Genomic DNA, 71,921 nt, shown 5'->3' on the forward strand with positions numbered 1-71,921 from the left:
AAGGATAACTATTAAGTGATAACATCTTTATATTTATAATAATAATATGGTTAGGTCCTAACATTATAACTACACAAAGGTTTTACTATAATACTATTTGAGAGTTTTTTCACTATTGGGAGCTTATTTTTACATACATTTTTTAGTCTCACATATCTCTTTTTATCTGTTATCATTAAATTGAATAAAATTAACAGAAACAACATAGATTAAACTCTGGTGCATAAGAGGAGAGAAAAAGATAAAAGCTTTTTATGACAACTAGACGAGCTTCTGGTTATGTTTAAAACTTGATCTTAATGAAAATTTAGATACGTTTCTCATATAAAAGCACATCTAGTTAAACACTTTTGAGTATAAATGCTTCCTACTAAAGTAGTTCAAACGGACATTAGGTATTGTGGCCAAGGAGCATATTACTTTGTGTTTTCAAGCTGGGCATAGCCTATGTACATAAATATTCTCACGGTCGCTAAATAGAGAACAACTTACATGAAACTGGTTTACTGTTACTGTGGCGTTCCGTTTGAATAAAACAATAACATGTGTAAGATTTTCAACATATGTAATAATTTTAGTGGATTAGGTTGCCATGTTGTGGTGAAAGGTTACATGTAAAGTTGCTTTCCGCTAAATATGAGCAAGGACTGCATGATCACTTACCCCTTAAATTTGGTATCAAATGCTAAAATTAATTCATTAGAATTACATATATTTATTCTCTCCGTTAAAGGTAAATAACCATAAAGTTTTTATCACGTGACGACCGAGAGAAACCGAAATGACTTAATCCTATATAAAAGAGAAAGGAATTATATTACCTTTCGAAGTTTTGTTTCTAATCCAATTGAAGGACAGAAGATTGAGGGAAGTGGACAAAGAATTAGGATGCGTGATCCTTTTATTGACCTAATATTCGGGATGTCGCACATTGTAGCCCTCTTATAGAGGTGAGACTAACGTAAGGTTGAGTGAGACCAAAATACAAAGAGTCCAGTCACGTAAGGTTGAGTGAGACCAAAATACAAAGAGTCCAGTCACTCCCACACAAGATATTCCCCACACCACTTGAAAGAAATGTCCAAAAGCTGTAGGATTTATTGGCCTAAAATTGACTTATATAGCTTTGGACAATGGATATTGTTATATTGGTAAGTGTAAATTATGCTTTACATTGGCTTGTGAGACTTTGTTACTTATGTATGTTACAAGGACGTCGATATTGTAGTCTGTACATATGATGCGTGATCTGTACATATCATGTGTTGAGTTATGCCGTTCTTTCACGATGCCAAAGCAGTCCAGTAACTTGCTGTGCATAAGCTTGTCGGAGTGGCGATGATTCGGGACCATATCCAATGCCCGCCTTCTATCCGGCGCATTTCTGCCAACTGCGATGAAATAACAAATTCAGAAATACCTTTACTAATTTTTGTATATTATCTGGAAGAAATGCAGATGTGAGTGCAGGCTGAAAAGTAAGTTGAATAACGGGGGTAAAGACCGTCCTATTAATTCTATAGGAAGAAATTACAAACATCTTCGAGACATCGGATGCTCAATGACATGCAACGCTCGACGGGCAAGAAGCAGTAGACAAAGATAGTAGTTTGGATGGATGAGTCCGTAGTTTACATCGGTAGAATCTAGGACATATAGATATGGCCTTTTCCTTGGAGCTAAAATGATGAAATGAATTTCTGGGAAGACCTTTTTATGTAACTTACTATAGAATATATTCATATGGTTGAGCTGAAAATTGATGCCATCTGTATGATTCTCCTATATTGTACTGTCATTTTGATCTTCTATTAGGAAAATGATTAACATAGGTAAATTATGATAGCGATTTCTTACTCTGCCATCTCGTAGCTCAAAGATTACTGAATCTTGAGCAAAGGGAATTGGTCGTATTGGCGCCACCTGCATTGTATAAAACCGATGGTCCTTAATAGCTTCGCTGAGTAACATCTTAAAGAATAGTGCATTTTGTTACTAACCTCAGGGTTACAGTCACTGCTTAGGTCATTATCTCTTTCATAATCCGTCTTTGAACTAGCTGCAAAATCTACGTCAGTACAGAAATATTCTTTCTTGTCATTTCCTTCCTCTTGTCTACGATCTTCAACAATCAACTTTCCCAAAAACGGAAAACCACAGTTTTTCCACCTCCATGTCATTTCTTCCATGTACCTCAGGTAAACATTTCCATTGGAGCCAATAAGAAACAGTTGATTACCTTCGAAGGACGGACCAGGAGAACCAACCAATGTCACAACTCTATGTGGACTTCCGTGTTCCACCCAATTCCATCCTTCGAATGTATTCCAATGATATTCAACTAGTCCTCCGTCTGCTGAAAGCATGAAAAGTGATCCTGTTAGTGAAAGCGATGATGGTCTCATAGCAGTTCCAGGCAGTCTTGATAAAGTCAAATGCTGAGATTGGTAATGCTCATGCCACAAATCAGTCACTTTATTATACTGATATAGCCGACCATTCCTTCCAACAACAAACACTATGTTTTCCCTGAAATGTTCCTGATCTACTATAGAAGCAATCTTCGTATTTGGAGGGTTTCGGCAATCTTTCCATTTGAATTTCCTCAGGGCAACCTACAGAAGAATATAAGTTGTCAATCCATCACCAACCGTAGATATATCATTGTTTGCGGAAATTATAGATAAATGAAAAGGTTTATTTCCCTTTGTATCTCATCCTTTTTTCTTTTCAAAGTTTACAGATTGTTAAAATATATTCCAGCATACTCTTACCTCTGCTGTATTATCTTTAGCATAACTGAGAAAGAACACGTAAAACTTTTGTTTACACTTATAAAACATGGTTTTGTTCAGATCTATGAAGATGATAATGGCGACATAAATGTAATGTATGACGATCCTGCATTAATTATGGCGAGGATCGTGCTTTAGTTTCATGGTGCGGTAATCTAACATCACCTTAAAAGAATCCTCTAGATATTTTTTGTCAATAGGTGTGTGTTCATCTTTTTCGAATTTAAGGTTATTTAATCTTCAGAGAATTTGACATTTATTTTTTTGTTCCCTTTTAAACTTTACCGTGAACTGGAGTAATCTGCCTGTTCTGCTCACAAAGAAGAGGGCGTCTTCTGCTGTAACTTTCATAGTTCTACCAGGAATTCCATCCCATGGAGGGCCTCCGATTACTTGCCTTCCTTTCCTCAGTGCAGTACAGTTTATCCATGCTAGATCATTGCTGCTTCTTTCCCTAATAAGCAAACTCCCATATGTGTCAACTACATACAAGCTTCCGTTGTAGTTCCCTAGTGCGCCTTTGATAGCTGTTGAGTGCTCATGCCTGAGCCATATCCATACACTTTCAGTATAAAGATATTCGAAAGTAAAACCACCATCTGTTATGAGGAAAAATGATCTGCCTCCATGCATCGCTCTCAGATGGAAATTTGTGTTAATCCAGTTGTATGGGAAACTATTATCTTCCGAAAATTTTATTGTTCCGCTACCTGATGCCCCTGGAGTTAAGTAATGTTGCTGTGCTTGGCTTCCTTTTCTCCTTCTTGTCATTGTTCTTCCAATTCCTAAATCATTAGGCTCATCTTTTATGCCCGTGACGCAATTTGTGGGTCCACGCTGTTCTGAGCAGTACTCTGCATTCCAGCCTTCCGTCTCCGGCGCATCTACTATTGACCACACATATTTGACTGTTGCTTTTCTACGGAGCATTACTTGATGAGATGGACCAGAGTTTTCGCCACCTAAGCCTGATAGATGCAGTTCTGCAAGTCTTCCATCATCCAATGGGAACAGAATCCTACCAACATGAATTTGCAGTCCAGCAATACCTCTGGCCACTTTTGCATGAAGAGGATGCATATGGCTTACCCATGCTTCCAAAACTTGGTTCTCTTGAGCTTGAGCAATACCTGTAGTAACGAGGAAAACTCTTAGATCTAAGATATACATTCAGAATGTTTTTTTTTGATAAGTTTCTGTGAAACTTATTTGAACTTTTAGTCTCCTTGCAACCTCTGATGGAAGTTCTACAGTACAGATGAGTGCACCCAGTTCGCTAAGACCTATTTCCAGGATTAGGTTGACCGGCTTCGTCTTGAAACTGGTTTATCAGCTCATTCCAGGAAGGATTTTTAATTTTCATGTTCCTCCTAACTGTGATCCTAAGTGAAGTACAACTAATTGAAGCAATCTTTTGTTAAGTAGAAACTATATAATATGAATGTGCTATTATCACATTGGTATCCTCTTGAATACCTCAGGTGGGAAGAAGATTGAAATTTTGAGAAACTCTTCAAGTTGTATGGTTTAGAAGATGAGAATAACTGATTTTTTCAATAATTCCTCCTCAACTCACCTGATTGCTTTGATATTTGATATTCGAAAACTGATCCCGTAGATGTGGTGAAAAACAACGAGAATAATCTTTCGTTTGTGTCATCTTGCAGCACTGGTGTGATTGATGTCAGCCGCTGATCCTTTGGACTTCCATAAACTACCCATTTCCATTTCCTCTGGTGTAGTCGTCTCTCGACCAGTTTACCATCCTGCTTATATGCGAAATGTTGTAAGAGTTTTGTTTCAAAATTGGAAAGAAATTTGAGACACAAATTCCAGGTTTATCCAGGTTTTGGGTTGAGGACTTGCAAAAGCTTTGCAAAACAATTATCTGTCTTCTCTAAATGGAGGATAACTTCTAGCCCACGTTTGAGCATTTTGAGCATTCAGTTAACAGGAAAAAGAAAGAATACAATGAACAGAGGTTCCCTGGGTTTTCAAGATTCAAAAGTCTGCAAATTCATCCCGAGGTTTGATACACAATTTAATAGCTATGATAAGACTTGTACTTAAAAGTATCATGACTTGTTCCTTGATTACTATTAGGGTATTCCATCATAGCAAAGATGCTACTTTGTTTTTTCTTCCCTTCTACGCCTGTCAAAAAATTTCACTTCAATGTCAAATAAATATGGCAACACTGCGTACCTTTGTTAGAAGAAAGAGGGATATAGAATGATCTCCAGTCACACCATGTAAAGTATTCCCCGTCAACGGTATTAGAGAAGCATTATAATTAGCTTTCCCTTCTCTCCATATATGCTTCTTCCATGATGGTTTTGAGATCCTATCATATTCATAAAGATCACCTGCAGAACTGCATTTTACAGTTACATGTTATGAAGTATTTGATAATCTCTAAATTGAGGATAAAGCATCCTTTCTTTTGAGTAACCGTGAAAGAATCCTAAATGCCAGAGGATTTGTCGAGTTTAACTGACTTGTACGATGCTCTGAGTAGGCAAAGATACTTGTGCACGTGCAAATGAAAGCGGGACCAAGAGGAATCACCTTATGGTATAAATTACATCTGTTCTAATACTAGCAGCATCGGCAACTGCTGCAACATTCGCGCCAGGGGGTTGTCCATGATTTATCCATCTGTTTTACGTTTACAACACAAACGTCCAAGTGAAGTTAGAGTCTCCCCATCGTTATCTACAGCATAAATAGAGACTGAAATTCAAACTTACAACGTAGCATATGCTGTGATGCTATCACTTGTGAGTTTGTGGTTTTTACCTTGGAGGCTCAATTTCACTAAGTTCTAACAGTGTCCCTTTTTTTGTGCAGAAATAGACTCTCCTGGCAGCAATGCAGCAAAATCAACGAGTTGTTAGGAGATATTCAACTTTCTAAATTATTTCGGTGAAGGATTCACATAAGCTTTCTTAGTATGTAAATTTCACTCCATCAAAAGTGAAATTTATACTCACTCTGCATCATATGAAACCAGACCAGATTTAATTAGGATCACAGAACTTTGATCTCCTTCGTTTTGACTGAGTGTAGGTGTAAATTCTACCCAAAGAGGGTGTGAGCTCTCGCTGATTTGCATCTGAAAGTGGGAAATAAAACATTTGATGATATATGATAGATCAGCAAAAATACAAAAGTAACAAGAATACATGTGCAGTAAATTTAAGTCCATTTTAATTGAAAGTTTATATCAAAAGTAACAAGAATACATTTGCAGTAAAAATACAACTTGATGTGTAGATAAAGGGGAAGGTGACTTAGAACTGTCATGATGAATTTGATATGTGTATATACGTGCAGCGAAGGAGGTTGTGAAGCGGGGATGCCAAGGTGGTGGTGTCCCAAACCCCTTATGCGTAACCATATTCTTTAACTTTCTCATGTTACACAACTGATTTGGGACACCACCACCTTACTGTTCCCATATCATATAACTTTTTCTCACATGATTCGTTTTTAAACGATGTAATTTTGGACATAAGCACAATATCAGTAGAAGAACATGGTATAAAGCTTAAAAATTGATTTCAAGAAGTTTTCATAAGACATAGCAAATGGTACCTGAAACAGATTGCCTGATTCAGAAAGAGCAAGAATGGTGTGATTGACAATAAAAAGAGAGATAGCATGAGCAGGTGATAAAGGCAAATCATGGGGTGCAATCACCCACTGGACCCCATTCCAAAACCTCTCATAGATTGACCCACTTGCCCCAGTCACCCAGATTGACATTTCTGACATTCTTGTCAATGAAATCCTCTTTCTCTGAGGCAAGACCTCAAGCAACTTATGATCACAATTCTCCTTGTCCTTCTTTTCTGATCTCTCCTCTTCCTTTTTTCCTGGAACATCATCAGAATCTGGACTCTGTTCCTGTTTGCTGTTGTTTGATGATGTTCCTGTTCCCTCGATTGAACCCACAACAGTACAGTTGTCATCGAGACAGGAGACCAAATCATAGGGCAATTCAACTTCAACCCATGTTTTGGTTTGCTCCTTAAACTCCCAGAATCTGTCTGTTTTCTGCTCAAATTGTCTGCTGCTCTGTGCAAGAAAGTGTTGGTGGTGCTGCTGGCACCATGAAGAAGCAGAACCATCAGCCACCAAAAATCTCAGAATCGCTAGGACCCAGATGAAAAATAGGGACATGTTTGGTGGCCCTGACACAGAACCTTTTAAAAGGGTAGAGAGAGAGAGAGGTTTTGATGGCTTGAATCTTTTGTGGTGGCTTTTCATATCAGATGGACCATATCTGATAGTTTAAAAGCTGCCCAGAGGACTAACTGCCAGTTCTGGAAACATGACTGTTCTTTCCATGGCTTCCATACTCACCGGGCATTAGAGAGAGAGAGGAGGGGGGAAGGTTGTGCTTGTGAAGGTCCACATGTAGGGAAGGAAGGTGGGTAGTTAATAGGAAATGGAGAATCTTGCATCAAATTTCAAGCACACCATTATTAATTACAATTTAATAAGGTGAGATATTACCTAGATAAAAGTAGTTTAATAATCAATACCACAAGCAAACTAAACTCTTGAACGAAATTTCGTTTGCTAAATGACGTGACAGCGTTAATGAATATCGTACCTCCTGATGTAATTTTTCTCTTTGAGGATAGTAACTCTTAATGTAATGTATTTGGTGCGGATCACTCTTTTTTCTTTAGATCTGGTTGAAATTCCCAACAAGATTTTTATCGAGGGCATTTGTATGCACCCTATCCTCACCGCTTTGATTTAAGTTTGAGTTTACCTAAATGCTACGTATTATAGACACATAATGTTTTTTAATTTGAAAAGATAGACACGTAATGTATTGACATGAATGCTTATTAATTGTTCCGTGAACAAATTAATGACAAACATGATTGTTCTAGCGTTTTTATAAAGGTATTGATGTTCACATTCAGAGATGTGCAGCAACAAAATGAGAGTGTAAAAATACGTACACCTACGCTTCCAGGGTTGCAAATAGGTAATGGCTTTTAAGTTTTTTCTTACCTTATTAAGAAGACATTTTGATGGTGTTTTGTTCCCTTATATAAAAGGAGAAATTGTCTAAGTGTTTAGTTTTTAAACGAGTACTCCATATGTTATAATTTTAATATAAGTGAAAAAACATGAAATTTAGATTATTTTTTTTACTTATATTATATTATAATATGTGAAATACCGTTAAATACTCGGTACTTAAATAAATCATTGGTATAAAATAGGGTTGCGGACAAGGCTGGTTTTACTTTACTTTTCCAAAGTTAAAGCTTTAAGGAAAGTACGATCAAAACTCGCACCAATTCCATCACAACCCAATATCTCTACGTAACTTCCTGCTGATGAATACCCAATAAAAAAAATATACACTCCATCTTTTCTGGATAAAAATAAAACAAAATAAAATAAAATCATTCCATCTTTCCAGCCGTCTGATCATTCTTTCATTCCATTTACACAAGTTTTTAGATAATTTTTTAAAAAGGTTTTTAGATATTTTTAAAGACTCATTTGAAAATTATTTTATAGAATGATTTTATTTTTATATTTAAAAGAATTTACATGATACATCAGAACAATCATTTTTAAGATTTAACGATTCCTAAAAGTGAATAAATAGCTTAATTAAGACAGATATAGATTAAAGGAAAAATTACACATATAGTACACTTTTAATACTTAATTTTATATTGAGACAACACATTTTAAACATTTCAAACAACAACAACAACAACAAAGCCTTTTCCCACTAAGTGGGGTCGGCTATATGAATCCTAGAACGCCATTGCGCTCGGTTTTGTGTCATGTCCTCCGTTAGATCCAAGTACTCTAAGTCTTTTCTTAGAGTCTCTTCCAAAGTTTTCCTAGGTCTTCCTCTACCCCTTCGGTCTTGAACCTCTGTCCCGTAGTCACATCTTCGAACCGGAGCGTCAGTCGGCCTTCTTTGCACATGTCCAAATCACCGGAGCTGATTTTCTCTCATCTTTCCTACAATTTCGGCTACTCCTACTTTACCTCGGATATCCTTATTCCCAATCTTATCCTTTCTCGTGTGCCCACACATCCCACGAAGCATCCTCATCTCCGCTACACCCATTTTGTGTACGTGTTGATGCTTCACCGCCCAACATTCTGTGCCATACAACATCGCTGGCCTTATTGCCGTCCTATAAAATTTTCCCTTGAGCTTCAGTGGCCTACGACGGTCACACAACACGCCGGATGCACTCTTACACTTCATCCATCCAGCTCGTATTCTATGGTTGAGATCTCCATCTAATTCTCCGTTCTCTTGCAAGATAGATCCTAGGTAGCGAAAACGGTCGCTTTTTGTGATCTTCGCTAGATTGCTCCGGTCATTAGTGTGGATAAGTATATAAATGGATAGAGATAGGAAAGCAAACACAAGATGTACGTGGTTCACCCAGATTGGCTACGTCCACGGAATAGAAGAGTTCTCATTAATTGTGAAGGGTTTACACAAGTACATAGGTTCAAGCTCTCCTTTAGTGAGTACAAGTGAATGATTTAGTACAAATGACATTAGGAAATATTGTGGGAGAATGATCTCGTAATCACGAAACTTCTAAATATCGGAGTGTGGTGTCGTCTTGACTTGCCTTATCTGTCTTATAGGTAGATGTGGCATCTTCTCTGGAAGTACTCTTCCTCCATCCAGGGGTGGTATCTTTAACTGGTGGAGATGCACAAGGTAATGTATCAATTTCACTTGAAGCTTACTTGTAGTTTCAGGCTTGGTCAAGCGCGATACAAACCATGTAGTAGGAGTCCCCCAAGTCGCCGAGCTAGGGGGTCTGCTGAAAGAGGTGACAGACAAGGTAAGCAATCAGAGCTCCGACTGATTGTTCACCTTCTCCCCATCTTGCAGCAGCATGAAGGATAAAGAGAAGAAAAATGAGAAGAGATGATATGAGATACTTTTGCTTTTGAAGAAGTAACTTTCCACAGGCTTATTCTTGAACTGAGCTGGAGGGTTTTCTGGTTTCCTCCAGAGTATAAGGCCGACTGAAGAATTTGAAGGTCAAAACAAGTCCATCAAATCTAGAGTACGTTCCACCCTGCTGATATGGGATACTTTTGCTTTTGACAGAGTAATGGATGTATCGGCACGTGTGCTGTTACGCTTGTCTCCACATGCTTCCTTGTATCCTTCGCACTTGCCCTATCTGTTCCTCAAGCAGATGCGGAATCTTCCCTGGAAACATAAGATGTTGAAGATGAGTACTCGAGAGCAATGCCAGGTAAGTAATCAGGTAAGGGGTTCCAGGCAGTCAGTTCCTGGCTGGAAGCTTGATTCCAAGTGCTGACTGATTGCTTTCTTTCTCCTTGTCTTGCAGGTAAAAACAAGGCCAAAGGAAAAGACAGGGAAAAAGCATGATATGGGATACTCTTGCTTTTAACCCTGATGATATGAGATATTCTTGCTCTAGTATAGCTTGTTTGCAGAGGTATTATCGGGGGGAAAGAAAGCTGAATATTTCGAAAGGCTTCGTTGGGAGTGCCCTCTCAGATATGATGAAGGGTTGAGCATTTTTGCAGGTCTGCCTGTCCGTTGGGGATGGAGGTCGACATATATAGGAGTCTCCCTAACAACAAGTAGTAATGTTATTCCTTTACCCTGCTTGGTCATAGTACGGTAGTGGGAGCTGCCAGTTTCACATGTTTTAACTCTGTCAGAGCACTTTGAAAAAGTGGTCTGTGGTATCTGGCTCTCGAGATTCGGAGAACGATGCCTCATCGATTTTTGAGAAAACAATCATGCTGGGGGTCTGGCTCTCGAGATTCGGAGAGCAGTGTCTCTTCGATTTTTGAGGAAGTAATCATGTTAGGAGTCTGGCTCTCGAGATTCGGAGGGCGGTGCCTCTTCGATTTTGGAGCAAGCAATCCTGTTGGGAGTGTTGTCTCGAATGTGAGTAAAGGTTGGGCATGTTTGCTAGTCTACCTTGCCACGAAGCACAAAGGTTGACACACAGGGACTTTCCAATTATCCAGCAATGGTACTGTTCCTTTACCCTCTCTTCGCTTTTGAGAAAGTAGTCATGTTGGGAGTTTGGCTCTCGAGATTCGGAGGACGGTGCCTCTTCGATTTTGGAGCAAGCAATCTTGTTGGGAGTGTTTTCTCGAATGTGAGTAAAGGTTGGGCATGTTTGCTAGTCTACCTTGCCACGAAGCACAGAGGTTGACACACAGGGACTTTCCAATTATCCAGCAGTGGTACTGTTCCTTTACCCTTGTGGGTAATAATATGGTAGCTAGACCTTCAAAATTTATGTGTCTAAACTTTGCTAGTGCTGTTTCTTTGCTATTCTTTTACCTTTCTTGGTCAGAGCGATGTAGTGGGAGCTGTAAGCTTCACGTGCTCAACTTTGGCCGAGAACTTTGGCAAAGTTATCTGTAGTACCCATGAGCTATTGTTGCGTGTGGGAAATGGGTGATTGAACAGTAAGATTCATGTGCTTTCTACTTCACCAGAAGTCTTCGACAGAATGCCCATAATTTCTGCAAAGCTGAGTGCGCGTGTGACAGGTGCTGACAGGCTAGAAAAGTAAGTGCCTCTTCGATTTCTGAGATCGGCCCTCGTGGTCTCTGAGCAGCCCAGCTTTTGAGAAAGCGAGCGCCTCTTCGATTGATTCGGAGAACGATGCCTCATCGATTTTTGAGAAAGCAATCATGCTGGGGGTCTGGCTCTCGAAGATTCGGGGAGCAGTGTCTCTTCGATTTTTGAGAAAGTAATCATGTTGGGAGTCTGGCTCTCGAGATTCGGAGGGCGGTGCCTCTTCGATTTTGGAGCAAGCAATCTTGTTGGGAGTGTTTTCTCGAATGTGAGTAAAGGTTGGGCATGTTTGCTAGTCTACCTTGCCACGAAGCACAGAGGTTGACACATAGGGACTTTCCAATTATCCAGCAATGGTACTGTTCCTTTACCCTTTCTTCGATTTTTAAGAAAGTAGTCATGTTGAGAGTCTGGCTCTCGAGATTCGGAGGACGGTGCCTCTTCGATTTTGGAGCAAGCAATCTTATTGGGAGTGTTTTCTCGAATGTGAGTAAAGGTTGGGCATGTTTGCTAGTCTACCTTGCCACGAAGCACAGAGGTTGACACACAGGGACTTTCCAATTATCCAGCAGTGGTACTGTTCCTTTACCCTTGTGGGTAATAATATGGTAGCTAGACCTTCAAAATTTATGGGTCTAAACTTTGTTAGTGCTGTTTCTTTGCTATTCTTTTACCCTTCTTGGTCAGAGCGATGTAGTGGGAGCTGCCGAAACCTGTACTTCCAACTCTTAAACATTTCAAAGAAAGACAAAAATTAATATATGTAAAAAATGACAATATGGGCTTTTTTTACTTTGGAATTTAACTTACAAAAATATCCTTCAATAATGTAGACGTTAACATTACAATCGTTAGCTACATTTCAACCCTAAACCCAAAAGTCAACACTCAACAAAATAAAAAAGAGAATGAGACTAAGAACTATCCAGACACTTGTTTTAGATTCCAAAAGTTGTTGTCTAAATTTTCGAACAAGATCCACAGGGAATGGGTAGTAAATATTTCTCTTTATAAAAGCAAATAAGCTTGGTCCAAGCTTCTAAAACATCTGAGAAGCCATTAAATGCATCCAAATCAAGGTTTCTTTTTAGTTCCCAGTTCTATAAATAAAGTCCATGTACGTAATGATACCAAACTGTAACTCAACCTGAAAGCTTTATTGGTATTATATGCACATGAGAATCAATCATCTGAATACTTGGAATTTCTAAGATTTGGTGATTTTTTATTGATTTGTGAGTGACGCCTTGGTGGCCACCTCTCTATTACTTACTTCTCTCTCTTTCTCTCTTTACTTGGCCCATTGTCATCTAGCAAAATGTTGTTAGTTGTTGGATGTTGATTGTAATATTTTTTATAAATCTTTTCACTCATTTGGCTTCAAAGTTCACCCCACCCCAGTTTTGGGCATAGTAGGTTAGTAGTTACTTAGAATGAAACTGTCATGCAATCTCTGAGCAGCCTACCTATGACTGCACACTTAGTTTGTGAGGATAGTTGGAGCAATCAACTACAATAATAGAGAACTAAATGCAAGTATATGTATTTAAAAATTGGTTATACTAATAAGTATACAAAAATTAATACCACAACTATTTGAGTACTTAAAAAAAAAAAAAAAAGTCAAAGGCGGTTGGGCTGATAGCATATATGTATTTTCATTGAAACGGGCTGAACTCATTCTACAAAGTGGTCAAAGACGAGTTGAACTAATTCTGCAAAGATGACTGAGGATTGATTGAACGGATTACACAAAAATATTCGAGGATTAATTGAATTGATTCTTCAAAAATGGTCGAAGACGGGTTGAACTGATTCTGCAACAATGGTCGAAGACGGGTTAAACTGATTTTGCAAAAATGTTCGAGGATGGGTTGGGCTGATTTTGCAAAAACGGTTGAGGACATGTTGAACTGATTCTGCAAAAATGGTCGATGACAAGTTGAACTGATTCTGCAAAAATGGTCTAGAACGGGTTGAGTTGATTTTGCAAAATGGTCGAGGACAAGTTCAACTAATTCTGCAAAAAATAGTCGAAGACGGGTAGAACTGATTCTACAAAAATGGTCGAGTACGGATTGAATTGATTTTGCAAAAATAGTCGATGACTGATTGAACTGATTCTGCAAAAATGATCGAAGACGGGTTGAATTGATTTTGCAAAAATGGTCGATGACGGGTTGAACTATTTCTGCAAAACTAGCTGACGACGAGTTGAACTGATTCTAGTAATAAAGGATACAAACTGATTCTGCATATAGTTTCAAAACTGATTCTGCAGAAATAGTCGATGATAGATTGAGGTTATGGCACATATAGTTTTGTTAGAGTTGTGAGGACTTGGTTCTTATTAACAGCCCTAAAGATTTACAGGTTTGGTTGGTATTTTAAAACATTGTTTCCATGTTTTTAAGATGGACTTTAGTTGTTTTTTTGTTTTTGTCTCTCTTTGATATGTTTAAAAACTAGTGGACTTCCTTAGAATATAGGAAAAGTTTTTGTCTCTATATATAAAGCTTCCTTTTGTTTTCTTATTTTTCTTATTTTTCTTATTCAAGGATATATTTATATTAAGTGATGAGGTTTTTTTAGTTGACAAATAAAATGAATTAGTCATAATAAATTAGTATTAAATTCATAAGTTATGAGAATCCAACTTAAAATCTCTAATATTGAAGTGGAATAAAATATTAATAAATAGTAGTATTTGGTACTAAGCAACATTTTAGGTTTGTTTATTAAGTTGGAGGAGTCACTAGAATCTTGGCTGTTTGGAGAGGTGCTGAAGTCGAAATCACAAAACTAAAATATATATGTATGTATGTATGTATGTGTGTATTACATAAAATATATGTGTGTGGCCGATCGCAAGATTCCATTGGTGGCTGGCCCAGGAATCTGAACCTAAAATATCAGCTGCATTCATGGATCTTATTAATTCGTTTTTTTTTTTTTTTCAGAATTAACAAACTTTGAGTTCAACTTGTTTCCTCATGATACTCAAAACCCTTCGTAATCGATTCACAAAATTTATGCTTATAGTTAGAATCGTTAATAATAAATTATTATATAAAAATTAATTTTGCAAAAAATTAACACAATATAAAATCGTTTAGCCATCAAACTCTAAAAAATCATACGGTTAAAATCAATAGTAGTATTATGAACCGTCTATTTATTTGCTACACTAAATTAATTAAATTATTTTAGTTTTAATTAATTTTTTGCAGAGATAAACTTTGTAACATGTTTTTATACGAACGGTTCCGATTATAAGCACAAAATGTCTAGAGTTAGCATTTTTTAACCAAGTATTCCCGGGATACTGTACATTTTAATCCCATATAGTTTTGAGCAAATAGAAAACAGAATAATCCTATTTTGTTTGTCTATGTTCTCTGTTCAATAACACATACAACTCTCGTCCTATCCTATGAATAATCTCATCAACCAGAATTAGATAAACAAATCTTTATTCATTTTTTTCCTTTAATTGCCACCCATCAAATGTCATGTAATCAACTTTCATGATTAATTGTATAAAAATGTCTGATTAATAAAATGTTTTAAGATAGTACATAGTATACAAAATTTGTCTAAACTCAAATGTGATTATCATGAACTTAAGTTGAATTTTGGCTTTTTGTCTAAAATGGTTCGTGAGATTGATACAACTTCTCACTTTGGTCCCTAAGATTGAAATCCAATAGAAGTGTTCATAAGTTTGTCCATCATACATTATTGTGATCCTTTCATGCAAATCTATCAATATTCTCGTTAAGTGGAGTGGTTGGTTTCACAAAAATACTATTGAAAGGTGGTTACGTAGTCGTTCATGTGACAATTTAAAATATAGGATATTAACAATTTTTTTATGGAAGAACTAAAATGATCTACAGTGGACAATCTCAGGGACCACCTCACCAGATTCTCATTGTCAGGGACCAAAGTAAATAGTTATGCCAATCTTAGGGACTATTTTAGATACAAAACCGTCGAATTTTTAATAAAGAACATGTTGCATGATTACCATAATGGGATATAAATAAACTAAAAAGATGCACTACTATCTACACTCTTAACCATAGAATACAAAATCTTCTTGTTTATGCCTGAAATGACAGTTTGAGCTGAGGAAGGTCGATCTGAGAATCGTGAACTTTGGCCCAATGGACATCCTTCAAGCCAATGGGCTTTTAGCCCACAAAAAGGTTCGTTGTGATCAATTCCTTATGAAGAAAGGGTTCTTGAGAGATTGGTTAGAAGGCTCGAGTCCTACACGAGTTGAAATTGCCAAGAGATTAAGCTTTAGATAAATATGAATTATCCCAAAGGTTAGAATGCCTGCTTAATTGGATAGAGACGAATGAGTCTTATAATGAGATCAAATTCAGAATTGTAATTGGAGTAAAAAGGCCGAGACTAGTTGGAGATGAAGTTTTAGCCACTAAAGGATAAGGAGATATTCAAGGAGATGTCGAGCAGGTACAATCCCATAAGGTAGGAATACTTCGGTAGGCTTGTTTATCAAATAAACTTCATTTATTCGTATATAAATAGAGAAGGTTATGCAACAGAAGAAGCCTCTTCAACTCAACAAACAATCAAGACGCTCTACATGAAAACCTTCACTCTACGTGAAATCCTTCTTACATTTCTTGATAAAAACATAACTATCCTAACCCTCTTGTCAACACATATTAAATTCTTACAAGTGAACAACACTGTGTTGAAAACTGGTGACACCTTCATTTTGGATAAGTGAACAACACTAGAGCTGTAGAACCAAGTGATTTAGAAGCACCTTCAATTCGGACCAGTGAACAACACTGCAACTAGTTGGTTAGTTATCTCTCAAAGTCTCAACGGACGAAGAATTCTCTATTCTTTCATCTCAAGAAGTCATCTCATTAGCTTCAGCGAAGTGAGGTTTTCCCCAATTACTTCTCATTAGGCACAACGAAAGTCGAACCAATTATTGAACTTCGCATTGATCTAGTAACCTTGTCTTTAGGTTCTAGAACCCAAGGTCGGAAAGTGTTCCTTCCTTAGCCATGATCGCTTCAGTGCAAAAGTCAACAGCATATTCGACACCACCACCACCTCCATTCTACTCACCCGACCGAACTCGGTTGTGAGTTAGCACGCCCACATTCATAAGAAAGACGTAATTATCTCATAGTTATTTGGTATGCCCGTCACGTATGTTTTGGAATTTCTAGAATCAACACTTCCAACAAGCAATGAGAGATCAAACTAAATGATATACACTAATAAAGTGGACATTAGTAATAAATTCCTTTCACAATTAATTATTCTACTCATTATATGAAATTATTATCGCTAAAGAAAAAAGAAGGTACAAAATTGTCACCCTAAAGAAAAAAGGAATGCAACTATTGTATAACAAAAGGATTAATACAGCCCATTGTACCTACACGTGCTATGAACAAATAAAGAACAACTTACACGGAACAAATTTATTTCATTGTTATCATAATGTTATGGTTCAATTAATTTGTTTCATGTATTACAATTTATAACGATAACCAATTTATAAACTAAAACGCGATGAGACATTGAGACAGCTTTTTCTTTCTTTTCAAATTAGAAAGAAAGAAATTCAAAGTCAATCGTTTTTTTTTTCTCTTCTCTCAGATCATCTGTTGTCATGTGACTGTTATTTTTATTCTTTTTGTTGTCAAGGTCATGTGAATTTTATTTTATTGACCGAAAAAAGTTTTAAACAAACAAAATATCACATCCCACTAGTTGCGTCTCCTTCTCACTCAGAGTAACGAGTCAATTCCTGTGACCTCATTCGAAAGAATTTGTGGTAGCATCTGCGCTCACCTGATAATTACCTTTCCAAAATTCAACTGATTCCTTCTACGGACAAAGCGAATATAAGTATTTAATATAATCAATATTTAATAATCCGATGATTTATTAAATATATATATAAGTATTATAGTTGGAAACATTTTTGCTCATTATCATAAATTATAGTGTATGCTCCTTATTCATTTAATTAAATGTCACGTGTTAATTAACTTTCACATTAAATGTTACATTTTCAATTTAAAAAAAAATGAACCAAAACTAAGTGAAATAACACGTGACAAATAATTATTTGAATGGTGAGCAGACATCATAGTTTATGATTGTGAGCAAAATGCTCCCATTATAGTCAAACTATAGATTTAGATTAGATGTTATATTAGAGAGTCGATGAGATTCGAATTCACACCGTGGTGTAAGAGCAACACTCATCTTCACCATTGTGAAAGAGAGTTACTTGCTTTTCGTTTTAATTTTTAATTTTCACATTTGTGTTTCGGATATGAATCGAGAAAAAAAGAGGGATGAAGAATGATGATGTGAGAGGGAAAAAAATAAATATGAATGAATCATTTTAAAAATGTCTCACAATCCGTTTTTCACTTTTCTATATTCCTCATTTCTTCCATTTCATCCATGTATCTTCCTTATCTCTTACACGAAGTAAAATTAAAAAGTCCTTAACCATGAAAAAGAGGGATGAAGATGGATTTAACTATGAAATTAAAAAAAGTATACAATGACGTGTGTATCTACGCAATAGTCACTTAGAAGTGAATTTTTCCTAGATGTATCTGTTGGATATATGTCAACAATCTGTGATAATTTTATATATGCTAATAAATAATAAATACGAATAAATATTGAACATAATATGAACAACGAAATAATTTAAAACAGAAAGATTGAATATCGAGGCTTGCGTATCGCAATGTCCTTGAAACAGAAATTCTTCCCTACTCAGTGCTTGTAGTTCTATGGACGTCTGCTTCACCAGGATTCAACGATCAAGTTAGAATTTCAGCACCGGAAAACTTAACTTCTGGCGAACTTCTGTGTGGTTCTCTCAGAAAGGATGTTTGAGATTGTAGAAGAAGAATATTGATTTTCTGTATACTAAATGTCATGCAGATGGATGTATATATAATAGAAGGATGCATGTTCGCAACAGGTATGAGAATGCGATGTGTCTGTTGGGAGACATCTTCTCCAGAGGGGTGCTTTTCTCTGTGTTCTTTCTGAACTCTTCAAACTTCATCTGAAAGGATGAGTCTGTTGGCAAAAAATAATTAATTAATTAAATTAAAAAATAATTAAAAATAATTAATTAAATCCGAAAATAATTAATTAAATAATTTAATTATTAGAGCCTGAGCCCAAGAGCCCTAAGGCCCAAGGCCCATCTTTTGATAATTAATTATATATTAATTGCCCATCTTTTGATAATTAATTATATATTAATTATATTTATAATTAATTACCAATTAATTAGTGCACCCCAAAGCCCAACCCTAAGGGTGAGCCCAATTTTATTCTCCAGACCTATTACTCCAATAACTTTCTATAAAGGACAAAGCCTTATAAAATGATAAAATCTTTTAGGAATGACCAATGTGGGACAAAGAAATTTCTACTCAAATTATTCAAATTTCCAACAATACCCCACATTTGAGTTGAAATTTCATTCAAACTCCAACAATTACCCACATTTGAATGCAAATGTAAATGCAAATGGATGACTAGGCTGCCTAAAACTGAGAGAGAATAGACATGATATGCATCGAGTGAAGTGTCTTTTGGACTTGAACTTACCCTAGTGAAAACATATCGGGTTTACTTGGTGACGCAGTGGATGTGGAAAATCTTGAACTGTCCACCGCAGTAGTAAACCGAGACAATATGCTACACACATATCATGTCTGCCACACGTAAATTCATACGGTTGTATTCATTTTGGCCCTGAACAGATCCCGAATTTCGTAGGAGCTTTAGAGAATTTAGTCATGTCAATTCTCATAAATGTGGCCCCATTTACTCCTATATAGGTGACATTAATTAAGAAGAGTCTGCCATATTCCTCTTGATAACAAGATATTAATGTGATTAAATGTATAAAACATAACACATCAAACGTCAACAGACAACACACATTTTATCATAAGAATGGGTAAGTTGTGTGTTCAACTTTTGAATCAAACTCAACCAGTTTGCCTATTGAACCTAGACCATGGGATCTCCAATCAGTTAGGTTAGGTTTCCACCCAGTTCGATTCATTGAATTGGCTTAAAACCCATTCCCCTCGATGTAAATAATATTTGCTCTCTTGGTAGGCCTTTTGTCAAAGGATCAGCTATATTTTCCTTTGACTTTACATAATCAATGGATATTATTCAATTGGAAAACAACTTCTTAAGAGTATTATGTCGACGCCTGATGTGACGTGACTTCCCATTGTATACATGACTTTTGGCCGTTGATTGCGCGGCCATACTATCACAATGTATACATATAGCCGTTACCGACTTTGGCCACATTGGAATATCCTCCAGAAAATTTTTGAGCCATTCGGCTTCTTCGCCAGCCAAGTCTAAAGCTATAAACTCGGACTCCATGGTGAAACGAGCTATACATTTCTGTTTAGAGGATTTCCAAGATATTGCTGCACCTCCCAAGGTAAAAACATATCCACTTGTCGACTTGGATTCTGTAGTGTTAGAAATCCAATTTGCATCACTGAAGCCTTCTACAACATGTGGATATTTTGTGTAGTGTAATCTGTAGTCAAGTGAATTTTTCAAATACCTTAACACTCGTACTAAAGCATCCCAATGTTCTTGTGCCGGATTACTTGTATATCTACTAAGCCTACTTACTGCATAAGCTAAGTCGGGCCTAGTTGAATTCATCAAGTACATTAGACTTCCAATTACCTGAGAATATTCAAGTTGAGATATGGCATCGCCTTTATTTTTCTCCAACTTGCATCCAGCATCAAAAGGAGTTGCAGCAGGTTTGCAGTCAAATTGACCAAACCTTCGTAGTATTTTTTCTGCATAATGGGATTGTGTAAGGACATATCCTTCACTATTTTTCTTAATTTGAATTCCTAAAATGACATCGGCTTGACCTAAGTTTTTCATGTCAAAACTTGAATTCAACATTTTCTTTGTTTTGTATATTACATCTTTATCGCTTCCCATTATGAGCATATCATCCACATACAAGCAGACAATAACACAAGTTTTATCATTACTCTTAATGTATACACATTTATCAGATTCATTTATTTTGAACTCATGTGTCAACAAAGTATGATCAAATTTCTCGTGCCATTGTTTTGGTGCTTGTTTAAGTCCATATAATGACTTAACTAATTTGCACACTTTGCTTTCTTGTCCTTTAAGCACAAACCCTTCAGGTTGTTCCATGCATATTTCTTCATCTAGTTCTCCATTTAAAAATGTTGTTTTTACATCCATTTGATGTATATCAAAGTTGTATACAGCCGCAATCGCTATTAACGTCCTAATTGACGTTATGCGAGAAACTGGAGAATAGGTGTCGAAATAATCCAACCCTTCTTTTCGGCGATAACCTTTCGCTACTAAACGTTCCTTGAACTTATCAATGGTTCCATCCGCCTTAAGTTTCTTCTTGAAAATCCATTTATGGCCAATTGGTTTACTACCAGGAGGTAAATCAACCAATTCCCATGTGTTATTTTCGATAATGGATTCCATTTCACTTTCAATTGCTTCCTTCCATAAAGAGGCCTCAGAAGAAGACATTGCTTCTTTAAAAGTTTTAGGTTCATTCTCGAATAAGAAAGCAATGAAATATGGTCCAAAGTTTTTAGAAACTTTGATTCTTTTTCCTCTTCTTGGTTCCACATCATTTCCTTAGACACCAGAAGAAGAGGCTTCATCATGACTATGATCATGAACCCTCTTTGTATTAGAACCAGATTCCTTTTCTTTTTAAGGAAATGTATCCTCAAAGAATTCCGCATCCGCTGATTCTAATATAGTGTTGACATGTATGTCAGAAATTGAAGATTTTACAACAAGGAACCTATAAGCAACACTATTATTTGCATATCCAATGAATACACAATCAATAGTTTTATGTCCTAGTTTCGTTCTTTTTGGTAACGGAACTTGCACCTTTGCTAAGCAACCCCACACTTTGAGGGTTTTATAAGTGGGTCTATGTCCTTTCCATAGTTCATAAGGTGACTCATCAATCTTCTTTAGAGGAACCTTATTCAATATGGTATTTGCAGTAAGTAAAGTTTCACCCCACAAACTGTGTGGAAGCCCTAAACTATTTAACATGGAATTAATCATATCTTTGAATGTTCTATATTTTCTTTCGGCAACACCATTTTGTTGTGGTGTGTATGGAGCCGTTGTTTGATGTATAATTCCATGTTGTGCATAAAAATCTGAGAATGCAATAGACTCATACTCTCCTCCTCTATCGGATCAAAGTGCTTTGATTTTTCTCTCTAGATGATTTTCAACTTCTGCTTTATATGTCTTAAACATATTCAAAGCTTCGTCCTTGCTATGAATCAAATAAACATAGCAATACTTACTGCAATCATCAATAAAAGTGACATAATAATTCTTTCCTCCACGAGTTGGTGTGGATTTAAAGTCACAAAGATCACTATGAATTAATCCAAGTAATTCATTTGATCTTTCTAGAATTGACTTTCTCGTTTACTTAGCAAATTTCGATTCAGTACATGTTTCACATTTATGATTAAAATCAATTTCGAATTTAGGTAATAAGTCTAATTTAACCATTCTATGCATGGAACGAAAATTAACATGTTCTAATCTAGCATGCCAAATATTAGAAGACTCAACAATATAAGTAGAATAATTTATTTTATTAGCATCATCAATGGCAATTACATTGAGTTTCACGAGACGATCAGCCACATAACCCTTTCCAACAAACATCCCAACCTTGGTAAGTACAAATTTGTTGGATTCCATTACAAGTTTAAAACCCTTAGCAATTAGAATAGGTCCAGAAACCAAGTTCCTCCTTATTTCAGGAACATGCAGCACATTCAGCAAGATGAGACTCTTTCCAGATGTGAATTTGAGTACCACTTTACCTTTGCCCTCTACCACAGATGAGGCAGAATTACCCATATACAACTTTTTTCCATGGGCAACAGGATGGTATTCGGTGAATAGATTTCTGTCAGCGCAGATGTGCTTAGTAGCACCAGTATCCAACAGCCATTCACTGACATTTGAGACCATGTTCTCGAACACAACAGCAGCCAATTCTCCATTGGTGGTTGCCATGTTAGCATGATTGTTTTTGTTTCCATTGGCATGATTTCCATCTTTGCGATGATAACAATCTTGTGCCTTGTGACCAGATTTTCCACACACATAGCATGCGCCCTTAATCTTCTTCAGATTCTTGCCTTTGGGAGCAAGGGCAGATTGTACAAACTGCTTGGTTTTCAGAGCCTTATTCTTCTTCGGCTTGGCCTTGGAGTTTCCTCCCTCAACATAATTTGCATTGGCTTCAATGGCAGCAAACCTTCCAGAACGGTCTGTCTTTCCGTGGTCTTCTTCCACTCGTAGCCTTAGGATCAAATCCTCCATATTCATCTCACGACGCTTGTGCTTGAGATAAATTTTGAAGTCATTCCACGAAGTTGGCAATTTTTCAATTATCGCCCCAACTTGGAAATGCTCATTGATCTCGCATCCCTCGGAGTGCATTTCATAGATCAATTTCTGGATTTCTTCGACCTGAGAAACAATAGATTTGGAATCCACCATTGTATATTTGAGAAACTTACCAATAACAAATTTCTTTGAACCGGCATCATCAATCTTATACTTTTTCTCCAGGGATTCCCACAACTCCTTCGCTGTCTTGCACAGAGAATAAATGTCGTAGAGATTGTCATCCAAACTATTCAGAATATAGTTCCTGCAACAAAACTCGGAATGATTCCAAGCTTCGATTGCCATGACAGTCTCTTTCGTCATTGGATTCTCATTAGACTTTGGAGCTTCTTCCTTAACAATATGAGCGAGATTCATTGTTGTCAGGAAGAACAACATCTTCTGTTGCCATCTCTTGAAGTCCAACCCTTTGAACTTCTCAGGCTTTTCAAAGTATTTTGGCACAACGCCATTCACATTTACAGATTGTTGATCCATTAATTTCTGTTTCAAGATTGTTGGATATATGTCAACAATCTGTGATAATTTTATATATGCTAATAAATAATAAATATGAATAAATATTGAACAGAGTATGAACAACAAAATAATTTAAAACAGAAAGATTGAAGATCGAGGCTTGCGTACCGCAATGTCCTTGAAACAGAAATTCGTCCCTACTCAGTGCTTGTAGTTCTACGGACGTCTACTTTACCAGGATTCAACGATCAAGTTAGAATTCCAACACTGGAAAACTTAACTTCTGGCGAACTTCTGTGTGGTTCTCTCAAAAAGGATGTTTGAGATTGTAGAAGAAGAATATTGATTTTCTGTATACTAAATGCCATGGATGTATATATAATAGAAGGATGCCTGTTCGCAACAGGTATGAGAATGTGATGTGTCTGTTGGGAGACATCTTCTCCAAATGGGTGATTTGCTCTGTGTTCTTTCTGAACTCTTCAGACTTTATCTGAAAGGATGAGTTTGTTGGTAAAAAATAATTAATTAATTAAATTCAAAATTAATTAAATCCGAAAATAATTAATTAAATAATTTAATTATTAGAGCCTTAGCCCAAGAGCCTTAAGGCCCAAGGCCCATCTTTTGATAATTAATTATATATTAATTATAATTAATTATATATTAATTATAATTAATTATATATTAATTATAATTAATTACTAATTAATTAGTGCACCCCAAAGCCCAACTCTAAGGGTGAGCCCAATTTTATTCTCCAGGTCTATTACTCCAATCACTTTCTATAAAGGACAAAGCCTTATAAAGTGATAAAATCTTTTGGGAATAGCCAATGTGGGACAAAGAAATTTCTACTCAAACTATTCAAATTTCCAACAGTATCTATTCAATTAAATTTTGTACCTATTCGGAGAATACAATATCCTCAATAACAAAATGTTTGTTATGCTTAATATATTTAGTTTAATTTAGGGAGCTTTATATATAGAGACAAAAAAATTTCCTATATGTTGAGAAACTCCACTAGTTTTTAAACATATCAAAGAGAGACAAAAACAAAAGAAACAACTAAAGTCCATCCTAAAAACATGGAAACAATATTTTAAAATGCCAGCCAAACTTGTAAAGCTTTAGGGCTGTTAATTAGAACCAAGCCCTCACAACTCTAACAAAACTATGTGTGCCATAACCTCAATCTATCATCGACTATTTTTGCAAAATCATTTTTGAAACTATATGTATAATCAGTTTGTATCATTTATTACTAGAATCAGTTCAACCCGTCCTCAGCTAGTTTTGCAGAAATAGTTCAACCCGTCATCGACCATTTTTGCAGAATCATTTCAACTCGTCTTCGATCATATATGTGCCATAACCTCAATCTATCATCGATTATTTCTGTAGAATCATTTTTGAAACTATATGTATAATCAGTTTGTATCATTTATTACTAGAATCAATTCAACCCGTCCTCAGCTATTATTGCAGAAATAGTTCAACCCGTCATCGACCATTTTTGCAGAATCATTTCAACTCGTCTTTGATCATTTTTGTAGAATTAGTTCAATCAGTCATCAACCATTTTTGCAAAAACAATTCAACTCGTACTCGACCATTTTTGTGGAATCAGTTCAACTTGTCTTCGACCATTTTTGCAGAACTAGTCCACCCGTCCTCGATCATTTTTGTAGAATTAGTTCAACTCGTCCTCGACTATTCTTGCAGTATCAGTTGAACTCATCATCGACCATTTTGCAGAATCAGCTCAACCTGTTCTAGACCATTTTTGTAGAATCAATTCAACCTGCTCTCAACCATTTTTGCAGAATCAGTTCAACCCGTCATTGACCATTTTTACAGAATCAGTTGAATCAGTCATCAACCATTTTTATAGAATCAGTTCAACCTATCCTCGACCTTTTTTGCAAAATCAGCCCAACCCGTCCTCAAATATTTTTGCAGAATCAGTTTAACCTATCTTAGACCATTGTTGCAAAATCAATTCAACCCGTATTTGACCATTTTTGTAGAATCAGTTCAATTAATCCTTGAATATTTTTGTGTAATCCGTTCAATCAATCCTCGATCATCTTTATAGAATTAGTTCAACTTGTCATTGACCATTTTTTAGAACGAGTTCAGTCCGTTTCAACGAAAATACATATATGCCATCAGCCCAACCGTCCTTGACTTCTTTTTTTTTATTTTTTTTATTAAAAGTAGTTTCAAATAGTTGCGGTATCAATTTTTGTATACTTACTAGTATAACCAATTTTTAAATACATATACTTGCATGTAGTTCTCTATTATTGTAGTTGATTGCTCTAACTATCCTCACAAACTAAGTGTGCAATCATTCTAAGTAACTACTAGTCTACTATGCCCAATTTCAAACCCACGGTCCAAAACTGGGGTGGGGTGAACTTTGAAGCCAAATGAGTGAAAAGATTTATAAAAATATTACAATCAACATCCAACAACTAACAACTAACAACATTAAGAATTGCTAGATGCCAATGGGCCAAGTAAAGAGAGAAAGAGAGAGAAGTAAGTAATAGAGAGGTGGCCACCAAGACGTCACTCACAAATCAATAAAAAATCTCCAAATCTCAGAAATTCCAAGTATTTAGATGATTGATTCTCATGTGCATATAATACAAATAGAGCTTTCAGGTTGAGTTACAGTTTGGTATCATTATGTCCATGGACTTTATTTATAGAACTGGGAACTGATAGGAGCATATTTATGCGACTTAATTGGCTTGTTCTTGTGCGTTTACGTTGTGTTTCTTTAGTTATTTTAGTGTTTAAAGCCATTTTCATTTGTTTGTAGGTCTTAATAACAACCTTGGCAAGAAAAGTGCATTTTGGTGCATGTTGGATCAATATTGGGCTCAAATGGATTGCATGCATGAGGATGAACGTTTTGGGCATATGTGTGTGCAAGTGTGTGTGTGTAATTGCAAGGATAAACAATGACAACTCATACACATGCAAAGAAGCCCACATGCAAAGTGAAAGACTCTAAGTACAAAGTATGCAAGAAGATGCATTTTTGAGGCCTTTGGAGCATGTTTCGGGCTTGGAATGGATAGCAAATGCATGGGCCAAAGTGGATGGACGAATTTAAGAACTAAAGAGGCCAAGAATGTGAAGAATTAGTGTCCAAAAGATAAAGAATTCAGCCCAAAAATGTCACTCCAAGTTGCACACTCCTTGCCATGCAAAACACATAGAATTCCCTTTGGATTCCCATGCCATGCTTGATCACTCTTGTCCCCTACATAATTTCTGATTTCATGCTTTAATTCATTTAATTATTTCACTCAATTGCTTGATACCTCTTGTTCCCTTCACCCATTAGATTTTAGACAACCTTTACATCCATTACATGCACCAATTGATGCTCCATCATTCACATTTGGAATCCAAGGGCATCTGTCACACATGTTGTTGCACCTTTGACCCATTTGTTGACACATTTCACCTCCATTTCCATCTCTATGCAATGTACACAATCATTCATGCTCCCTAGCTGCAACACCACTCCATTTTACCCTTCACACTTTGCATCATCACTTCATTTTCACCCTTGGACCATTGCACACCACACACACCAACTTGCCATGCATTTCATCCCTAGCCTAACCTGATTTTCTAAGGTTTTTGGGGCCTATAAATACATGTTTACACCCCTTGGCCAAAGAACAATCCCCCATATTCATCATTTTATCACAGAAATTCGTCCATACACACCCTAGGAAGCAAAACACCCCAAAAACACCATTCTAGTGCCTAGAAAACATAACAGCCACTCCACCTTCTTCCACCCTCTTTGCCTAGTTCTCCACCACCTTCCAACCATCAAACACTCTTCCACACTCACCCTAAACCCCTCCATATCATTCCCCATCCATTCTACACCATAAATCCACCCAAAAATCTGTCCACAAGCTTCATGCTGCAACAAGGAGGAAGGGAGATCCATTGATGCACTTGCTTTCCAAATTGGAGCATTTTAGGTGTTTTCTTTCCTTTGATTTTAATGTCTAATTTTATGTATCTTTGTATTGCAAGAATGAGGAACTAAACCCCCTTAGTTGGGGGGTGATTCGAAACCATGTACATGCTTGCAATATGATTTGATTACATTCAATTGTTATTTCATAAGTTGCGGATTCAATTCGTTCATCTACTTGATTGATAACTTATTTTTGTATGTTGATTGAGAGTGCACGCTTAGTTTTCATGCATGAATATGATGCTAGATTATGAGGGAGTTTCACCTAATAGTTACAATCTTATAATCACAAGTAGTGAAGGTCGCTTGAAAACGATCGCGTTGAATGAATTCTTGGCACTAGTTTCATGCTCATCATAGTAACGAATGCCTCGTCAACACTTATAGTTCTCATTGTGCTTCATGATTCTTGATTGTATCTTTATTGTGCTCATCACGTAAGGAACCTTTGAGGAATGCTTTGAATTGTTGTATGCGCTTTTCCATCCAATTCATTAACTTAAGGAGAACTTGAAGGTTAATTTAAGCGTATCTAATTAACTTGGGGTGTTGAGTTTCATAATTTATTGAAAGAACAACTGAAAATCATTTTGTTTGCAAGTGTGTCATGTGTGGAGAAGAACCTCCTAACTAGCCTTTTATCCATCATTTTCATCCAAAAACGTTTTACAATCTGTTTTGTTTTAAAGTTTCTGTTTTGTTTTCAATTTTCGTCCAAAACAAATCCCCCTTTATTTTGAAGTCTTAGATTAGTTAGAAAGTGTTTTGATTTGTGTTTCTAAGTGTTTTGATTCAAGTTTTCATACAACTTCGTCCAAGTTCTTGTTAGGTTCTCAAAACTGCCCAGAAAGTGGTTTTTAAGCAGTTTTGAGTCATTAGGTTGCTGTTTTGAGTTTTATGTTTGTTTAAGTATTTTAAAGTATAGTTTTGCATTCTTTGAGTCTAGTTTAGTGTTTTAAATTTTGTTTTTATGTTTTTAAGTTAGTTTTCAAGTATTTAGCAATCCCTCCTAATCCCCGGCCTAGAACGATCCCTACTTACATACTTTACTACAATTGATAAAAAGAGGGTTTAATTTGTTTGTTTAGTTATTTTACGCATCAAATTTTGGCGCCGTTGCTGGGGATTAGCAACTTTGCTAATCTCTTGGATTGTTTTCTTTCGAATTATTGTATTTTGTTTAAGTTTCTGTTTAAGTTGCTGATTTGTTTTGTTTTCTTTGTTTTTAGGTACTAGTTTATGACCCGCAGCTCACAACCTGTTTGTAAGCATATCTCCGACTTTGACGGTGATTTTTAGAGGACTTTGAGAAGGAAAAAGAAATTGCAAGAGTCTAATCCTCCTAGTCCCGAGCCTGAATTAGAAGAGCAAGAAGTTGAGGTTGAAGAGAAGGCCACGGCACAAGTGGGTGGAGAAGAGCAAGGTATAGCCATGGACAACCGTACACTCAAGGAGCTTGCCGCCTCGGGTTTGGATAATGCCGCACCATTGTGTATCCAATATCCCATGGCTGCTCAAGGTAAAACCGAAGAGTTCGAGTTAAAGTTAAGTTTGCTCCACCACATTCCAAAGTTCCATGGGCTTTCCATGGAGGATCCGAACAAACATTTGAAGGAATTTGAAGTGGTGTGCTCAAGTATGACTCCGGTTACCGTTGACGGAAGTATTTTAAAGATGAAGGCTTTTCCATTCTCTTTAATGGACAAAGCCAAGGATTGGTTATACGAGTTGGCTCCCGGTACAGTTACATCTTGGGAGAGTATGAAGAGGGCGTTTCTGGAGAAGTTTTTCCCAACTTCTCGCATCATTCTTCTTCGTAAAAAAATAAGTGGAATTCAGCAAAGCCAAGGTGAATTTTTTCCATCTTATTATGAACGATTTAAATCACTTGGTGCTTCTTGTCCACAACATCAGATGAAGGAGGAGTTACTTCTTCAATACTTTTACGAAGGTCTTTTACCACTTGAACGGCAAATGTTGGATGCTTCCGCGGGAGGAGCTCTAGTGGATAAGACACCTAGGGATGCCAAAACTCTCATTGCGAATCGAGCACTCAATGCACAACAATATGAAGGTGTTGGGCAAAGAGACACCCCACGACCACATCATGTCAATGAGGTAAGTTCTATTTCTGAGTTACAATCCCAAATGGCTAACCTTACGTCTATGTTATCGCAGTTGGTTGAAGGCCCCAAAACGCAAGGAACTACAATCTGTGGTGTATGCTCCATTCAAGGACACCAATCTGATCAATGCCCTCAATTAATTGAGAATGGAGGATGGGAATCGGCCAATGCTGTGGGTTATGGGAATCAAAACCAACCAAGGAATGATCCTTTCTCCAATACATACAACCCGGGATGGCGTGACCACCCCAATTTCAGATGGAGAGATGCACCACAATATGGCCAACAAAGTGGATTCCGACAACCCCCGGGTTTCTTTCCAAGGCCAATGGAACCACAACCACCTCCTCAGGCACAATCTTCCCAAACTAACCCAGGTACGTCTATGAATGATGATAAAACATATCAGTTACTAACCACCATGGCGCAGGGAATGCAGAACCAAGCAAATGAGGTTAATGAGCTGAAGAAGCAAATGGGCCAAATGGCCGAATTTTTGGGGCAATTCCGTGAAAATGGTAAGTTACCAAGCACTACGGTGGTCAATCCAATGGGTGGCTTCGAATCTGCAAAGGCTATCACATTACGAAGTGGAAAAGAGGTGAGAAACAAGGAAGATGAGAAGATACAACTCGAAGAAGATGAGAACACCTACCCCACGGCAAAGGTACCATCACCCATGCCGCAGCCATCTAAGACATCCCATCCGTCCACCTCAGGTAAGAATGTTCCAAATGTTGTGATTTCGAACACTAATCTGCCCAATGTCCCCTTTCCTAGCAGATTTTTTCAATCAAAGAACGAAGAGGAGGAAAAAGATGTTATAGAGACATTTAGAAAGGTGCATGTCAACATTCCCCTCCTTGATGCCATAAAGCAAATCCCGAAGTATGCCAAGTGTTTAAAGAAGCTTTGTACAACAAAGAAACGTGTCCGGGAGAAAGAGGTGGTACATGTAAGTGAGAATGTCTCCGCCATCTTGCAACATAAACTACCCCCCAAATGCAAAGATCCGGGGAGTTTTACAATTCCGTGTGTCATTGGTAATACCCGTTTCAAATCTGCCATGCTTGATTTAGGTGCTTCTATAAATGTTATGCCATATTCCATTTATGCATCTATGAACTTAGGAGCATTGAAAAATGATGGTGTAATCATACAATTGGCCGATAGATCTAACGCTTATCCAAAGGGAGTTTTGGAAGACGTTTTAGTGCAGGTTGATCATTTAATCTTCCCGGCAGATTTCTATGTCCTCGAAATGGATGAATCGGACCATGCCCCTTCATTGCCCATCCTCCTTGGAAGGCCATTCATGAAAACGGCTCAAACGAAGATTGATGTGGCCAAAGGATTAGTCACTATGGCATTTGGTGGTGACATGATTAGTTTCAAAATTTCTGAATCCATTGAGACTCCTAATGTTGTTCATTCTTGTTGTGCCATTGATAAAATTGAAAAGATAGGACTGGACCATTCAGCACCAGGCACAAAGGATGCATCAAGAACCATGCAAGACGAGGGAATTGGAGTGGCGCACAAGGACCATACGGCTACTGCTCTCAAAATGCTCAAATTGGCCGAACGCACCATGGGGAAGAATGTTCACATTGCTACCACTTCATCACAACACATAGGTAAGCCACCTAATCCAAATCCAATTTCCATTAAAGTTGATAGGTGGTTCCCTTCTTTGGTGCAGGTACCCAAACAAATCCCCGATGGTGGGCGTATGAACATAAACCTTAGGCAACACAACGCACCCATCAACAAACATCACTATCCATTTCCGTTCAAGGATGTAATCTATGAGAACTTTGTTGCGCATGTTGTGGAGGACATTCCCTTGCATGCCGTGGGCTCCAGTGGGGAGTAATTGTGTTCATCGTTCGGCTGGAAGACGTTAAAGCAAGCGCTTTAAGGGAGGCAACCCATTTATTCTGCTTGATTGTCAATTTTATTACCTGTTTAATTATTTTTGGTTGTGACTTTCTATTTTGAAACATTAACAAATATGCAAAGGATTTTAACATTAAACTTCGTGGAAATGAACAGCAAACTGGGAAATAAAGAAACATAGCATAATACAAGAGGGAGCCTTGACAAAGGCTGCTTGGGAGAGGTCGTAGTAGTCGGCGGAGTTGCAGTAGTCGGCGGAGTCTCAGCAGTCGGTGGGGCCACGGAAGGAGGAGGTATCGGAGGTTGATCAGTTGGAGCTTCACTACGCGGTACCGTCTCAGAAGACGAAGGCAGATGCTGTTGGAACAAACCCACAAACCTCCGGTGATCAAGTAAAATCTGACCATCAGTTTCCTGCAGCTGGTCAATTTTCCTCTTCATGTTTGTGGCATAACTGTGTGCAAGCTTGTGCAATTGTTTATTTTCATGCTTGAGTCCTCTAATCTCCTCTTTGAGACTCTGTATTTCAGCCACCAACGATTCAACGTGACGGGTTCGAGCAAATAGGCGTTGGGCCATGTTGGACACAGAACCCGCACACTGCACGCTAAGAGCTAGAGACTCCTTAACCCCCAATTCATCAGACCGTCTAGCGAGCAGTCTGTTATCTCTCGGGGTGACAAGGTTCCGGGCCACCACCGCAGCAGTCATGTCATTTTTCATCACCGAATCCCCAACGGTGAGAGGACCAGTAGGGGATATGAAGGATGGGCGCCATACGTTGTCTGGAGAAGGCGGGGATGCACCTTCACCAAGGTTCAAATCAAAACGACGATCAGAAGGGCCAGACATTTTTCAGAGGTTTTGGAGAAAGAAGAGATCGGACAGATTAAGATTTCGGAAGTGCAAGAAGGGAGTGTTTACAGGAGGGAGCTCAAGTGTGTTGTGGAACAAAATTAACGCCTCTATAAAAAGAAGAAATCAAAGAGGCGCTCCTCAGAAATCGAAGAAGCGTCCTCTCGCAAATCGAAGAGTCGAGGCTCCTTTCTCAAAAGCCGGATTCTTTTCTCAAAAGAGGCGTTTCATTTCTCAAAAAAATGGGCATGCTCAGAAACCACGAGCCGAACCCCGGATTTCAAAAGATCAATTTGTCCAGACGTGTCGTCACTCGTCACATGCAACTTGCAGCTTTGCGGAAATTACGGGCAGCTTTGTCAGAAAGCGCGTAATTTGTACTATTCATCCATCCACCGGCTGCCACATCTGCTTGGAGAACAAATAAGGAACTGCAACATCACCAAAGAGCAAAGCTTCGCCGTACAATTCCAATCCAGTTCAAGTTCAAAGCTGTGGAAAGTCAACAAGATCAACTATCTCCAAAACCAGATTTGCGTTCTTAAACTCTACTCTGTCTGGTTTTTACTTTGCCATATTTGTCATGTTTATTTGTCGTTTGTTATTTGCTTGTTTTTGGTGTGAGTATATGCTTGAAACATTGAGGACAATGTTTGATTTAAGTGTGGGGGAATTGGTAACCATTGTTTTGCATGAAATTCGTAGAAATTTATCACCCATTACTTCTAGTGTTGTTCCTTGTTGTTTTAAGTATTTTTAAGCTGTTTTGGAGTGTTTCAGTGTGTTTTGACATAAAAATCCGAAAATTCATAAAAATTTGAAAAATTGTTTTTGAAAATCCAAAAAAGAGTTGTTTTTGTGCGCTTATTTGTGTCTTAGGGTACCTTCCAACACAATGATGAGGATTCAGTTTGTAATTGCATGACTGTTAAAGAGAGTTATAAACATGGATGAAAGTTTGATTTACTCTTTATTTATGCGTGATTGTGGTTATAACTTATGAAATCACATGTAATCATAAAAGAAAAAAAATTAGTTTTTTGTAACATACTTGAAGGAAAGAACTCAAACTAACGCTACAACCTTGTGAGAATTGAGCCTAAATGTTTATTTGGAGAGTTAAAATCTGTGCATTATTGTTTTCTAAAGTCGTTGCATGATCTCATTATTCTTTGCTTGGTTATTACTTAGAAGGCGTTTCATCATTTAGTTCCAAATGCTAGAACTCATGCCTATTTCATTCAAAGCATGCTATTGATTTGCATAACACATATTCAAGATGAAGTTGTGTAGTTACCACCACCAAAGCCAAACTGCCATGTATCCCATATCGTTATATGTTTAAGTTAACCCCATTGAGCCTTGATAGCCTACATTCTTTGTTAAACCACATTATCCTTACCTAGCCTAGTTTAGGACCATCCATACCCTTGTTCTTGAAGCATAGTAAAGTATGAGTCAAATTGAATTCCTTTTGATTAATGTATGGCAGAAAACAAGTGTGGGGGAAGTGATTCTTGTGTGTGTGTATGCCAAAATCATTCATAAGGCACGAGTAGAAAAGAAAGATTCGTGAAAAATAGAATGAAAAGAAGAAGAGCTGTGAAGAGAAAAGGAGTTGAAAAATATGTGAAAAAGAGTTTTAAAGTGTTGCTTGTTGAAGAAAGGGTCCAAAACATTGAATTCGGCCCTAAATATTGCTTGAATATTCCCTTCGTGTTTAAAAGTTGATTACTGCAATCTAAGTGAATTCTAAGTTTCCATTTCATTACTTTTCTTGCTATTGCTTTAAGAACGTTTGTTATCCCTATCCTTCATTTGTTAGCCAACACCCCAAGCCCGTTACAACCTTTGACTTCAATCTTGAGTGTTATGTGTTTCAATTTGTGGAGTTTGAATTTGGTATGAGCATATGGTGTCACTGGTTCTCGCGTCTAAGTAATAGCATTCCATTCATGAGATCATATCTAAACATGCTTATTAACTCCAGAAATTGCTTTCTTTGTGATACATATATGTGAGCATTCATTTTCATATCTACATCAATCTTCTCACATATAACTAGTATAGGGTGTGTAGTTGGAAAATCTGAGTGAAAATTGAGTGCATATCTTGTAAGGAATTGAGTGAATTCTCTAAGGCATGTTACTACATCAAAAACATTGTTTTAATTGATTAATTGTGAACTAGTAAGTGGTGACTATGATTAAGTATGTGCTTAAGTGTAAAGATGACTCAAATCTGTGGGGATAATGATTTTTAACATGTCATGTGCATTGGAAATCCCTGAGGCAAATGTTGGAAGGTTTAGGTTGTGTTTTATTTGTTTTGTTTCGTTTCATTTCTTTGTTTTGCTCGAGGACTAGCAAAAGCTAAGTGTGGGGGAATTTGATAGGAGCATATTTATGCGACTTAATTGGCTTGTTCTTGTGCGTTTACGTTGTGTTTCTTTAGTTATTTTAGTGTTTAAAGCCATTTTCATTTGTTTGTAGGTCTTAATAACAACCTTGGCAAGAAAAGTGCATTTTGGTGCATGTTGGATCAATATTGGGCTCAAATGGATTGCATCCATGAGGATGGACGTTTTGGGCATATGTGTGTGCAATTGTGTGTGTGTAATTGCAAGGATAAACAATGACAACTCATACACATGCAAAGAAGCCCACATGCAAAGTGAAAGACTCTAAGTACAAAGTATGCAAGAAGATGCATTTTGGAGGCCTTTGGAGCATGTTTCGGGCTTGGAATGGATAGCAAATGCATGGGCCAAAGTGGTTGGACGAATTTGAGAACTAAAGAGGCCAAGAATGTGAAGAATTAGTGTCCAAAAGATAAAGAATTCAGCCCAAAAATGTCACTCCAAGTTGCACACTCCTTGCCATGCAAAACACATAGAATTCCCTTTGGATTCCCATGCCATGCTTGATCACTCTTGTCCCCTACATAATTTCTGATTTCATGCTTTAATTCATTTAATTATTTCACTCAATTGCTTGATACCTCTTGTTCCCTTCACCCATTAGATTTTAGACAACCTTTACATCCATTACATGCACCAATTGATGCTCCATCATTCACATTTGGAATCCAAGGGCATTTGTCACACATGTTGTTGCACCTTTGACCCATTTGTTGACACATTTCACCTCCATTTCCATCTCTATGCAATGTACACAATCATTCATGCTCCCTAGCTGCAACACCACTCCATTTTACCCTTCACACTTTGCATCATCACTTCATTTTCACCCTTGGACCATTGCACACCACACACACCAACTTGCCATGCATTTCATCCCTAGCCTAACCTGATTTTCTAAGGTTTTTGGGGCCTATAAATACATGTTTACACCCCTTGGCCAAAGAACAATCCCCCATATTCATCATTTTATCACAGAAATTCGTCCATACACACCCTAGGAAGCAAAACACCCCAAAAACACCATTCTAGTGCCTAGAAAACATAACAGCCACTCCACCTTCTTCCACCCTCTTTGCCTAGTTCTCCACCACCTTCCAACCATCAAACACTCTTCCACACTCACCCTAAACCCCTCCATATCATTCCCCATCCATTCTACACCATAAATCCACCCAAAAATCTGTCCACAAGCTTCATGCCGCAACAAGGAGGAAGGGAGATCCATTGATGCACTTGCTTTCCAAATTGGAGCATTTTAGGTGTTTTCTTTCCTTTGATTTTAATGTCTAATTTTATGTATCTTTGTATTGCAAGAATGAGGAACTAAACCCCCTTAGTTGGGGGGTGATTCGAAACCATGTACATGCTTGCAATATGATTTGATTACATTCAATTGTTATTTCATAAGTTGCGGATTCAATTCGTTCATCTACTTGATTGATAACTTATTTGTGTATGTTGATTGAGAGTGCACGCTTAGTTTTCATGCATGAATATGATGCTAGATTATGAGGGAGTTTCACCTAATAGTTACAATCTTATAATCACAAGTAGTGAAGGTCGCTTGAAAACGATCGCGTTGAATGAATTCTTGGCACTAGTTTCATGCTCATCATAGTAACGAATGCCTCGTCAACACTTATAGTTCTCATTGTGCATCATGATTCTTGATTGTATCTTTATTGTGCTCATCACGTAAGGAACCTTTGAGGAATGCTTTGAATTGTTGTATGCGCTTTTCCATCCAATTCATTAACTTAAGGAGAACTTGAAGGTTAATTTAAGTGTATCTAATTAACTTGGGGTGTTGAGTTTCATAATTTATTGAAAGAACAACTGAAAATCAATTTGTTTGCAAGTGTGTCATGTGTGGAGAAGACCTCCTAACTAGCCTTTTATCCATCATTTTCATCCAAAAACGTTTTACAATCTGTTTTGTTTTAAAGTTTCTGTTTTGTTTTCAATTTTCGTCCAAAACAAATCCCCCTTTATTTTGAAGTCTTAGATTAGTTAGAAAGTGGTTTGATTTGTGTTTCTAAGTGTTTTGATTCAAGTTTTCATACAACTTCGTCCAAGTTCTTGTTAGGTTCTCAAAACTGCCCAGAAAGTGGTTTTTAGGCAGTTTTGAGTCATTAGGTTGCTGTTTTGAGTTTTATGTTTGTTTAAGTATTTTAAAGTATAGTTTTGCATTCTTTGAGTCTAGTTTAGTGTTTTAAATTTTGTTTTTATGTTTTTAAGTTAGTTTTCAAGTATTTAGCAATCCCTCCTAATCCCCGGCCTAGAACGATCCCTACTTACATACTTTACTACAATTGATAAAAAGAGGGTTTAATTTGTGTGTTTAGTTATTTTACGCATCAGGAACTAAAAAGAAATCTTGATTTGGATGCATTTAATGGCTTCTCAGCTGTTTGAGAAGCTTGGACCAAGCTTATTTGCTTTTATAAAGAGAAGTATTTACTACCCATTCCCTGTGGATCTTGTTCAGAAATTTGGACAACTATTGGAATCTAAAACAAGTGTTTGGATTGTTCTTAGTCTCATTATCTTTTTTATTTTGTTGAGTGTTGGCTTTTGGGTTTAGGGTTGAAATATAGGTAATGATTGTAATGCTAATGTCTACATTATTGAAGGGTATTTTTGTAAGTTAAATTCCAGAGTAATAAAAGCCCATATTGTCATTTTTCACATATATTAATTTTTGTCTCTCTTTGAAATGTTTAAAAAAGTGTTGTCTCAATATAAAATTAAGTATTAAAAGTGTACTCTATGTGTAATTTTTCCAAAACAAAGCGAAATATGATTGAATTAAACAAAAGACTTAATTATAGCAATGATCCATGAATTTTACCTCTAGTTTAATATTAGTCCCTCAACTCTCATATTAGTTTTTTTAGTCCTTGAATTAATAATATGTTTTAACATTGGTTCTTTTCACTAATACATTTTCCATTATATTTAGGAGTATATTAGAAACTTCATCCCACATCACTAAAAATGAATTTAAAAATTAGAAAGTGAGAGAAACAAAAACTAAAAAAACCTAATTTTCTTTTGTTTAAAATTGAATGCATGGGAATTTTTTTTCGTAGTTCAATATGTAATTTGTTAGTTTTTAAGTTTTTGCTATAGTGTAATCCTCTACCAACTTTAAAATTGCATTGCTAATATTTACAAGTTGCTAAAGTCCAACCATTTTCATTTGTATTTTTATAGTTCAAATTTCTTCTATTGTTTTTTGAAGCTTTAAATTAAAGTTCATAATATATCCTTAAATTTAACCCAAAAAAAGTTCGACGTCAGTGAAAAAACCCAATGATGCAAACATTATTATGTTCAAGGATTAAAAAAACTAATATAAAAGCGCAAAGATTAAAATTAAACTAGAAATAAAGTTCAAAACCCTTGCTACAATTAAGCCTAAAGAAAATGAAAGGACATGCTATGAAGGTAGACAAACACCTCACCCCAACTGATTATTCTCCCAAATATGATTGCAAAAGGATTTAACGTGTATAATTAGACACCAGCATGTTGGAGTAGATAATAGGGAGCTCCGTCCAATCAAGCTCTTTGATTTTTTATTTATTTATTTATTATTATTATTTTTGGGGGGGTTAAATTTTGGGAGTTTTAATGAAAAACCCACGGTACTGTTCACTTTAACGAAAAACCACATTTTAACACTAAAAAGTCAAACATGATACTATTCACTTTACCCTTTATTTTGTCCTTATCGTTAAAACTCAAAGTTTTCAAGCCATTTTCATTAGTTTTCCTTTAAATTTTTGCTAAAAAGGCTGCAAATTTATTTTCAGATCGTAGAAAATTTCTACTTCAACTATGCTCTATGATTTTTCACTTAATACTATGATCTAGTAGTATTCTTCTTCATTGGTAAGTGACAGATCTTAGGTTTAATTCTCACCAAAGGAGAATTTGAAGCACATTATTGCTAGCCTACTGTGAGACTTTTTTTTTTTAAACAAACACTAGTATCTACCTCGAACCGTATTTAACTTATCAATAAGAATGTTGTGGTGGAGCCGCATGGGTTGCAAGGTGAAAGCATTACTTTGATTCAACTGATCGGTCAGTCTACGCCCTTCATGGAGCATACAGTTCTCCCGAAAAATACTTGTTAGAGAAGAGGGGGCTATTTCGTATCAAGGTTTCGAAGAGATATGTACTAGAAGCAACTCTTTGGCATAAGCACTAAGTGAATCTGTCGTGGGATATCTTGATTCTCTTTATGATGAAGTAAGGGTCGGCAACAACTCCCTTTGGGAGAATAAGGAATCGATCCTTTACTTTCCTAGCTACCAAGCTCCCCTTCAAATCCTTGCCAGAAGGACGAAAGGAAAGATTTTGGGAGCTACTTAGCGAATATTGTGCAAAGAGGAAAGGAAGCCTGTCCGCGCACTCTCCAGAAATAACAGAACTATACTCCAATAGCGCTAAGGCAATAATGTCTTACGATCTAGATATCTCTGTGGAGAGGGGTGTCAGACTGGGCTAAGCTTCACACTGGGCAAGCCATAATAATGTGGTTCAATTCGTTTTTGGCGAGAGTCGAACGTAAGACCTCTCACTTACAAGTGAAGAGGAATATCACTAGACCGTAGTACTAAATGACACTCTATAATTTATATAGTCATAATAAATATGAACTAATAGAAATGAAGTTTTTTACTTGAAAAAGTTATTAAAAAATGGTAAATAATGGATCCCTTAGAATGGGAAGTTATTTCTCCAAGTTCGAATTTGGACAATATTGCTTTCAGTCCTTCCGTCTGTTTTCTCTGTCTCTAAAGACCAACAAAATCTAAAGACATAGTTTAAGATATCTGTCAATTCCAACACTGTGGTATCTTTGCAACCAAACGCAAACCAACCCCTTAAACCCAAGACCAAGCATAAGTCTTCTTCAAAGACTTCCGTGCCATGACTAACACGGCTGCTTCTTCAGTCCGCCTACCGTCCTCAATCTTCAATCCTCCATTGACCCCACCCGACTCCAATCCCTCCTCCAACCGTTGATTCCACCGACTCAGTGAGACTGACAACGACGAAATATGCAGCTATGAGTTATTGACGTGGAGGCAGCCGACTTTTGTGACAACGAGGATTACGATGTTCAATGAGTCACGGGACGGGAGCCCATCCATGGCAATTGCCGTCGTTCACGACGGAGGATGAAGATTTGCAATTATATTACTATGGAAGAGTGGGATTGGAGGTGGTCGTCGAAGAAAAGGATTGGTGGTGGGGTTGGCCCTTTGGGGTCGCCGGAGAAGAGAAGCCATGCCAGGTATGGTGGGGAGGATTTGCAAACTTGATGGAGGAAGAAGATGAAGTCTGTTTGGTATTGGGTAAGATAACAGGGTGTTTGTTACTTGGTTATAAAGAACAATACTTGGCTGGCTATTCAAAGATGAGTAAGAACTCGTACTCAAAACTCTTAGTGTTTTAATCATAAAGCTCTATGCTTATAATCAGAACCATTCATCCTATGAATCATATTATAAAAATCATTTCTGTAAAAAATAAATTAAAAACAAATGAATGGTATTGATAAAAGCATAACGAACCATCTATATATTTGTTATAATATATTAACTAAACAATCTTAGTTTTAATTAATTTTTTGCAAAGGTAATTTTTATAAGGTGATTTATAATAATGATAGTTCTGATTATAAACATGAAGTTATATAAATTAACAACGAACAATTTTGAAAATTTTTAAGTAAGAATTCATACTCATATTTGAGTAACCAAGGATTATTTGGTTATAAAACTTAAACATCTAACACATGTCGTGTTTTTACTGGGCCACATAACTTGGTGAGTAAAATGAGTACCGCCAAGTATTGTCCAAAACGATACAGTTACGAAAATGAGCCCTTAATTACGAAACTTTTGGCAGTGTGCCGGGAAATCAGTGGTCCAAAGTTTGCAAATACAATGGTTGCGTAACCAGTTCGATCAATGCCATTGACATCGAACTGGTTATGACCTGCCAAATCATATGAACCACACCAACCTTAAACGTCAACTAAATCAAGGTAACTGTCATTTTCTAGTGTGCAACAACAAAATTTGAGTGATTCCAGTAAACCTCGCTCATGTACAATTTGCACTACAAACCTACAAAGGGCAAACAAAACACGAATACACTGATCCGCTGCATGAAATGAATTGCAAGCATTTAGTCAAGCCAAATCTCGAGTGTAGACAGTCATCTACCGTATCTCAACTTACTTGTCATATATGTATCCCCTTGCTTCACTTTGCAGTCGACCACAGACCTGATCAACTCCTTTTGCCTGCCACGAATTCCATCGAGAAGTGCAACACCTACATTTCTTCCAAGCAACAGGATCAGAAAGCAATCATTTATGCATATATAATAGCTTTCAATTAGCAAGAAACTGGGAAAAATATCATAAAACAAAATCCTCCTTTCACCCAAGCATTTGAAAGCACATATTCACTCTTCATAATTATATTATGAACATCAAAGAAACACATTGCAAGCACTATTTAAAAAGGTTTTAGAAAATATACTAGGGGTTCATAAAACACCAAAATGCATTTTTCAAATAAAATATTTAATTTTCCTAACATTATGAGTACAGAAACAAGGTATCCTTGCTTTCCAAAATTTAGCTATCTACATTCAAGGCATACAGACGTGCATAAGAAAATATGTCCATATAACACCATACATGCCATGAGCAGAAATCTATCTAGCTTGGACCAGTAGAGGAGCCCTTCTTTTTCCTGGGTCTCTTGTTCTTGGGCTTCACAGCATCCTTCAAGGTTTTCTCTCGAGTTGTTCGCTCTGCAGTTTCAGCTCCCTCAATGGGTGAAGGCATTGGATTAATATCTTCAGGAGGTTCCTCCGGCATGGCTTCACAGGTTGTTTCCTCACCCTTTGAGTCCTCGGGTTTCTTATTAGGCATTGACATTCCTGCATGCATCATGCCTAACATGGATGAGAATTCTCTCCATCTATTATATATATGTGCATGTGCATGCATAAGTATGCATCGGTGACTGAATGTATGTAAATAAAAGTCCTCCCCTAAGTATGCATCCATACAAGAGCTTGTAAGTATATGTATGCTGAAACTGGAGCACTTAGTGACAATAAATAAATAAATAAACATCTTATGAATTAGTAAACATTCTCATTATGTCAGAGCAAAAAAAAAGCGTATGCTCAATAAAAAGTAAATTGTGCACAGTAATACAATGCTAATTTGTGTCTTGGGATATCTTTTTTCTTTAATTGGGAAGTTAGATGAAATTTCCTACAGTTGAGGTAGACAAAAAGGGCAAAAAAAAAGAGATCTAACATAGATCCTTTTCGTTTGCAAGTACTAACCAATATTAATTTCCCCATTTGTATGAATTAATTCCACATTCAACAAGGATGAGCAATTAAAGTAACATCATAATTAGTCTTATAATCTCTTGGATGAGCTATAGGAGTGATAAAAAGCAGCAATATGTACAATGGTAATTTCTTTCTCATATAAGTGATGGCATAAAATAGTACCATGCGAGGCTAGAGAAGCTTTTAAAAAATCTGAATCAACACCCTTTGAGTAAGGATCCCTGAGAAAAAAGAAAAACAGATTAATATTGAAAAAAATAAATAAACTAGTGTAGAATAAATCAATAGGGACATTGAAGCCTCCATCTCTCTCTCATTGAGAAAATCAAAACTGAAAAAACCCAATGCATATGGAAACTAAGAACTCTAACCCAGAAATTGACCCCAGGTTCTACATTGCAAAAGGAAAAGAAAAAAACTTGCTCACTTAATTACTTCTCCATGTGCAAATTCTCCCTAATAAAAATACAAAAGAGGACTGTTGGATGACCATTTTGGAGTGCCAAAGACAGTTCCTTTTATTAATGAATTTTCTTTTCGCTTGGCCTGGGTCCACAACTGCTTCTACCACAGTCCGTTGAAAATTAAAATGGTTCTCCAATCATTTGCTAAATTTGTTCTCTTAAGGCATTGTTCTTTAAGTACAGAAGTTCAGTAAAATTTTACGAAAAGAATGCCCACATACAACGGGGGTTATACAAAAGAGGAGTACTATCAATAGAGCACAGGAAGCACAAAGCAAACTGGCAAGCGCCCACTAACATAAAATCTTTTAAAGCCATTTTAACACATTCATTGGTCCTAAATTTTTATAAGATTGGAACCATACCAAATTGAGGGGCCTCCAATAAAATCCTTCGCATCTTCATTACCCTTATTAGTTTGTTTTTTGTCTGATAATTTAGTTTCACTTTCAGCACCCTCACTTTGATTTGCAACTCCTTCCTCAGACATCATCTTTATTCCCTCCATATGATTAACAGAAGAAGAGTTTTGCTGCACACCTATATTAGATGCACCTCCATCAACATCCATGGGAACAGAAGAAGTATGGCGCTTGATCTTCCGTAATGCTCTTTCTGTATTGTATGAATCAACCTGCATTTGAATTGGAGTAGAAAAACTAAGAAAGGAGCCAAAACGTGAGAATACTGATACACATTTGACCAGATACCGCTTTTCCTGATGAATGAACATATGAAGTTATATCCAAATATAAATTTCAAGTCAATACTTCTTTAGTCAATTCTGATCATAAATACTTTTTAAAAGAGACCTTTAAAGAAATACTGATGACAAATGTCACTGATGCGTTCTTCAGAGAAAAAAATGAGATTCTGTTATTTGCCTCCTACAACAGTCATATAGATGACAGATACCAATTCATTTTATAATTCCAGAATTATGTAAAGCGCTAATATCTTTTTCAAGTAAAAGAGAGCAACTCAAGTATTCAAAGACTGTTTCATAGAGAGAAAACCTCACCGCCTTCTTGATCTTCTCTGTCATAGCACCAGCCTTGACAGAAGCAATTCGCAAACATTGCATTATAACACTCTGCAAGACACCCTCCCCTCCAGCTTTTTGAATAGCACAAACATCTCCATTTGCATTAATTGTTGCAGTCATTCGCCCCCCCATAAAAGCCTCTTCCTCATGGGTTGGATCTATCACCTATGTGGAATTGAATAAAGTCAGATAAAAGCCTATATGGATGCTTCCAAGTTCTGAACAAGTACAAACGTTCAGAGAGATAAATTTTGCTTACCACACTACTCTCATAACTGAAGAATGCAAAGGTTACTGCTATAGGGAGATGATGTATGATCAGATGAAGAGGCTCCCTCTCCTGTCACATGGCCATACGTAAGAAATAAAAAAGATTATTCAAGTTATAATGTATAGAAGTAATAAATCTCATCAATTTTCTTCTTCTATCATTTTGTTTCTTTTAACGTGTACACAGTTGAACATTGGTGAGAATAGCATTTACACCAATATGCACATGTATATCTCCCTCTGTTTAGATTCGCAAAGTTCATGACCAAGTGTCAAAGTGTTAATTGATGTTTATTACCACAATATACAGGTCTTCTGGTAACTTTATAGGTTCAGATTATCGCACTTCTTGGTAATGAATCTTTTTCCACTGTTTTGTTTGGGTCTAGGTCCCGTTTGTTAGTAGAAATCCTCTATTTCCAACTAGGCATTTCTCTTCAAGATACTTTACAGTCCACAAAGAAATTCAATAGGATTTGACTAGAGAATCTTTGGCCTTGTTTGGTATCTAGGATTAGATTGGAATGGCCTAATTTCAAGGTATGTTGAAGGGAGAAATTAAAAACATTAAGTCCAACTAGAGTATAGAAGATTGATTACTCATCAAGCAAACTTATCCATTCTAATTCTCCCTAAACGGTAGGATTAAAAGGGCAGAATTTCCTTCATGTCTAGTCCCTCCTAATCCCCACCAAATGAAAATCCATTCACTTCCACCTTCAATGCACCTTGAAATTAGAGGATTATCCACTCCAATCCAATCCAAGATACCATACAAGACCTATCTAAGATTTTGTATAGTATATCTCTAAAAAAAGCCAAGGAAGACCACACTCTTAAAGTGTTCTGGTGGAGCATTATTCTTCCTATCTTATTTTCTCATTTCTCTTGTTTCTTTTCGATCTATTTAAGTGTTTTCAAACAGAACCAGCCCAACGTCAAAATCAAGTTTATCACTACAAATCCCCATGACATTTTTAACAAAACTTAATACTACACCTTTAAAATCATCAGCACTGAATATTTTTGTATCTCTCAATAAAGACACCCTTAATTATTCTCTGAAAGAGAGTAGCTAACCTCAGGTGCATGTACAATCACTTCCTGACCATCTTCTCCCCCCAAGGAGATTTCAGGCCTCCGAAACGTCAACAAAGCAGCTAATGCCGCAATGTTAGCAGCATCAATAAGGTTACTGTCCACATTTTATTTCTATAAAGTTAAACTTCAATATATACACGGGAAAATGAAACAAAATATAAATGCAATATCCAAATAAACAGCTTACCCTCCATTATCTAAAATATGGAGATCAACACGGATAGCCCAAACTAGCTTCCCCGAAAGAACACAAAGCGATTCTGTATCAACTGCTCGACTTTCCCTGCACATTTATTTCTAACCCTTCAAAATGCATTCATTTTACGCACAACCAAACAGGCACATATACTTCTTTCTTGTTTTCCATTACTCAGATGAAGGACTCCTTAAGCTTAAATACGCTAACTATAATAAGCATGTCTAAATATAATAGAGAAAAACTAAAAAACGTTATAGATGGATTCTAAAATAGTAAATTAGAAGAATCATCCGGACAACTATAAGTTTTATAAATTACAATAAAAAGAGCACTTTAAAAGCTCAATTGGCGAAAAAAAAATACTATCATTTGTCCACTTGTCATGCTCTAATTGATTCTTAGTTGTGAAATTCGTTTTAGTGTCACAAAGTAAGTTGGGTTTTTCTCTAAAGTATTGAGTTTCAAGTGTTTTCTCTAAATTGTAATCCAAACTTTAGGAACACACATGGTATAGCTCAAATTAAAACTATCGCAATTCGATAACCAAAGAAGGGAAGGAATTAACCTAAGCCCGCGGTCGATTACGCGGCCGAGCTCGACGGCATTCTCGCCAGGGCGGCCTGGCTCAAAGGAGGGGTCGGCCATTGGGGAGAACTCGGTGAAGATGGAGAGAGTGCCGTCATTGGGCCTGTCGCGGTAGGGCTGGACAAGCTGGGCAGTGACGATGGCCATTACGTGAGTTTGTCCCAGCTGCACCTCCGCAGAGCCCTCGTCTTTGCCGAACTTGATGGTGAGGTTACGGTAGTCGAAGGGGCGGCGGCCGTCGGCTCGGAGGTCGGCAAGTAGAGCGGTCTCGATGAACTTCTTCTGGTTCAGCGTTTGATGCGATGCGTTCGCTAATCTCTGCTCCATTGGAGGGAGAGTCAGAGAGAGAGGTTCTTGTTCTTGTTTGTTTTGTAATTTGCTAGGGTTTTAGAGAATGACAAGACGATGTCAACGACGTCGTCACCAGGTTGCCCGCCCGTTTATGTGGATTGAACAATTTGCTGTGTGCTGTCAATTTTGACATCTGATATCGGTTACACTCCTATTAGATTATAAATGTGGTTATGTAAATCCTAATATATCCTAAAATATCTCTTATATTCCTATTAGAAGTAGATTACCTATTAATTGTTGTAATCATAAAGGAAAAAGTTTTTACATATTCTACTATTATAAATAAATGCACAATGATTTTGAATAGAAAACATCCACAATTACACATCTATCTTATTCTCTCTACCTATTGCCGCATCCCTCTCTAAAGCCTCCATAATTGTTTAGTAAATTATCTCATTCTCTCTACCTATTGCCGCTCCATAATTGTTCAGTAAATTATACCTACGACACGTTATCAGAACCCTTTTAACACTGCGCTAAAGAGAGTTTGATCTTCAATCTGAGAAATATTACGTTTTAATCATTCTTTATATGATTAATTTATTACATGCGACGGTTGACGGCTCACCAGATCCGTTCTGAAACATACCGATTTTCAATGGGCACGACAAATATAGGTGCGATATATGTGACGGTTGCGACACCATGGTAGAGGATGTAGAACTCGCCGCTAAGCATAGCAAACGAAACTCCTCTAAAACGGACCGTTGAAAATCCTGAATATCGGATTGCCGGATCTAAGTATCTGCAACAGAGGTCACTATTGCTTGCAAATTTTCCATCGTTTGCTCAAACTCCGCTTGTCGAGTAGAAAACGTTGTCACAGTATCATGGAGGTCATGAAATTGGGTCTCAAGTTGTTCGAACTGGTACACCAGCTCAAGACCGGTGGACGTTGGCACCTTAACGGAACTAATACCGAATAATAGGACCCTGTTCAGACTTTAGAAGAGAGGGAGATGAAGATGGATAAAGAGAGAGACAAAGAAAGAGAGATAGAAAAGATATTGTTTCATTCATGCCAAACTCATGACCTGTCGAAGGGTAATAATACAGCTCATCCTAAGAAATAAGGAATACATACTATACGCATACTCCTACATAGCCCTAAGTATATGGGCTAAATATAAGGGCCGATATATATGGTTCTCAACAAGGGTCCAATTTCTTCGATATCTTGACTGGAATTGTGGGTTTTTAGAGATATGGGGGAAGAGAAAGGTGTAGTGGTTTTGGGTTGTGAGGAATTTGGAGTGGCGGTAATGGGTGAGGTGGTTTTATTGGGAAGAGTTTGACCCATCCTCGGAGCTCCAAAAGAGTCATCAGACTTTAATTTTTTAAAATTTTCACATTTTTGAATTTTTGAAATTATTAATTATTTTATTTTATTTTATTTTTAATATTCGCGTGGGCCCATATCGACATGTGATGCCCATCATTATTCACGTGGGCATCACATTATCAGTTAACAGAGGTTTTAGTAGAAAATTTAACGGATGTATAAAAGTGTGCTAAAATTATGACTATATGTATCAAATTGGGATGAAAAAAACTTGATATATTAAATGTTGAAAATCAAGAAACTTCAGAATAGTAAACTAAGATTAACCCTATTTTTAAAATGTTTTATAGTATAGGTCATGTAATGCACCAATCATAAATAATGAAAAGTAGTTTTTATTTATAAGAATTGTTATTTGCACTTCAAAAATCTCATTTTGCACTTCAAATTTTCTATAGTTAGAAAGAAAAATACACTTGTGATGTGAGGAGTGTAGAATGAGATTTTTGGAGTGCTAATAACAGTTCTCTTATTGATTTGTTTTGAATAGTGGATCCTACAAATATTAATAGAATAAGGAAAATCATATGGAATTGAGCAAAAGAAAATCTGACATTGCCACATAAGCCTTCAAATTTATATTTGATAATTTTTTATTTTTTATTTTACATTTCCACTGAAGATGCTCTTACTGGTCTGGGTAGTAAGATGGTTTAACAAGATAAAAAATAAAAATAAAAATAAAATCCAACAAACCAATCGGATTCATAAAACTAAGTTCCGATTCAACAATCATTTCTTAGCACACATCATGCCTTCGTTTTGGCGGATCTATGAATAAGATGAACCAGTATGACCGGTACAAATTAATGGCTGAGTGCTTGTTCAGTTTTTATGTTCTCCGTTTATAAGGAGTATTGGTCTCCTTAAAAGTCTTGGGTCTTTAAGCCCCTCACAGTCGACTAGTTAATGGGTTGTACATGTAGGCGTTGTATGAAGGCTACTTCTCAACTGCCCACCTAACACATGGAGAAGAAGTGACATCTGCGCACGCTTGTTTTCCAGATTGACATGCCACGAGCGCAGTGCTCGTGAAAAGGTGGTTGGAAAGGACTTCCGCCGAGCTATTAGTCCGACATCAATCATATTCTTTCATAGACTTTCGTCTCCATTGTTGGCCAACTCGTGGCTTGGTGTTGACATTAAGATAGACCTATTCTTGGAGCTCCGTGATAAAAGTTGTCAGGCATGTCAACCGGCTTGAGCGATCGGAAAGAACTTCAGTTCAATGCTCCTTCCTTTTTTGTCGGTAGACGATCCGGGTCCAGGATCAGTCGTTGGTGGTGGCCATCTCTTAGTGCTCTGTCTAAGGGACAAGGATTGTCTGTCCTCTTTTTTTCCATGTGTTCCTGTTTGTGTGGTAACGGTTAAACCACGTCAACATTTTATATTACTATTTGTTTTTGTGTTATTATCTTTATAAAAAAACAATATAAAATATTGACGTGACTTAACCGTGACCACACAAAACAGGAGGGCATGAAAGGACATTGTCCCTGTCTAAGAGCTTGCTTGTGGGCCTAGTACCTTAATCTTTTATTACTTTGTGGGCTCTCTCAAGGCCCATCCATCAGGTCTAACAACCATACATTATTGTATCGGTCTAAAATGACTGCGTTAATAAGTTTTAGTTTTCTGTTTAAGTTTGGTAAATTATTGAACGTAATTGACAAGTTAACTTAACCAATTCTCATGAATACAACCCCGTAATTGGCCTGCTATACTATTTCTTTGGCCCGTAACACTTGCGAGCTATCAGTACTTGACCAAACAATCCAACATAAGGGAAAATAGATAATGTCAAATGATCACAATGCCTAAAGCTACACGATATGATAAAAATCTTAAAATAATCATGCAAATAACATACAAAATAGTCACTAGTTAAAAGTAATACTCATCGCATCTCGCCATAAACAACTTGTGGAACAATGGATGGATCTGTAAACTCGAACTTGGTCATCAATGATCCACCTGCACATAAAAGTGAATACAAGTCTTGATTTGACCAAGTGTTGAGCATATCACAACCAAGTGTTGAAAATTTTAAGAGAAATTAAGTTTTCATTTATCTTTTTGCTATTCTATTGATTAAAAGCTTTTTTTTTTTTTTTAAAGGAGACAACTGGTGGCAGATCACGGTTATCCACCATTCCGAGTGCCGGGAATACCACCTTATTCCTTTTCAATTTTTTATCAAGGTTCTTAGGTATTAATAAATGTCATTAATTATTTCAATAATAAAATATTTTTTATTTCTAAATATATTCATTTAGTGTTACAAATGTTACATTTGGTATATTTACATTTAGCCATGCTAAATTTTTTTATCATATATTTTATTTTTAGTTTGGACCCATTTTTAATTTGCAACCCTTTTTTTAATTTGTACCAATTTTCTTTTTAGTTTTAATTTGTACCCATATATTAATTTCTTTTTGTGCCCATATTTTTTAAAGTTTTATTTCCATTTGTACCCATATTTTTAAATTTATTTGTACCATTTTAATTTTGCTAAATGTAACCATACTAATTATATGTATTTATTTTATTTTATTTTTAAAATATATAAGTAGTTATTTTTTAAAATATGTTAATAATTATGTGGGTTGGGTACATTATTTTCTTGCTATAATTTTGTGAACAACAATGTTACTCTAAATACTTATTTTTTTAAGTATTTAGTATATTTTAAAAATATTATTTGAATTTGTTTAAATTTCATAATTTGTGGGACATTAATGCATAAATGCATGAGTTAAATCTCTTAAATAATATTAAGGACCTCGATCAAAATATTTAAATAAACAAGCTTTCAGTCCAACAATTAGGTTGATTAGGGACTGGAACCAAAATGACCTAAAATTTTAATTCCAAATAACTTTTAAATTATTTATTGTTGGAGTAATATTAAAAAATATGAAAATAACACAAGAAACCCAATGGTAATAATCATAAAGAAAATTGCGACATAAATTGTATATAAGATTAATATAAAACAACTAGAGAGAAAGTAAGAAATATTGACAAACTTGGAGAGATTAAGACTTGCATAAATGCAATGTCTTAAAGATAGAATTTCGCCCCTACTATTATGCTTGTAATTCGATAGGTATCTATCTCCCAGTATTCAAAAATTTATACTCCAAAGTGAAGCACTACAATCTTCGAACTCTGACAAACCTTATATATTATGTGCTCTTAAGACACAACACGAAATTGAACAACAAAGAATGAGAGAAACCGACTGGGAAAACTCCTCCTGTTTATGCATGTCTCACAACCCGACTGTACTAACTTGGCCTTATATAAAATTTAAGGGCTAGAGGTATGTTGTGTGATAGCCCGTTCCGGAAAATAATTTCTGTTGACGTGAAATTACTAGTTTACTCTTGGACGTTAAGTTGTGTGGTGTATGACTTCTACATCTATATAAAGGCCTCATCATACCTTTGCCTTTTGATTGAAGACATGCAACTATTGACTCTTTAAGAAAAGACACAACTATTTTGAATAGTCACTTCTACATCTATATAAAGGCCTCATTATATTTTCTCATAAGTGAATTAACTTAGGGGATTTATACAAGTTCATTTGTCATATCATACATACCATACTTAGACATTAAGTGAGTCTTCAAGAGAGTTCAACACAACGGTGGTTTGTTGGAGTCTTACGATATGGTGTGCTACTTTCGTAAGGATGAGGTCATCGTATCCTAGATAAGCGCCGATCAATCATAAACATTGTAATGGGGATGTAAATATGTTAAGAAGAGAGAACTAAGTTCTTAACTCGACCACATTTTCAGGTTCTTCAAGTGCATTTAGCATTGTGTTTGTTTTTGAGTACGAGGCATAAGGGAGGGGAGGAAGCAGAGGCGCTCCACATCCTCCCCTCTATTAGTAGGTGTAGTTTACTCACCACTCTACGTATTATTATTGGATGACCTTAAACTTTGATATTTATGTCAATCCACCACATAGATCTCGATAGTTGACTTGTTAATGAGTTTAATTTACATAACATAAAAAACTATTATGATGACAAACAAAACAACTTAACAATGCCAATTTATTTCTCTCATATCAGATTAGTATTTTATATATAATAGGGAATTGTTATTGACACTTCAAAAATCTTTTTGTACTCCAAACTTTCTATAATAAGAAAGAAATACATTTGTGAGGAGTGTATAATGAGATTTTTTAAGTGCTAATAACAGTATATAATATAAATTAAATTTGTTTACCACCAAATATGTGATGTGCTCTTAAAATGTAATAGTGCTTATCGTCTGATTAGGGTGACGAACAAGTTCGAACTCTAATAAGTGTTCTGAAAGTCGGCCTAGGCGTGCCTAGGCACTGAACGGTTCCTTGAATGACATCCATCAGAGAAAGAACATCAAACAGTTTCTGTATATAAAACTCCAACAGAAGCTCCCTACTTTTTTATCCGATTTTTTTCTTAGTAAAAGTGACTAGTTACTCAGTCCTGCAATGCCTCTTCTACTGCAGTGGAGAGTTGAGGCCCTCTTGAGAAGACAGTGAGTGAAGAGGTTGGTGCCTATTGGAAGAAACAGAGGGCAGTTTCCTGAACGACGGCCTCTTACCAAGGTGGTGCAGCGTTCTCTTTGCGTAGAGTGACTGAAACAACGGCGATGCATTCTCCTTGAACTTGAGAATTAGGAAGAAGAGAACCCGGTACATTACAAGAATGGCTACAATAGCAACCAAGTCCCACCACTTGGAGTGGTCTATTGGTATCCCAAACATATGTTGGACGATATACTCGCCTGTAAGGTTTGGCTCACCAGGTATCATGGGCTCGAACTCAAGGCCAATGAAATCGTTCTTGTAGGAACCCTGCATGTCAAATTACAATGCAAATGAATACCATCTGATTTTCCACTTCATTATCATTGTGACAAGTAGTGACCAGAGGTAGATGGTTCACAAAGATTTACCTGTATTGCCCATGAGCCATAGCTGAGATATGAAATTGGGTAGCGCCAGAATGGCTTAGGAAGATCTGGCAGCAAGCGGAAGAAACCCGAGGTCATCATCAGGATGCCCTGCATGCACAACCATGTAATTGAGGATACACCAGGAAGGATATACATGATGACGGGAAGGAGATAAGGAAAGCTTATCAAACATTTGAGTGTATCTTCTTACCATGATTCCAGCTCCTGTTATTATACCCATTAGGAAATTGGGAACCAGAGAAGCGACAACCATCATGAGGCTCTCTATCACCGAAATGCAGAGATATATATTGAGACAGAAGTACACATAATGCGAAAACTCCGGTCGAAATTTCACCAGATGATAAGTAATAGTCCCAGTACTAACAGTAACTGCAACCAAGAATGGGAATGAAGAGAGGAAGTTGGAAATGATGAAAACCGAAACTCCATAATACCCATTGAGCCTTTCTCGATAAAACACCTGTTTGCAAGAAGAAAACAAGGCATGAAAAGGCGAAAACTACCACAGAAATGTCTTGCTATTTCACCATTGCTATATGAGTACTCATATCTGTGTTGCATTAACTTACCTTCATTTCCTCTATGAAAGATGGGAATCCTCCAATAGACATAAACGTCATAAAGCCGGTTATAAACGCACCACATGCTGCCCGGGCAAAGATTGCAGTATAGCCGTGGCCAACTTCAAAATAGATGGTACCAACACATATTGATACAAATATGTAGATGATTATCCTTAACCAGTAATACCCCACATCTCTAGACATGTTCAGGGACGACCTTCGCAGCAAGGTTGAAAGTTGCTTCCACCAACTTGCTTGACTTCCACTTTTCAAATCAATTACATGTCCCTCCTGCAACACATAGGCTACTTCATATATGTTTCCAGTGATACCAAGTCAATGCATATAATGCCATATCAATGTCATAACACTGCAGAAAGAAATGTGACTAAAGAGCTCAAGTTGGAAAAGTTACAATTTCTGATATTTCTTGCATCCTGGCTCTCGCTTTATTTGCATATTTTGAACGTTTGTATTTCTCGACTAGCCTAGCTTTGATCTCTGCTGTTGCCAAATTCATGAGAGGGTCTGCTGATGTTGGTACATCCTACCAATTCAGACACAAAGATACAACTAGTATGAGAAAAGAATACCCAAAATATTTCATTTGAAACATAAAATGGAATAACCGTGTTGCATAAATCCTGTGTAAAAGAACTGAGTTAGAATTAATACGCACCCGAATTCTTTGAGATCCTTTCAGTGTGGCAGTCACGATGTCAAAGTCCGAATTTATGCAACGTAGAAAGTGGTCAGAAGGATTTCTTCTACTAGGACATGGGACACCTGCTTCAGCGAAAAACTACAAAAATGAAAAAGGAATTAGCATTAGTCACAAGAAAAGAAAAATGGGGTTCAATAACTCATTCATTGACGATATAAAAATACTGGAAACAGGGTGCCAAGATTCCCTCTCTTACATCAATAGCAGTCTTTGCTTCTCCAAAATAAACAGTTTCACCACCAGATAGTAAGAAGAGGTCGTCAAAGAGTGCAAATACTTCACTACTGGGCTGGTGAACAGATGAAACAACCGTTCTTCCATCGCGAGCAATGCTTCGAAGTGTTTGAATAACGAAGAAAGCGGAGGCACTATCAAGGCCACTAGTAGGCTCATCAAGAAATAATATGCAGGGCCTTGTTAGAATTTCAAGCGCAATGCTTACTCTCTTCTTTTCCCCTCCACTAATACCTCTCAAGTGCCAGTTTCCAATTGATCGGTCGGCACACTCCAGGAGCCCCATTTCCATAATTGTTCCCTCCACAATGCTCTTAACCTCTTCTCTGGTAAAATTACTCGGAAGTCGCAAGTGAGCCGAGTACGTTATGGTTTCTCTAACTGTGAGTGTGCCCAACAATACATCCTCTTGTGTGACATAAGCCTGGAGTTGCACGCAGTTTATAGTGAATTAGGAGGATGTATATGCTTAAACAATAGCAACAAAATTCTGTTCGAGAGTAGTAGTAACGCTTATAAAAAAGTGAAGGCCAATCTGCTCTCGTAGCTCAGTTGGTTAGAGCACCCGTTTAGTAAGCGGGAGGTCTTGAGTTCGACTCTCAACGAGAGCAAACCCGTAATGTAATTTTAATTTTTTTTAATTTTCCATATAAGCAACTGGAAACAGAAAGCTATTACTTACAACAGCGCCATATGCCAGTCTTTTCTTCTTCCCGTTAAACAAAATATTTCCAGTCATAACAACATTTCTTGAGAGTCTACCTGTGTCGCATAAACAAATACAATTTTAGTAAAAATAACAAAGAAACACGAAATTAGTTCTGGACTCTCATGGTTTTAAAGTGTTGCCTTCCCCTCAAGGACCGTAATTGGAATTTGGACCTTGTTTGAATAAATACACACTAAAAAGAAAAAAGAAAAAAGAAAAATGAAAAATATTATGCCTGTTGGCCATGCTGCTTGTAACTCAGCATTCAATTTTTCCTTTCTGCCTATCTGCCTCCTTTATAACCAGTGATGATATGAAAGGGAAAGAAATAAAAGACTAGCGGCCAAGGTCTGGTTTGCATTCAAATGCAATTGGTGGCTCTTTAATGGGTACAAGTGGGACAAGACTTCACCCTTGGATTGGACAAATTAAGTCCAGCTTAGGTTAATATGGAAGCATTTTTGTTGACAACAGTTAAACAGTGGTAATGCTCGGCATCTTATTCATTGTTATTGTCGTTAGATAATTTAAATTTTGAAATTTATGAAATAAATTTATTAAATTAAACTCATCTTATAATAATTAATAGATGGTAAGGGGGGCCAGCTAATGAACAAAGAACCTTTTTTTAATGGAACAAATAGAGTTAACACTAAAGGCGTTAATTATGGCCAAATTACATCACTTTTGGGTGGTGTAAAGATTATTAACAAGTGTAAATTACATAGCAAACCCCAGAATCTTTCCTAAATAATGGGGTTTTATATAAATTGGCCAAAGGAGTACTATTTAATAAATAAACAACAAAAGTGAAAAGTTTTGATTTTATCTACAAAGGATGATGAAATGAAACCATATAAGTGAATGACATGCATATTTTGTGCTACCTCTACCTGTGCTGCTGTGCAGTGTTCATCCATGGAAGATCACAAAAGAGGAGAGAGAGAGAGAGAGGGAGAGAGAGAACCTGCTAAAGTATCAAGAAGAGTTGATTTTCCAGAGCCAGAAGGACCCATGATGGCCATGATCCTACCAGGCTCAGCAAACCCACTCAGCCCATTGAGCAACCTCTTTGTGGGTGCTTCCTTTCTGAAGTTTGGAAGCACCGCACTTAGATCCTCCCACACCAAATATGCACCTCTTCCACTTCCACCGCCACCAACACCACCACTACGACCACCGCCTGCCGCCTCTGTCTCCATCTTTCCTTTTTGTTTCTATAAAATCCTACCTTATTAGCCAAGGCTTCTAAACCCCAGAAGATAAAAGAAAACGTAGATCACATATAAATAGAGAAAAACTTTACATGTGTCCATGTATTGTGGTTGGAGCAGATAACAATCAACTACCTGCCTGCCCGCCCTGCCCTGCCCTGCTATGAGATATGGGAGGAGAGGAGCATGAAGAATTAATGAGGGGAGAGAGAGAGAGAGAGAGAGAGAAATTGATTCATTCAAAGAAGGTTGGTTCCTTCTGGTGGGTGGAAAGCGAAGGGAAATAAATGTAACACACAGAAATAATGACAATGTGTGTGTACTGGAGCAACAGCAAAACTTAGTCATGGTGCATTTGTGATATTGCAGATTGCTCCTTCTCCTCTATCTTCCAACCAATATTAAGACTTATTTCACATTTATGTCTACATTGCATGTGTTTAGAAAAAAAAGTTGTTTTTGAAGACTGTTTTGGGAGATATTGGGGTCATTTGACCCATCTTTAGTTACGTTGTTTGATGATAATTTGGACGTTGCAAGTTGCTGACTATTTGGTTACATTTAGTACGTGAAAAGGAATTTAAGAAAATGATTTATCATTTTTTTTAGAAGGAAAATGCGAAAGAAATGTCCTATATTTGATAACGATGGTAAATTCGATAGGGAATACTATTTTTTGGGATATAATGGGTATTTTCAATTGTTAATGAGGACATATTTGTCATAAAAAATGATACCATTACTTATTTTTGGCTTCCCATGAGAAGGAAAGTGAATATTACCAAGGGAGCTGGAGGGCTTCACTTCCCCTCTATTTTCCCATGTGTCAAGAAACCATTTTCAAAGCGAACTTACCAAACATGAGAAAAACAACAATTTCTCATTCCCAATCTCCATTTCTCATATTATGTTTCAGATTAAGTACTAAACTTTTTCCATAACAACAGTTACCCGTGTCACTTTTCACTAAGCGTTATTTATGCCACTTCAACTTATTTAAGGATTAGAATATAGTTTTTTTTTTTAAGAGAAGTGTTATTGACACTCCAAATATCTCATTCTACACTCCTCACAAGTGTATTTTTCTTTCCTAATATAGAAAATTTGAAGTGTAGAATGAGATTTTTGGAGTGCTAATAACAATTCTCTTTTTTAAATTCTAATTTTCTAAATCGTAGTTCATAGAGGACGTTAATGAAGCAAAATTTAAAGAAGGTTTCCTACTAACCATTTAGATTCTCTCCTATGTAAGAGCTCTTCCCTCCCTCTGTGGGGCGGTTTTCTCCCCTTTTGTGAGAGAATTTTAACAGCTTGAATTTCTCACCCTCCCTCCTGTTACTCCTTCCCTTTCTTCAATTTCTCCATCCGATTGACGTTTTGAGAGTCGGCTGCTAGGCATGTTTCTTTTTAATATCTACGTTCTTTTCATACCTTAGGCCATCTCCAGCCGAATGCTGGTCAGAAGGCTCGTTTTAGCCCTCTGGCCTTCCAAGATATTAATATTTTAATGAACAGTACATGGTCATATTTCTTACCATCTCTAACCGAGGGCCAAAGGGTCATAGGGCTCGTTTTAGCCCTGCCACAAAAAACCGTCTCCAACTGAGGGCCAAAGGGTCATAGGGCCAAACATAATTTATTATTTAAAAAGTACAACTTAAATTTAAATCCAACGGCTAAGTGACGTCAGATGGCCATTGGATTTGAATTTTTTTTTGCTATAAATAGGATGGATATTGGGCTATAATTCACACAACTTTAAATTCAATCTCTTTCAATTCAAGTTTGCAATGAATTTCAACTTTGGATCCTCCAAGACAAGGAAAATGGAACCAGGTGTTTTTCAATCAAAAGACCATTTTGACCCTGGGCTATTTTAGGCCCATGAGTTGTTGAACCATTGCCTTTGTTCAAAGGTGGGATGGTTTGAGGCCGACTCCATGGGGCTAAAGAGTGGGAAGTACTTTTAGGCTCATGTTGGGTCAATTTATACTTTGCCACTTAAAAGAAAAAGAGGGAGCTTGGTAATGTATTTGGGTTATAGCCACCATTTTGTTGAAATCCAACCCTGTGGAGCCAAAAATAATCGAGAAAAATATGGATGCGACAAGTGGATTTTAGGGTAAAAATGACAAAATTACCCTCGATGAATACTGGAATTCTTAGGCGCAAGCAGTGAACAATCATGACTCAATCAAGGTCAAAAGTGTTCAAAATAGGTAATTATTCGAAACTTATTTCAACCATCCTCATCAAATCTTCTCCACAAAATCATTCCTTTCAAATTATATTAATTGGGTAATTAATTGATTTATTACCCAATTAATTTATTAATTAGCTAATTGATTGAAATTAACACCAAAAATACCACATATGGCCTTATTCTCCTAATAGGGCTTGTCATAGCCCTATAAATACCACCCAATTTTCTCCAAAAACCTAAGTTCAACACTCTTGCAAAATTCTCCAAATTCTCTAAACATTTTTCTCTCAAATTCTAACTTTGGCATCAGAGGTTCTTCGGCCAAAGCCCCCTCCCCGGTGTATATTCATCGTTGGCGCGTGAGGCTCTTGGCCTTGACTAAAGGTGTTAATTGTTTTGTAGGTGCAATTTTGTCTAAGAAGAAGAAGACGGAAATTTGTATCCACAAATTGGTGCTTTCATTGAGAGTTTGAGCGTGTGACTCTTGCATTCAAAGTTTCTCATTTCTTGTTCATTTGTAGATTTTTCGTACGTTCTTATTTTTAGAGTTTTTTTTTTCGAAAATTCTTTGAATAAACGTAAAAGAAAAGTACAATGACTAGAAATTTGGAAACCACGACGAACGAAGCTTCCTACATTCAAAAATCCGAATTGAATGATGGAGAACGAGACGCGATGTGAAATCTCATCCTCGGAATTTCACCATTTATTACGTATTTAGTAATTTAAATTTGTATTTTGCGATTACGTTATCTTTATTAGTTAATTTTAATTCCACTAATTATAAGTTTAGCAATTGATTAGTTATCGAGTTGGAAGTTTCATAATCAATCTTTATCTTTTGTTGACATTTCGAAGTTACAACTAGTGTTTTTAAATAAATCTGGAAACCACGAACGCATAAGCGAAAGCCGTTTGCGAGTCCGAATTATAACGGTATAGTTACGGACGTTTGAAGTAGTGAAAATATAGATTGTGGGAATTATTCTAATTTCCACTTATGGGTAAAAGGCCCAAACTTTTTTTTTGATTAATGGACCGGCTACTATAAGTGGAATTGGGCATTTTAGGTGGTGGAAAAAGATTAGTCAGCAGCCTTAAAAGGGGACACATCAGATTTTTTTTAAGAAGGAGAAAGGACCATAGGAAGGAAGGACCAAAAAGAGGAAAAAGAGGATTTTACCCCTCCATTTCCGTCGACCCATTTACACACGCCCACTGGAGTGGGTTCTGGCCATTTCCACTATTTTTTTTTTCAGGAGAAATTCAACCATCCATCACCTGCAATCTCTTCCACCATCTCCCATCTTCTATCTCCACCCAAATTTGAGGTTTTTAGGTCCAAAATAGTGTAAAACTGTGCGGGTGACCCAAGGAGTTTTGACAGCGATTCCGCTATTCCGGCTAGTCTCACCACCCACCACCACCCTTAATCAACTCCCCTTGGACCCAAGAACAAGACCCAATCAGTTGTAGGGGCGTTAGAACACCAAGGAAGCCGAATTGAAGAACACCCACCTTAGGGTTTCGTTGGGTGCGAGCCAATTTGAGGGCCTTCCTGGCCAAATTGGATTCGACCACATGTATAAAGTTTACTCTACTTGTTGAAATATTCATTCTTGTAAAATTTGAGAATTTTTGGGAAAAGTCGAATTTTCCGATATGTGACATTCGATTTATGAAAATGTTGTTGATTATTTTATCGATAAGGTCTGCCACTTGATTATTTTAATAATTGACAATCTTATCATTGAATTGAGACAAGATTTTATTATGCTATTGTAGATATTGTTTAAGGACCTTAGGGACTTATAAGTGAAAATCTAGTGATTGGATTTTACGAAGCAAATGACATAAGATCATGGACTCTACATTAGAATGACGGTTCGTTTCCTCATTAAATGTTGTTATGGGAAATATATAAGAGTTTTAAGTATGTGAATTATCGAAGGAAATCTAAATGTGGTTTGGACCTTGTTAGACGGTGATAGAACGTGATGCCTTGACTCTCATGTTTGAGTGCGTTAGTGTGGATCTCAGTTGAGTGATTGTAATCTGTGTTATGGTTATTGCTTTGAAATCTTTTGTGCTAATAAATTTTGTGGTTACACTATGGATTCTTAAAATAGTTCTGATGCTAAATAATTGTTGCTAGTAAGTTGCCGTCGATCTACTTATGAAACATTAGGTGACTTGGATATTTGAACTGTGATGGATTGTGTTTTGAGATATATATGTGATGGTTGATAAAAATGATGGATTCTGTTTTAGGATATATATGTGATGGTTGATAAAAATGATGGATTGTGTTTTGGGATATATATGTGATGGATGATAAAAATGATGGATTGTGTTTTGGGATATATATGTGATGGATGATAAAAATGATGGATTGTGTTTTAGGATATATATGTGATGGTTGATAAAAATGATGGATTGGGATATATATGTGATGGTTGATAAAAATGATGGATTGTGTTTTAGGAAATATATGTGATGGATGATAAAAATGATGGATTGTGTAGGACCATTACACTAGTGTCATGGGGTTAGGTGACACTAAGTCTGCACCACGTAACAATGGTACTGGATGGTCCTGCTTGGTTTATCCGCATTAGAGAACCATACTATTTGTGGATCGCGTTTGGTTAATCCGCGTTGGGCGATCCTTATAGCCTAGGTATGACCATACACATTTAAAGGTGATCATGCTTGGTTAATCCACATTGGGTGATCACCTTCCAATAGTTATAGGAGTGACTCTACTTGGTTAATCAGCATTGGGGGGTCACTACCTATTTGGTTATTTTCTTAGGGGTGACTCTGCTTGGTTAATCCGCATTGGGGGGTCACCACCTACTTGGTTACTCTCTTAGGGGTGGCTTTGCTTGGTTGATCAGTTTTGGATGGGCCACTTCCTATTTGGTTATTTGAGTACGCTTCGGCCCAACAACGTCTCTCTAAATCTAGTTTTGAATGTATATGTGAATGTGGCTTTGAGAACTCTGAGTTTTGATTCAGAAAACTCGTTGGATATATGTGTGACCCCTTCAGAGGTTGCAAGGTTTGGTAGCGATTTCTTATAAATGATTTATATTCAAGGTTTATAATTGTGAATGATGGTTGGTTTTATTATTAGTATCATATACTTGTATTATTTATCGCTTACACAAGCTTCGTAGCTTATCTGGGTTGTTGTTTGCCCAGTACACCATTTCGAGGTGTAGGCACTGATCCTACAGGTAACAAGTCTGAGTAGCTTCGAGAGGTTCGTAGGTGGGGTAGCGGTACAATTATCACAGATTTGGAGTGCTAGGTTACCCCTATATCCTATCTTGTACTTTATCTTTGGGACTTTCTTTTGAGCACCTCAATCTTGTTCTTAGTAAAGCAAAGATTATGCTTCTTTTTGGGATGTACATATTTGTAAATATTTTGTGGAGAACTTAGCCACCTTCATATTATTTTGGTTTATCAGTTAAAGTATTTTATTCCGTAACTTATACCGTATTCAACGGACGTTATTTTCCTTGTCACGTGTTGATTCTCGACGTATGTTGGGATCGAGGCGTGTCAATTTTTGTGGTATCAGAGCTTAGGTTCGAGGTTTCATACCTTAACCTTAGAGTGAGGAAACCTTGGGAAGGTTGGGTAGTGAACCTTGACTAGGTTCGTGATTTCGTCTCTTGAATGTTGATTATATGCTTATGTTGAATTCTTCTTGCATCAGACATTATGACGACCCTACACGGTACTACTCAGCAGTTTGGGGATGATGTTCCCGATGAGGGCACTCCTACTTCTGGTCAGGAGGCTAGCCATGATTATGATGGACTCGATGAAGCTTTCCGGGCCATCGAGGATTTGACACAGTTGATGCAGGCTCACGTTCGAGCGGCTTCTAGTAAGGAGAAGTCTTTGTACGAGGAGTTCCATACCCATAAGCCGCCTTCCTTTGATGGTAGTGTCGATCCATGGGCGGCTGAGTCTTGGATCAATCAGATCGCTAGAATTTTCACAGTATTACATTGTTCATCTGGGGAGCAGGTTGATCTTGCAGCGTATATGTTGACACGTGAGGCCTACGAGTGGTGGCAGATCACTCGTCCATTATTAGTAGTCGGGGGACCTCTTACTTGGAGCGGTTTCAGACCGCATTCTTTGAGCAATATTTCCCAGAGTCATTCCGAGACGAGTTGGAGGCTGAGTTTGCCACTGTTGAGTAGGGTACCGATACAGTGGCTGATTATATGGCTCGTTTTACTCGACTTTACCGTTTCTCCCAGCCACTTCCTGAAGATAAGAAAACGATGAAACTTATTAGGGGGTTCAACCCTAGTATCATAGATCTATTATCCGTCCAGGGATTGCTTTCTTACGCCTAGGCGATTGATCGTGCACACACAACTAAGATTAATGAGGAGCGCAATGCACGAGAGGGTGGAGAACAGAGGAAGAGGTCCCGGTCAGAGGGTCAGTTATCTGATGCGTTTTCGGGTAGTTTCTGGAAGCGTCATGGACCATTATTTAGTGGTTCACAAAGATCGTCACGTAAGGGATATCATGGCACTTCTCATGGAGACTTACATCCTGCTTCTAGGGGAGGCTCCCAGCATTCAGTTAGGCAAGTTATCAGGGCCGTTTCCGTAGGGGTACCCAAAGCGCTTTCAAACGTGGACCCCAGACTTTTTTTCTGGAGGTCGTTCACAGAGTTTTTCCAGATGATCTCATGACCAGCCACATAAGACATTTTTATGGATTTGTGCTCACTGCGGACGTCGCCACCATAGAGCATGTAGAGATGGTACTAAGACCTATTATCAGTGTGGTGAAATGGTTCACTTCATTCGTGATTGTCCCCAGATTACTGCTACTGGTACTGGCAGACCATCTGCTACTGTTGGGGGTTCAGTAATCTTTGGCATAGAGTAGACCTGCTGGAGCATCTTCAATCTCGGGCTAGCCGAGGATTGGGCAACAGAGGGCAGGAAAACAGAGAGGTAGACAGTCTGGTGGAAGTTATCAACGAGATGGGGCCTAGAGCAGTGAAGCTGAGACGTCTCAGGCAAGTACTCAGCGAGTTGGCAGAGTTTGTGCGTTATCTACTATGGAGGCCGAGGCAGAGCCGAACACAGTTACATGTATTATTCATTTTGATTCACTCCCTGCTAAAGTATTATTTGACCCTGGAGCTGAGAACTCATTTATATCAAATAATTTTGTGAAGTCTTGGGATAAACCAATAGAGATGATGAATGTGACGTACTCTATTTCCTCACCTTTTTCGGGACCTTATGTTGTTAATCAAGTAGTTCAATTGTGTGAGGCTCGTGTGGGCCCATGTGAAATAACAATGGATTTGATGATTCTTTCGATGCGAGATTTAGATGTCATTATTAGCATGGATTACTTATCCTTGTATCGCACGAATTTTGATTGCTTTGAGAAAGTGGTAACTTTTCGACCACTTGGTAAACCTCAGTTTCAGTTTGTTGGAGATCGTAAACCTATTACACCACCAATAATGATATCAGCCACTAAGGCTAGATGAGTTATGAAACATGGTTGTCAGGGTTATCTAGCTCATGTCATGGCCGTTGATCAAGGAAATAGTGAGGTTGACGCCATCCCAGTAGTTAAGGAGTTTCCTGATGTGTTTCTTGTTGAGCTACCTGGCTTGCCCCCAGTGAGAGAAATTGAGTTTACCATTGATCTTATGCCAGGGACCACACCTATTTCTAAGGCTTCGTATCGAATGGCACCTTTGGAACTTAGGGAGCTTAAGGTACAATTACAGGAATTGTTGGATAAAGGTTTAATTCGCCCTAGTGTTTCACCATGGGGTGCTCCTGTTCTTTTTCTGAAGAAAAAGGACGGATCTATGCGTTTGTGCATTAATTATCGTGAGCTTAATAAGGTGACAGTCCGAAATAAGTACCCTTTATCGAGGATTGATGACTTGTTTGATCAACTTCAAGGTGCTCAATATTTTAGTAAGTTTGATTTAAGGACTGGTTATCATCAGTTGAGGATCCAAGATGAGGATATAGCAAAAACAGCTATTCGGACTTGCTATGGCCATTATGAGTTCTTGATTTTACCGTTTGGTCTGACTAATGCCCCTGCTGCATTCATGGACTTGATGAATAGGGTGTTCAGACCTTTTATTGATCAGTTTATGGTAGTGTTCATTGATGACATTCTGATTTATTCACGGAGTGCAACTGAACATGAGGAACATCTAAGATTTGTTTTGTAGACGATGCGAGATCATCAGTTGTATGCTAAGTTTAGCAAATGTGAGTTTTGGTTGGAAAGTGTTAGATTCCTTGGCCATGTGATTTCAAGGGATGGTATTCAGGTGGATCCTACCAAGGTAGAGGCAGTTATCGGCTGGAGTCGACCTATCACGGTGACTGAGATTCGGAGTTTTCCGGGCTTAGCTGGATATTATCGTAGATTTATTGAAGGTTTTTCATCGTTGGCACTTCCTTTGACAAAGCTGACAAGGAAAAATACTCCATTTGTGATGATGATAGGCTTGTTTTGAGGAGCTAAAGAAGAGACTCGTCTCTGCACCTGTTCTTATGCTTCCATATGGTTTTGGAGGTTTTGTAGTATACACTGATGCGTCCCATAAAGAATTAGGTTGCGTTCTGATGCAGCACGGTAAGGTTGTGGCTTATGGTTCTCACCAACTTAAGCCGCATGAACTTAATTATCCCACTCATGATTTAGAACTAGCCGCTATGGTTTATGCATTAAAGCTTTGGCAACATTATCTGTATGGGAAGTCTTGTGAAATTTATACCGATTATAAGAGCTTCAAGTATATTTTCACCCAACGAGAGCTAAACTTGCGACAAAGACATTGGTTAGAGTTGGTGAAAGATTATGATTGTCAGATTCTTTATCATCCTGGTAAGGCGAATGTAGTTGCTGATGCTTTGAGTCGAAAACACTTAACTAGTGTTGCAGCTTTATCATTTCAGGTTGGTCAGTTAGCAGAGGATCTTAAGAGAATAAAGATTGAACCGATTGATCAGGGTGGAGATCATCTCCTCGCAGCCCTTACGGTACAACCTACGTTAATTGATCAGATTCAAACAACCCAAAGTGAAGACCCGAAGTTAGTTCGGATCATGGAAGGAGTACGAACAAGTACTCGGCCCGATTTTACCATTTCAGACAGTGGTGTACTTCGTTGCGGGACTCGACTTTGTGTTCCGAATGTCAGAAACCTACGAAGAGAGGTCATGGAGGAGGCTCATAATTCCCCTTTTTCCATTCACCCTGGGAGTACAAAGATGTATCGAGATCTTTGTGAGAGTTTCTGGTGGGGAAATATGAAAAGAGAGATTGCTGATGTGAAATATTCTAACACACATATTAAACTCTATTAAGATAGTTGTAGTATATGAAAGTAGGGATCGTTCTAGGCCGGGGATTAACTATGGCTGCTAATCTACACAAATATGACTCAAAAACACAAAACTAGACTTAAAAACACTTAGCTAGACTCAAAGAACTCAAAACAAACTAAAAAGACTCAAAACAACACAAAACAATCAAATAGACTCAAACTAGACACTAGAGGGTGAATTAGATGAAAATTGATTTTAACTTGACTCAAAATACTTAAAAACACAAATTGGACAGATTATAACTAACTTGACTCAACAAAGTAAGGGGATTGGGTTTTTGACGAATTTAAAGTAAAACTAAATAGAATTAAAGACTCTAAATACTTTGGACGAAATTGGTGAATTAAATGGGTGAATGGCTAGTTAGAGGGTCCTTCTCCACACATGAACATATGCAACATAAATCAATTTCCAGTATTTTTTCTTTAAACCATGAATGAGAACACCCCAAGTTAACTGTTATAGTACAAATTAACCATCAGATTTTCCTTATTTCATTGAATTGGACGGGATACGCATCACAACCAAATGATCCTTATCAAGTTCCCTAACTATGAAAAGCATGATAGAAAACATATTAAAGGTCATTAAGTTCTTTGAAAACCATAAGCATTGACGAAACATTCATAACTATGAAAAACATGATACTCCTGCCAAGGATTTACTTAACACGATCGTGACTAGCAACCTCCACTACTTGTGAATATAAGTTCATAACGATTAGGTGAAACTCCCTTATACTGTAGCATTAAATTCATGCATGCAAATTAAGTGTTGACCTTCAATTAACACACATAAACAAGTTTCAATAACTCAGATAAGCAAATCACATTCAAGACTCAAGAAACAATAACTGGATGTAATCAATTCATATAAAACATATAATCATGGCTTCGAATTCACCTCTAACTAAAAAGAAATTAGTTCCTCATGTCTTTGAAAACATAAAACCAAATTAATTAAACTAAAACTAAGGATAGAATACACCTAGAAACGTCCAGCAATCCAAGCTTGAATGGCAGACACGACTCCAAGGGTCTCATCTCCTTCCTTCCTTGCAAATCTGTGCAAAAATATGTATTTTCTTATGTTTTGGCTCTTGTATGTGTGGTGTGGATGAAGGGGACGAATTTGTGATGAAAGGTGGGTAGAGGGTGGTGGTTTGAATTGTGGCAGAAAATATGTATTTATAGGGAGAAAAGGCATAGCAAAAAGGGTTGAATTAGGACTCCAAATCAGCAAAGAACAAGGACAATTCTCATCAGATTCCAAGGATGAAAATGAGTAGGAAATTCGTCAGATTTCTAGGGGGAAGAAGGATCAGGTTATTTGCATTATTTCAGGGCTTCTAGAATCAGATATTAGGCATTCTAATATGATAAGGAGTCCCCCTTGCAGCTGGATTTAAGGCATGATAAGATTGGGATATGATAAGATAAGATAAGGTTAGTTTAGATAAGATAAGGTTGGATAAGGTTTTGGATAATGTTCTTCCTTTTAGTTGATTCCTTATCTTCTTTATCTTGGATTTACTTCTTCACTCTTTTCAGTATATTCCTAACCTCTTGAACTTCAAATTCGTCCATCCATCTTGCTCCACTCATAAGCTATCCATTTGGTGCCCAAAACTGCTTCAAAATGCTCTAAATTGCACTTTCTTGCCAACTTTGTCATATGGACCTACAAACACACGAAAATAGCTTAAAACATAACAATAAACACAAACTAACTATGAAAATACACGAAAACAAGCTAACTAAGTTGCATAAATATGCTCCTATCAATTGCCGAGTTCGTCGCACATTGCTTGACTTGTCAACAAGTTAAGGCAGAGCATCAGCGACCTGCAGGCTTACTTCAGTCACTCTCTATTCCCGAGTGGAAGTGGGAGCATATTACCATGGATTTTGTGACAGGCTTACTGAGGACTCGTGAGGGACATGATTCCATTTGGGTGATCGTCGATCGATTGACGAAATCTGCTCATTTTATTGTTGTTGAGAAAACTTATACTCTTAAGAGACTTGCAAGACTATTTTTAGATGTGATTATTAAGTTACATGGAGTTCCTGTATCCATCATTTCTGATCGTGATCCTCGTTTCACTTCTCGCTTTTGGGGCAGCCTTCATAAAGCTATGGGAACTAAGTTGAGTTTTAGCACAACTTTTCATCCTCAAACTAATGGCCAGTTAGAGCGCACAATTCATACATTAGAGGATATGCTCCAAGCTTGCATACTTGATTTAAAAAGTAGTTGGGATAAACATTTATCTTTTATTGAATTTGCTTATAATAACAGCTACCAGGCTAGTATTCAGATGGCACCGTATGAGGCACTTTATGGGAGAAAGTGTAGGTCTCCTTTGTATTGGGACGAGGTAGGAGAGCGTCGATTATTGGGACCAGAGTTAATTCAGATTGCTGCAGAAAAGATTTCTATGATCCGTGCACATTTATTAGCTGCTCAGAGTAGACAGCAGAGTTATGCTAATCCCCATAAACGTGAGGTAACATTTGATACTGGGGAATATGTTTTCCTACGGGTTTCACCTATGAAAGGTGTTTTTAGATTTGGGCGTAAAGGGAAGCTTAGTCCAAGATACATTGGACCATTTGAGGAATTGGAGAGAGTGGGCAAAGTTGCCTATCGCCTTGCACTACCTCCTGAGTTGTCTCACATTCACCCAGTGTTCCACGTATCCTCACTCCGGAGGTATCGTAGTGATCCTTCCCATGTCATTTCTTATGAGCCTATTCAGGTTAAAGAGAATCTCACTTATGAAGAGTACCCCGTTGAAATTATTGATCGGAGAGAGAAAGCTCTTTGCACCAAGACTATTTCATTGGTACGCGTATTATGGAACAATCATGGTGTGGAGGAATCAACTTGGGAACCAGAGGTAGAGATGCGCCAACATTATCCCCATGTATTTGACTCAGGTGCGTTGAGTTTAGGGGACTAAACTCTTTTTTATGGGGGGAAGGATGCGAAATCCCATCCTCGCAATTTCACAATTTATTACGTATTTAGTAATTTAAATTCGTATTTTGCGATTACGTTATCTTTATTAGTTAATTTTAATTCCACTAATTATAAGTTTAGCAATTGATTAGTTATCGAGTTGGAAGTTTCATAATCAATCTTTATCTTTCGTTGACATTTCGAAGTTACAACTAATGTTTTTAAATAAATCTGGAAACCACGAACGCATAGGCGAAAGCCGTTTGCAAGTCCGAATTATAACGGTATAGTTACGGACGTTTGAAGTAGTGAAAATATAGATCGTGGTGGGGTAGCGGTACAGTATCAGAGATTTGGAGTGCTAGGTTACCCCTATATCCTATCTTGTACCTTATCTTTGGGACTTTCTTTTGAGCACCTCAATCTTGTTCTTAGTAAAGCAAAGATTATGCTTCTTTTTGGGATATACATATTTGTAAATATTTTGTGGAGAACTTATCCACCTTCATATTATTTTGGTTTATCAGTTAAAGTATTTTATTCCGTAACTTATACTGTATTCAACGGACATTATTTTCCTTATCACGTGTTAATTCTCGACGTATGTTGGGATTAGGGCGTGAGACGCAACCCTACCACGATGATCCCTAAGGCTCAATACGATGGCAAGATGAGCAACTTTGCCATCAAGGAGCACCACCACCATGGCAACCACGGGGATTATTGTGGTAGTGGGGAGTAGGCCAACTTCATGGCAGCAAGCCCATGGTAAGCAGGGGGCAGCCGAGCCAAGCCCAGCATTAACCGGCCCACGCCATTACCCCAGCATCGCAGGCCCAATTTGCAGCCTACGCTGCAAGGCAACTGAGCTAGGCACAACGCATACGCACCCCACACACGGGGTAATACACGCCAGCTGCCCGACATGCTCCCACAGTCCAATCTGAGGCCCAATCCACTCTCATGGCCTACCAAGCAATCTTAATCGGTCCAAGACCAGTTCAACAGTCCCAGCTTTATATTTCCGGACGGATGATTGAATCGGAGGTATTTTCACCCCATTTCTCTACAGATTTGACATCCTAACTCAAATCTCGCATTCGAAGTCTATTACACTTCCACTACTCAAGGAGATGTATACCCTTGCGTAACAGACTACCTTGGTGAATCAGCTCTTGTAGCGTGCCTTAGACAAAGTGTCCTGAAGTAGGACAAGGGCAGATGACGAACCTCTCCAGCAGCGTCTCGGCAGACATCTACTCGACCAGTCATGAACCGAATGTCCTGGTAGTGTACACTCCTGACTAGGCCCCCAAGATAACATATATTCTCGTCTTAGCTCACGGAGGAGCGTACACTCTCAGTTAGGCCCACGGACGAACACACACTCACGGTTGGGGTTACACTCCAATAATCAACATGAGCAGCCTTCCAGGTGAAGTGTTCATTTGCGGCAAGGCCTGCAATGAGCATCATCCACCTTACATCGGTGTAGGTAGCACAACGGATGGAGAGAATCGATCACTCAATCCAGCTTAAGTTCAACCAGCAACCTGCAAGTTACCGGCTCGCCTATTAGGAACATAACATATGCACCGCAACTTCGACATAAATAAGCCGAACACATTGAAGAATAGCCTAGACCAATAGGTCATAACCGGGGCAGCCAAGAGCTCCACTACCCAACAAAGGCAAATTCATGAAGAAGTTGAGAGGCTCATGATCGAACGATTGCACGATTTCCAACATAACGAAGTTACTAACGAGGGATCCGACGAGATATGACCAACATAAGCGGGTCACTTTCCTCAGCTGCACTCATGACAATGGCTTCCATGTTCTTCAGTGCGAGAAGGTAAACTAATTCCACGACACCCAAAAAGGTCAGCTCTCCAGTGCAAAAGGATAAACTAATTGTTCTCCAGTGCAAGAGGGTAAACTAATTGCTCTCTAGTGCGAGAGGGTAAACTAATTCCCTGACACCTAAAAGGGTCTGCTTTCCAATGCGAGAAGGTAAACTAATTGTTCTCTAGTGCGAGAGGGTAAACCAATTCCCTGACACCTATATGGGTAAGCTCTCCAGTGCGAGAGGGTATACTAATTGCTTTCCAGTGCGATAGGGTAAACTAATTCCCTGACACCCATTTAGGTAAGCTCTTCAGTGCGAGAAGGCTACATAACTCAAAAGATCGAATGCTTGAAGACCAACTAAGCAACAAATGGTCATTGGGCAATAACTACTTTGCACCCAACAGTTTGCTTATCCGACACTTCATCTTCAGTAGCTCCGATCTTGGCTGCTCTATTTACAGCAGCTGAGAAATCAAACTTAAGCAGTTTCCTCATTTTTAGCAAGCAACCCAGATATGGAAGCCCAAATACGACGCTTCTTCGGCCCATGCTGAGTCAGTCATTGGCTTCAGTCAAGCCAAGCAGCACAAGAAATGGCCCATGCCACACCACCTCCTTGGCCCATGCCAAGCCAACTCTTGGCCCTTGCCAATCAACGTGCCGCACCACCTCAACGGCTGCCCCGTGGCAGCACCACCCAAGAAGAAGACAAGGAGAATTAAGTTTTTCTTACATCAGTACGGCGCAAAGAAGACAAAGAAATCAACGGAAGACGGTTCTTTGCACGGGCAAGCAAAGAAAAGTGCTAGGGGAGGGGGAACAAATATCTTTTAGTTTTCTCTCTTTCTTGTAAGGATAAATAATTGCCTTCCGAAGTTGATTTAATCCCCTACTTAAGGTAGGCTTAAATAGGCTTTGGAGGTGATTTATTTCCCTTTCCTAGAAGAATCTAATTCCAAGTCCAAGTGAGAATCTGCATCAAAGCTAGAGATCTCTACGCATGCTGCCATTTCCTGTGAGCAGCTCAGCAGGTGTGGGGATTCGTGGAGCAAAAAATAATCAAGAAAAATATGGAGGCGACATGTGAATCTAGGGTGAAAAAGACAAAATTACCCTCGAGGAATACTAGAACTCCTACAAGCGAATAGTGGACAATCATGACTCAATCAAGGTCAAAAATGCTCAAAATAGGTAATTATTCAAAACCTATTTCATCCATCCTCATCAAATCTTCTCCACAAGGTAACCTTAAATCATTCATTTCATACTATATTAATTAGCTAATTAATTGATTTATTAGCTAATTGATTGAAATTAACACCAAAAATACCATATATGGCAGGTCACCATTCTCCTAATAGGGCCGGCCAAAGCCCTATAAATACCACTCCATTGTCTCCAAAACCCTAAGTTCAACACTCTTGCAAAATTCTCCAAATTCTCTAAACATTTTTTCCTCAAATTCTAACTTTGGTATCAGAGGTTCTTCGGCCAAAGCCCACCCCTACCCATTCATCGTGGGCGCGTG

At 37.5% G+C, this 71,921-nt stretch overlaps 4 protein-coding genes and 1 non-coding gene across 11 annotated transcripts; 2 read left to right on the plus strand and 3 right to left on the minus strand.

Moving 5' to 3' along the window:
- Window positions 1-1,096: 1,096 nt before the first annotated feature.
- Window positions 1,097-7,266, minus strand: LOC126615842 (uncharacterized). Its single transcript, XM_050283752.1, has 10 exons — window positions 6,393-7,266; window positions 5,789-5,910; window positions 5,595-5,657; window positions 5,364-5,453; window positions 5,001-5,169; window positions 4,372-4,561; window positions 3,081-3,925; window positions 2,001-2,615; window positions 1,858-1,923; window positions 1,097-1,391 (listed from the first exon to the last, which is right to left on the minus strand). The coding sequence occupies exons 1-10, from the start codon at window positions 7,065-7,067 to the stop codon at window positions 1,284-1,286; spliced, it is 2,943 nt and encodes a 980-aa protein (XP_050139709.1). The 5' UTR covers window positions 7,068-7,266; the 3' UTR covers window positions 1,097-1,283.
- Window positions 7,267-28,999: 21,733 nt separating this feature from the next.
- LOC126617072 (uncharacterized) lies at window positions 29,000-31,320 on the plus strand. Its single transcript, XM_050285141.1, has 3 exons — window positions 29,000-29,294; window positions 29,397-30,290; window positions 31,274-31,320. The coding sequence occupies exons 1-3, from the start codon at window positions 29,033-29,035 to the stop codon at window positions 31,318-31,320; spliced, it is 1,203 nt and encodes a 400-aa protein (XP_050141098.1). The 5' UTR covers window positions 29,000-29,032.
- Window positions 31,321-40,637: 9,317 nt separating this feature from the next.
- On the minus strand, window positions 40,638-46,220 carry LOC126616446 (exosome complex component RRP45A-like). 7 transcript variants are annotated; one of them, XR_007621160.1, is made up of 10 exons: window positions 45,796-46,218; window positions 45,219-45,314; window positions 45,011-45,125; window positions 43,920-44,000; window positions 43,637-43,825; window positions 42,981-43,249; window positions 42,314-42,372; window positions 41,478-41,737; window positions 41,011-41,106; window positions 40,638-40,765 (listed from the first exon to the last, which is right to left on the minus strand). XR_007621160.1 is itself a non-coding variant. In XM_050284499.1 (9 exons), exons 1-8 carry the CDS (start codon window positions 46,140-46,142, stop codon window positions 41,499-41,501), a joined length of 1,395 nt encoding a protein of 464 aa, XP_050140456.1. In that variant the 5' UTR covers window positions 46,143-46,219; the 3' UTR covers window positions 40,638-41,114; window positions 41,478-41,498. The 7 variants fall into 7 exon arrangements, 5 of the variants coding, with proteins under 5 accessions (XP_050140456.1, XP_050140455.1, XP_050140457.1 ...); XR_007621159.1 differs by lacking the exon at window positions 40,638-40,765 and adding an exon at window positions 40,794-40,896; XM_050284499.1 differs by having other exon boundaries at window positions 40,638-41,114; window positions 45,796-46,219.
- Window positions 46,221-51,574: 5,354 nt separating this feature from the next.
- On the minus strand, window positions 51,575-56,105 carry LOC126615741 (ABC transporter G family member 15-like). The gene is made up of 9 exons (XM_050283628.1): window positions 55,705-56,105; window positions 54,711-54,790; window positions 53,991-54,452; window positions 53,750-53,872; window positions 53,486-53,617; window positions 53,077-53,361; window positions 52,695-52,967; window positions 52,484-52,591; window positions 51,575-52,382 (listed from the first exon to the last, which is right to left on the minus strand). The coding sequence occupies exons 1-9, from the start codon at window positions 55,937-55,939 to the stop codon at window positions 52,026-52,028; spliced, it is 2,055 nt and encodes a 684-aa protein (XP_050139585.1). The 5' UTR covers window positions 55,940-56,105; the 3' UTR covers window positions 51,575-52,025.
- On the plus strand, window positions 54,566-54,639 carry TRNAT-AGU (transfer RNA threonine (anticodon AGU)). The gene has a single exon. It is a non-coding gene; the product is annotated as a tRNA-Thr (tRNA).
- Window positions 56,106-71,921: the final 15,816 nt, after the last annotated feature.

Source organism: Malus sylvestris, chromosome 3 (assembly GCF_916048215.2).
Source record: "Malus sylvestris chromosome 3, drMalSylv7.2, whole genome shotgun sequence".
NCBI classification, from domain to species: domain Eukaryota; kingdom Viridiplantae; phylum Streptophyta; class Magnoliopsida; order Rosales; family Rosaceae; genus Malus; species Malus sylvestris.

What these genes read in the sequence shown, in the direction of transcription:
- LOC126615741 (XM_050283628.1), bottom strand. Translation starts at nt 55,939, where the DNA reads ATGGAGACAGAGGCGGCAGGCGGTGGTCGTAGTGGTGGTGTTGGTGGC. An exon ending in AAGCAAAGACTGCTATTGAT is followed by an intron (nt 53,873 to 53,990) that starts GTAAGAGAGGGA and finishes TCATTTTTGTAG; the next exon opens with TTTTTCGCTGAAGCAGGTGT. An exon ending in TGCAAGAAATATCAGAAATT is followed by an intron (nt 53,362 to 53,485) that starts GTAACTTTTCCA and finishes TATGTGTTGCAG; the next exon opens with GAGGGACATGTAATTGATTT.
- LOC126615842 (XM_050283752.1), bottom strand. Translation starts at nt 7,067, where the DNA reads ATGAAAAGCCACCACAAAAGATTCAAGCCATCAAAACCTCTCTCTCTC. An exon ending in AATCAGGCAATCTGTTTCAG is followed by an intron (nt 5,911 to 6,392) that starts GTACCATTTGCT and finishes TCCCACTTTCAG; the next exon opens with ATGCAAATCAGCGAGAGCTC. An exon ending in GATGTAATTTATACCATAAG is followed by an intron (nt 5,170 to 5,363) that starts GTGATTCCTCTT and finishes TGTAAAATGCAG; the next exon opens with TTCTGCAGGTGATCTTTATG.
- LOC126617072 (XM_050285141.1), top strand. Translation starts at nt 29,033, where the DNA reads ATGGAGGATCCGAACAAACATTTGAAGGAATTTGAAGTGGTGTGCTCA. An exon ending in TGGAATTCAGCAAAGCCAAG is followed by an intron (nt 29,295 to 29,396) that starts GTGAATTTTTTC and finishes ACTTTTACGAAG; the next exon opens with GTCTTTTACCACTTGAACGG. An exon ending in ATCCCATCCGTCCACCTCAG is followed by an intron (nt 30,291 to 31,273) that starts GTAAGAATGTTC and finishes TCTTTGGTGCAG; the next exon opens with GTACCCAAACAAATCCCCGA.
- LOC126616446 (XM_050284499.1), bottom strand. Translation starts at nt 46,142, where the DNA reads ATGGAGCAGAGATTAGCGAACGCATCGCATCAAACGCTGAACCAGAAG. An exon ending in ATTGGAGGCCCCTCAATTTG is followed by an intron (nt 42,373 to 42,980) that starts GTATGGTTCCAA and finishes CTTTTTTCTCAG; the next exon opens with GGATCCTTACTCAAAGGGTG. An exon ending in AGCTTCTCTAGCCTCGCATG is followed by an intron (nt 41,738 to 42,313) that starts GTACTATTTTAT and finishes CATCCATGTTAG; the next exon opens with GCATGATGCATGCAGGAATG.